The sequence below is a fragment of the Triticum urartu genome, chromosome 3A, assembly GCF_056163025.1.
Source record: "Triticum urartu cultivar PI428250 chromosome 3A, HENAU_Tu73, whole genome shotgun sequence".
NCBI lineage: Eukaryota > Viridiplantae > Streptophyta > Magnoliopsida > Poales > Poaceae > Triticum > Triticum urartu.
The window spans coordinates 495605079-495677167 of NC_141875.1; the positions used below are offsets into that span (position 1 = coordinate 495605079).

General features: G+C 46.1%; 2 protein-coding genes across 2 annotated transcripts; both read right to left on the reverse strand.

The window, feature by feature from the left end:
• Nucleotides 1–45717: 45717 nt before the first annotated feature.
• On the reverse strand, nt 45718–47983 carry EMB1473 (Ribosomal protein L13 family protein). Its single transcript, XM_048708336.2, has 4 exons — nt 47669–47983; nt 46905–47090; nt 46431–46601; nt 45718–46053 (listed from the first exon to the last, which is right to left on the reverse strand). Exons 1-4 carry the CDS (start codon nt 47882–47884, stop codon nt 45937–45939), a joined length of 690 nt encoding a protein of 229 aa, XP_048564293.1. The 5' UTR covers nt 47885–47983; the 3' UTR covers nt 45718–45936.
• Nucleotides 47984–49196: 1213 nt separating this feature from the next.
• Nucleotides 49197–52408, reverse strand: LOC125544600 (putative hexosyltransferase MUCI70). The gene is made up of 6 exons (XM_048708337.2): nt 52068–52408; nt 51358–51584; nt 51096–51272; nt 50840–50995; nt 49851–50127; nt 49197–49733 (listed from the first exon to the last, which is right to left on the reverse strand). Exons 1-6 carry the CDS (start codon nt 52354–52356, stop codon nt 49480–49482), a joined length of 1380 nt encoding a protein of 459 aa, XP_048564294.2. The 5' UTR covers nt 52357–52408; the 3' UTR covers nt 49197–49479.
• Nucleotides 52409–72089: the final 19681 nt, after the last annotated feature.

The following is a 72089-nucleotide window of genomic DNA, read 5'->3' on the forward strand; positions in this document are numbered from 1 at the left end:
ACAGTGGGCTTCTTCTTCTGCTTAGCAGCCATCCTAGGATCAATGCCCCGACACCCAAGGGCCTTGCGCTTCTCAGCCTCGTTGTAGCCTTGCACACACTTGTCAGCCAGGCTCTTCATGCGCTCACGAGAACGCTGAGCTTCTGCACGTTTCTTGAGAAAGGCTTCTTTGAGCTCGTGCAGCATAATCTTGAAGTTTTTCACCTCTTGCACGCTGAGCTTGGCCATATGCTTCTTGAACTGAGATTTCTCAAAGTCAATCTTTTGCTTCAGTTCGACGATGCGCTGAGCTAGAGTTAGCTCTGAAGCAATGGCACCATGGAAGGCGACACTGAGGCCAATTGGAAGTTGCAGATCTTCGAAGCTGAGGTTGGGCGTGTCAAACCACTCATCAATGAAGTTGTGAATGATTGCCACATCAAAGAGAGGCAGATCATTGAAGATTTCTGCTTCTTCTTTGCTCTTGATCAGTTGCTCAAGAGCGTCATCTACAAGATCTTCATCACTGGACAGATCGATGGCATCGTTGCGCAGAATAGCAGCAGCTGTCAGTTCTTGGCCGGTGTGTGGCAGAGGCATCTTGACTTTCTGGGGCTTGGAGATGCGTGACAAATCTTCAGACTGCACACTGTCTTCAGGAGGTGCAGTAGCCAGTGGCTTCGCCCGTGAGATCTTTGGTGCAGAGGCAGGCTTTGAAGCTTTAGGCTGCTTCAGTTTCTTTGGCTTCGGCGCTGCAGGCGCTTCATCTAATTCAGCGTCATCTGCAGGCTCATTCACGGCTGTCCCTTGAACCACGATATGAGTGATGAGACCTTCCAAGTTGTAGAAGGGCCCAAGAAGATTGGGTTCAGCTTCGCGGGTGCCATCGGCACGGGGAGCAGAGAGACCAGGGTTGAAGTCTAATCCCAAAGACTTCTTGTTCTGCTTTGCCGAATTCTGGGCAAACTGGAAGTTGCACTTGAACAAATTTTCGTCACGACACCATAGCAGTGACGATGGGTCAGCATCCGCAAGCTGTGGTCCACGGACCATGCAGGGATAGAAGCCTTGTTCAATGGCTTCATCTCTGGACCTGGGTTGAAGATTTTTGTAGAGGATGTCTCCCCATGGTCGCTTGATGGCATTCTTTTCAGCATATTCCTTGGTCACAAATCTGTACTTGAACCACTGTTCTGTCCAATATCGTCGAATCCATTGGATTCGTGTCTTGCGCTGATTATAATCCTCTTCAGGATCTGTCTTGTACAGCTCTAAGAGGTCATCGGGCAGATCTCTTGATGTTTCTCCTCGACGCTTTCTGCCACCCTTCCTTGCTGATTTTTCTGCAGCCATGAACTTTAAACTGAATGGCTTCAATATGTTCAAAGGCTTCAAAGGCTTTCGCTTGCTGGAAAAACAGGAACTGGCTTCGGGAGAATTTATGTGATACTGTAAGAATTCTGCAAATGAATGCAGACTATGAGAACCAAGGGATTCTCCCATGGACATGTACCTGTGACAGCATTAAGGTGCGAGGGAAGGGGAAGAGGTCATATGCATTCTCAGAAGATTTTGAAGATAAATCAGTTTAGAAGACATTGACCTCATCGTGCGAAGACATTCACTCATAGATAAGGAGTTGGTTCCAGATTTGTACGAATCCATGGATCAGTACAAGTGAGGAATCTAACTACTTTGTGAAGCATAAGTGAATATACTAGGCATATTATGAGATGCAGTATGAAATAGATCCAACTTGTGTGAACAGAAACTGCTTGTGGTAGAAAGTGACGAATCTATAGGATCAAAGGGGCCATAAAAAGGAAGTTTTATTTACCACACGAAGAACTGCTAGACAGAGTGGAAGAGGAGGCCGAGCAGTCCGATCGTCCGTGCCCTAACTTGGCGACGGAGGACACCTACGGCGACGGCGGAGAAGACGATGTCCGCGGTCGGCGTCGGAGAGGTTGCGGCAACTAAGCGCTTCGTCGCCGGCGTCGTCGAGGGCTAGCGGTGGTGCTAGGGTTCGTGCGAGAGTAGAAGAAGAGATAATGGCTGTGGTGAGGCGTGTATTTATAGGGACAGGGGCAGCTCAGTGTTATTACACAGGTTCCCCTGGCGATTCACATCTGAGGAACACGTGGCCATCATGCAGCATGTCGGAGGTTGTTCCACGTCCCACGCACGCCTGGATTGTCGGGTGGTCGTTCCCACTTCTCCGGGTTTCAGGTGAAGGAATTAGCATTGAAAGCGGACTTAATGTTTGTCTCTGTATCTTCTGCTGACAAGGACGCAGAGAAGACATTTGACAGTTTCAAAAGAATGCATATGATTTGAAGAGATAGAGTTTGAGATAGAAAGCATAGAGAGGTTAGGGTCCGATCACATTCACTTAGTTCAAAAGATTCAACAAGAAGACATAGCTATAAGTGAATGTTGTAGAGGACAAAACACTAGTATATATATATATGATCAACATAGTGAAGATATTCATGAAGACATGTTGAGATTGAAGCCAAACCAAATTGAATACATAGCAAATGTAACGCCATGAGTGAAACACTTCAAACAGAACATTTGGTGGTGGCGTTACCCACCGTATAGGAAGTATTAGACCCAGACACGACGCACAATTATCGTGGCGCTCCGAAGTCAAATTCATCATTAATGTATTCACACTTAGAATGCATGTCTTCATTGATTGAAGATATACTTTACTTCATGTGTTGCACATCTAAGTCATCAATATGCATAAGTGTTAGGATGTGTGCCTGATCACAGGACATTTGAGGATTCCAAGATATTTAGCTCACACCGTAACTTGCAAAATCTCTTCTCATCCAAGGGCTTGGTGAAGATATCTGCCAATTGCTCTTCAGTGTTGACGTGTATGATATCAATGTCTTCCTTCACAACATGATCTCTGAGAAAGTGATGACGAATCTCAATGTGCTTTGTCTTCGAGTGTTGAACTGGGTTGTTGTCAATCTTGATGGCGCTTTCGTTGTCGCAGTAGAGTGGCACTTGCTTCAGATGAATGCCATAGTCTTTGAGTGTTTGCTTCATCCATAGAAGCTGAGCGCAGCAAGATCCAGCAGCAATGTATTCAGATTCAGCAGTGGAGAGAGATACACAGTTCTGCTTTTTTGAAGACCAACATACAAGTGATCGTCCCAGAAAATGGCATGTGCCTGATGTAGACTTGCGATCCACCTTGTCACCAGCATAATCAGCATCCGAGAATCCAACCAGATCAAACTCGGAGCCCTTTGGATACCATAATCCTAGAGTTGGGGTGTGAGCCAAATATCGAAGAATTCGCTTCACAGCTAAGTGATGCGATTCCTTTGGTGCCGCTTGGAATCGAGCACACATGCAAACACTAAGAATAATATCTGGCCTAGATGCACATAGATAAAGTAAAGAACCAATCATGGAGCGGTATACCTTTTGATCGAACTCTTTACCATTTTCGTCGGGACCCAGATGATGTTTGGCTGGCATTGGCGTCGTGAAGCCTTTGCAGTCTTGCATACCGAACTTCTTCAGGCAATCTTTGAGATACTTCTCTTGAGATATGAAGATGTCATTGCGTTGCTGTCGTATTTGAAGACCGAGGAAGAACTTCAGCTCTCCCATCATGGGCATCTGATATTGCTCTTGCATCATATATCCAAACTCTTCACTGTATTTATGATTGGTGCAGCCGAAGATAATGTCATCCACATATATTTGGCACACAAACAGTTCCCCATCATATGTCTTCATGAAGAGAGTGGGGTCGAGGGAACCAGGTGTGAAGCCTTTGCTCTTCAGGAAGTATTTGAGTGTGTCATACCAAGCCCGAGGGGCTTGTTTGAGGCCATACAGTGCCTTGTTGAGTTTGTATACCATGTCAGGATGCTTTGGATCTTCAAAGCCAGGCGGTTGTGCAACATACACTTCTTCTTCAATCTTGCCACTGAGAAAAGCGCTCTTCACATCCATTTGATATAGAAGTATGTTATGATGATTTGCATAGGCCAGCAGTATGCGTATGGCTTCAAGTCGAGCCACAGGAGCAAATGTTTCATCAAAGTCAATCCCTTCAACTTGAGTATATCCTTGAGCAATGAGACGAGCTTTGTTTCTGACAACTTGACCATGCTCATCTTGCTTGTTGCGATATATCCATTTGGTGCCTATTATATTGTGCTTCCGAGGATCAGGACGCTTAACGAGTTCCCATACATTATTCAGCTCAAACTGTTGAAGCTCTTCTTGCATAGCTTGAATCCATTCAGGTTCCATGAAGGCTTCTTCAACTTTCTTGGGTTCTGTTATTGAGATGAATGCGAAGTGCCCACAGAAATTTGCTAGTTGTGTTGCCCTTGAACGAGTGAGCAGACCGGGTGCATTGATGCTATCAATTATTCTCTCAATCTGCACTTCATTGGCAACACGAGGATGTACAGGGCGAAGATTTTGCTCTTGCTGATCATTGTCATTGTTAGAAGGATTATCTTCAGGCTGAGCATTGTCTTCAGGTTGATCGGGTGCGGAGATGATAAGTTCCTCTTCAGGTTGAGCTTCAGAGGGCATGATTTTTCCAGTTCCCATAAGCTTGATTGATTCACTGGATGGAACTTCATCTAGCACATTTGGCAGGTGCACTCTTTGTGAACCGTTAGTCTCATCGAACCGCACATCCACTGTTTCAACCACTTTATAATGAAAGAGATTGAAGACTCTGTAGGAGTGAGAATCCTTTCCATATCCAAGCATAAAACCCTCATGTGCTTTTGGTGCAAATTTTGAAGTGTGATGTGGATCCTTGATCCAGCACCTGGCGCCAAATACTCTGAAGTAACTGACATTTGGCTTCTTGCCAGTAAGGAGCTCATAAGATGTCTTGTTCAGAAGCTTGTGAAGATAAACACGGTTGATTGTATGGCATGCAGTATCAATGGCTTCAGGCCAGAATTTTCTTGGAGTCTTGTATTCATCTAGCATCGTTCGGGCCATCTCAATGAGTGTTCTATTCTTGCGTTCGACGACGCCATTCTGCTGTGGCGTGTAAGGAGCTGAGAATTCATGTGTGATGCCCAAAGTATCAAGATATGTATCAAGGCCACTGTTCTTGAATTCAGTGCCATTGTCACTTCTGATGTGCTTTATCTTGGCGCAATAGTTGTTCATTGCTCGATTGGCGAAGCGTCTGAAGACATCCTGCACTTCAGTCTTGTAGAGGATTATGTGCACCCAAGTATATCTAGAATAATCATCAACAATGACAAAGCCATAGAGACAAGCAGTAGTAGTAAGAGTTGAGTAATGAGTGGGACCGAAGAGATCCATGTGGAGCAGTTCGAAGGGTCGAGTTGTTGTCATGATTGTATTCGAGGGATGCTTGGCCCTCGTCATCTTTCCTGCTTCACAGGCACCGCATAAGTGATCTTTCTCGAACTTGACGCCCTCGATGCCTATGACATGCTTCTTCTTTGCAAGGGTGTGGAGGTTCCTCATGCTAGCATGCCCTAGCCTTCGATGCCAGAGCCAGCATTCTGAAGCTTTTGCTAGAAGACATACGGCAAGCTGTGGTCCTGCTGAGAAATCTACCACGTACAAATCATCTTTCCGATACCCTTCAAACACTAGGGACTTGTCTGATTCCATTAGAACAAGGCAACGATATTTTCCAAACATTACGATCATGTTTAAATTACAAAGCATTGAGACAGACATTAAGTTGAAACCAAGGGATTCAACAAGCATGACTTTATCCATGTGTTGATCCTTTGAGATTGCAACTCTACCTAGACCCAATACCTTACTTTTACCAGTGTTAGCAAATGTGATGTGACTCTTGTCGGATGGACGTAAGGTTGAGTCCATAAGAAGGCTTCTCTTGCCAGTCATGTGATTGGTACACCCACTATCAATAATCCATTCTGAAGATGCTGGTGTCGTACCCTACAGTGCAGTTAGGGGGATAGGCTTCACGAAGAGAATTGAAGCAAAAACATTTGACGAACCAGTGGGTTATGAAAGCTTAGATCGAGATTTGGACTGATAGGGAGAGTAGCAAGCGATTTAGGAATGAAGTACATGGTAAGACCATTTGGGCATCTGATCTTGGGCCCTATAAGATGTTTAAGGTCCCCAGCAATAGCGTCAGACGATTTTGGTTTTCTGCTGGAGACCCTTCCCTGCAAAAGAGAGTTAAGCTTTCTTAGCCACCCACATCTTCAAGGGTGGCTTAGAAGCAATAAGTCTAAGTGCAGCATCTGAGAACTTTGGCTTTGGAGCCCTAGCAAAAAGTCTTGCAGGAGGACAATAGTACTCATAAGAATAAGCAGAATAGTTCTTGGTCTTATGAACATGGCGGTTTGATGAACCACGCTCATATTCATAGGCCTGAGTATGGCTTCCCTGCAAAACATTTGCGTTAGTGCGACTCAGGTGAGTCCTCTGTTTGTATGAAGCCTTTGGACCGTATGAAGACTGTGGTCTGGGGTTTGTCTTCTTCACCTGTGGTGTCATGATGACATTCACAGGAAGATTCTCCAAACACCTTTTCGACACCCAGATCTTCTTCATAGGTGGTCCATTCCTGCAGTTAGTACCAATATACCTGGCAAACACTTCACCATTCTGATTCTTAAACAGTTTATAGTTTGCATCAAAGGATTCATCAATAACAATGGGGTTAGCACAAGTGAAGCCAGATAGAGTGGATGGATCTGCTGAAGGTTCCTTTGCAGCAACCCATGTGGTTTTGGGGTACTGCTCAGGTTTCCAGTAAGAGCCATCAGCATTCATTTTCCTTTCGAACCCAACACCCTCTTTCCTAGGATTTCGGTTCAGGATCTGCCTTTTGAGGACATCACATAGTGTCTAATGCCCTTTGAGACTTTTGTACATCCCTGTTTCAAGCAATGTCTTCAACCTAGCATTCTCATCAGCAATAGCAGTGGTATCCTCAGCAGAGGGGTTAGTTCCCACATCAACAGTTGAAGATATTGCAACAGTAATAGCAGTAGAACATTCAGCAACAGAAGTAGCATTATCACGCTCAATGCATTTAAGACATGGTGGTTCAAATCCTTCCTGAGATGAACTGATCTGTTCGGCGCGAAGCGACTCGTTTTATTTTTGAAGATCTTCATGAGCCGCTCTCAATTTCTCAAGATCTTGCTTCCTTTAAAGATAATCATAGGAAAGCCTTTCATGAGCTGTTGAGAGCGTTTCGTGACGACTTTCAAGTTCCTCATACTTAACGTGAAGATTTTTTATGTCTTCAATTAATGACTGAGATCGAGTCATTTCGGCGTCTAACAGATCATCGCTTTTGTCTAATAGTTTTTGAATGTGTTCCATGGTTTTCTGTTGTTCAGTTGCAATTTTAGCGAGTGTTTTGTAGCTGGGTTTGGAACCACAATCAGAGTCATCGTCACTAGATGTTTGATAGTGAGTAGTGCGTGTGTTTACCTTGGCACCGCATGCCATGAAGCAGTAGGTAGGAGCGGAGTAGTCCTTGTCATTTGCATCGGTGTCGGTGATGGAGTCATTGTATTCAGTGTTGAAGATGGACTTGGCAACGTATGATGTAGCCAGACTCGCAATGCCAGAATCGGACTCCTCCTCAGACTCCACCTCCGCCTCCTCAGAAGCGGACTCCTCCTCTGAATCCATTTCCTTGCCAACAAACGCACGTGCCTTGCCAGATGAGCTCTTCTTGTGTGATGAAGACTTGGAGGAAGACTTGGAAGAGGACTTTGAGTATTTCTTCTTCTTCTTGTCGTCGGAGTCATACTCCTTGCTCTTCTTCTTCTTGTTGTTCTCATTGTCCCACTGCGGACACTCAGAGATGTAGTGGCCAGGTTTCTTGCACTTGTGGCATGATCTTTTCTTGTAGTCATGAGCAGAAGCTTCATCATTCCTTGAGCTTGATCGTGAAGACTTTCTGAAGCCTTTCTTCTTTGTGAATTTTTTGACCTTCTTCACAAGCATAGCAAGCTCCTTTCCAATGTCTTCAGGATCATCAAAACTGCTATCAGATTCTTCTTCAGATGTGGAGACATCTTTTGCCTTCAAGGCACGAGTTCGCCCATAGTTGGGACCGTAGATGTCTCTTTTCTCAGAAATCTGAAACTCGTGTGTGTTGAGCCTCTCAAGTATGTCAGACGGATCGAGTGTCTTGAAGTCCGGACGTTCTTGAATCATCAGGGCTAGGGTGTCAAACGAGCTGTCAAGTGATCTCAGGAGTGTCTTGACGACTTCATGCTTGGTGATCTCAGTGGCGCCGAGAGCTTGAAGCTCATTTGTGATGTCAGTGAGTCGATCAAACGTGAGCTGGACATTCTCATTGTCATTTCTCTTGAAGCGGTTGAAGAGGTTGCGAAGGACACTAATTCTCTGATCTCTCTGGGTTGAGACGCCTTCATTGACCTTGGAGAGCCAGTCCTACACTAGCTTAGATGTTTCCAAAGCACTCACGCGGCCATACTGTCCTTTGGTCAGATGACCACAGATGATATTCTTGGCAGTAGAGTCCAGTTGAACAAACTTCTTGACGTCAGCAGCATTGACACCTTCTCCAGCCTTGGGAACGCCGTTCTTGACGACATACCATAGGTCGACATCAATGGCTTCAAGATGCATGCGCATCTTATTCTTCCAGTAGGGATATTCAGTTCCATCGAAGACGGGGCACGCAGCGGAGACTTTAATTATCCCTGCAGTCGACATAGCTAAAACTCCAGGTGGTTAAACCGAATCACACAGAACAAGGGAGTACCTTGCTCTGATACCAATTGAAAGTGTGTTATATCGACTAGAGGGGGGTGAATAGGTGATTTTTATGAAAGTCTTCAAAACATGAAAGTTTCGAAGACAAACGATAGAAATAAACCTATTACCATGCAGCGGAAGGTAGACTACACTAGGCAAACCATAGTCAAGTATTCAATGAAGTGAAAGCACAATGACTAATAGCAGCTAGGTAGTAAGGATCAGGTAGGAAGATATTAAGAAGCCAATCAGAACAAGCAGTCACTCAGTGAAGACAAAAGATAGTGCAATCATACGATGACTTCACAAGGACCAACAGTAAGTAAAGGGAAGGGAAGGATGAAACCAGTGACTCGTTAAAGACAATGATTTGTTGGACCAGTTCCAGTTGCTGTGACAACTGTATGTCTGGTTAGGGCGGCTAGGTATTTAAACCTGAGGACACACAGTCCCGGACACCCAGTCCTGAACACGCAGCTCAGGACACCCAGTCCTCACCATATTCCCCTTGAGCTAAGGTCACACAGACCTCGCCCAATCACTCTGGTAAGTCTTCAAGGTAGACTCCCAAACCTTCACAGACTTTGTTCATCGGCGATCCACAATGACTCTTGGATGCTCAGAACATGACGCCTAACCGGCTGGAGGATTCACAGTCCTCAAGTTTAATAAGTCTTCAGATCACACAGACAGGAAGACTTAAGTGATGCCTAACACTCTTTAGCTCTGGGTGGTTAGGGCTTTATCCTCGCAAGGAATTCTCTCTCAAAGGCTTCGAGGTGGGTTGCTCTCACACGACAAAAGCCGTACTTTAACTCTGAGCAGCCAACCGTTTATGGTTGTAGGGGGTGGGCTATTTATAGCCACTAGGCAACCTGACCTGATTTATCCGAAATGACCCTGGGTCACTAAGGAACTGACACATGTTCCAACGGTCAGATTTCAAACACACACGGCAACTTTACTTGGGCTACAAGCAAAGCTGACTTGTCCGACTCTGGACAAGATTCGCTCTCATAGTCTTCACTCAAAGACATAGGTTTTGGTTAAGCATCACTTCAGTCATTCTGACTGGTTCTCTTGGACCCCACTTAACAGTACGGTGGTTCCTATGACCCAACAAAGAAGAAAAAGAACTACGAAAGATCTAAGTCTTCGAGCTCCATAGGCTTCATGCGATGTCTTCTCTTGTCATAGTCTTCAATGTGAATATCTTCACATACCACCTTTGACTTCAATGTCTTCATACATTTTTAGGGGTCATCTCTGGTAGGAAAACCGAATCAACGAGGGACTTCTACCTGTGTTATCCTGTAATTCTCACAAACACATTAGTCCCTCAACTAGGTTTGTCGTCAATACTCCAAAACCAACTAGGGGTGGCACTAGATGCACTTACAGACCCAGTAGTTGAAGGCACTCGATTGACTAAAGTGCTGATGGATGGTGGCAGTGGCCTGAATATCCTATATGCTGAAACTTTAAAGGGAATGGGCATTCCGATTTCCAAGCTTAGTGAAAGCAACATGAGTTTTCATGGCGTTATACCTGGCAAGAAGGCTCGGTCACTCGGCCAGATCGCCCTTGATGTGGTTTTCGGTGATTCCAAGAATTACCGCAAGGAAAAGTTGACATTTGAGGTAGTGGACTTCAAGAGTGCTTACCATGCTATTCTGGGTAGGCCCGCTTATGCACGTTTTATGGCCCGACCATGTTACGTGTATCTCAAATTGAAGATGCCTGGTCCTAGAGGAGTAATCACTGTCACTGGCAATTGGCAGAAGGCAGAAGAGTGCTTCCAAAAGGGCTCAAAAAATTGTCGATGCACAAATGGTAGTAGTAGAACTGCAAGAGTATCAGAAAAATGCAGATATGAGTGATTTGCTTCGAGCCAAGAAGCCTGCCACAGATTCTGCATTTCAGTCGTCCGGTGAAACAAAGCCGATTCATATTCACCCGACCGATCCCAATGCTGCTCCGACCCATATCTCAACAACACTCGACAGCAAATAGGAAGAAGCGCTCATCCAGTTCTTTCGTGAGAACTGGGACATCTTTGCATGGACACCTTTTGACATGCCGGGTGTACCCAGGGGACTGGCTGAACATCGTTTGCGAGTCGACCCAAAAGTAAAACCAGTCAAGGAACATCTCCGACGGTCCGCCGTCCAGAAGATAAAAGCAATTGGCAAGGAAGTGGCTCGGCTCCTGGCAGCTGAGTTCATCCGAGAGATTTACCACTCCGAGTGGCTCGACAATGTTTTCATGGTCCCCAAGAAGGATGATTCACTTCGCATGTGCATTGACTTCAAGCATATCAATCAGGCCTGCCCGAAAGATCATTTTCCTCTCCCCCGCATCGACCAAATTGTCGACTCGACTACGGGGTGTGAGCGTTTGTCCTTTTTGGATGCCTATTCCGGGTACCATCAGATCCGACTATATGGACCCGATGAGATAAAAACGGCTTTCATCACTCCATTCGGATGCTTCTGTTATGTCACTATGCCATTCGGCCTAAAGAACGCCGGAGCCACATTCATGCGTATGATCTAGAAGTGTTTACTCACTCAGATCAGTCGGAATGTGGAAGCATACATGGACGACATCATGGTCAAGTCACGTAAGAGTTCCGACCTACTGGCTGACCTCGCTGAAACCTTTGCCAACCTCAAAAGGTATGATATCAACCTTAATCCATCGAAATGCACATTTGGAGTTCCCGGTGGAAAATTACTCGGGTTCCTCGTTTCCGAACGAGGGATCGACGCTAACCCAGAGAAAGTTGGTGCTATACTTCGGATGAAATGCCTTGTGCGTGTGCACGATGTCCAGAAGCTTACTGGTTGTTTGGCTGCCTTGAGTCGATTCATTTCTCGCCTCGGTGAAAAGGCATTGCCTCTTTACCGACTAATGAAGAAGTCTGATAAGTTCGAGTGGACCCCCGAAGCTGATGAAGCGTTTGCAGAGCTCAAAGCCCTGCTTTCCACCCAGCCGGTGCTTGCTGCACCAATCAGCAAAGAGCCTTTACTGTGTTATATTTTAGCCACTGGACAAGTTGTCAGTACAGTACTCACGGTCGAGCGGGACTGCGGGAGGAAGAAGGAAAAGCCTATAAAGTTCAGTGCCCAGTATATTATGTTTCTGAAGTTCTGACTCTGTTGAAGCAAAGATATCCACATCAGAAGCTTGTTTATGGGATTTACATGACCACGAAGAAGGTTGCACACTATTTCTCTGATCATTCCATTACAGTCGTCAGCGACGCTCCATTATCAGAGATTCTGAACAATAGAGATGCAATTGGGCGAGTGGCAAAGTGGGCGATTGAACTCCTTCCCCTGGATATCAAATTTGAGGCAAAGAAAGCTATCAAGTCCCAAGCAATAGCTGATTTCCTCGCCGAGTGGATCAAACAGCAACTTCCGGCCCAAATTCACTCGGAGCATTGGACCATGTTCTTCGATGGGTCCAAGATGTTGAATGGTTCCGGTGCTGGGGTGGTGTTGGTATCCCCCCGTGGTGACAAACTCAGCTATGCTCTCCAAATTCACTTTGACTCCTCCAATAATGAAGCTGAATATGAGGCACTTCTGTACGGGTTGCGTATGGCCCTTTCACTTGGCGTCCGTCGCCTCATGGTCTATGGCAACTCGGATTTAGTGGTCAATCAGGTGATGAAGGAGTGGGACGTCAGAAGCCCAGCTATGACCAGTTATTGCAATGCAGTGAGAAAGTTAGAAAAGAGGTTTGAGGGGTTAGAGCTCCATCACATCCCTCGACTGAAAAATCAAGCAGTCGATGATCTGGAAAATATAGGCTCCAAGAGGGAAGCCATTCCCAGCAATGTGTTCCTAGAGCATATTCATACACCTTCAGTTCAAGAAGATCCCTTCACTGAAGAGCCCCCGCAGCCGAAGAGTGCCAACGATCCGACTGAAATCGAGGTTCCAGCCGTGGTTGATTTGATTATGGAGGTTTTGGTCATCACCCCTGATTGGACAGTACCATATATCGCGTACATTCTTAGAAAGGAACTCCCAGAGGATGAAGAAGAGGCTCGACAGATCGTCCGTCGATCTAAAGCCTTTACTGTGATAAGAGGACAGTTGTTCAGAGAAAGTGTGACTGGAGTTTGCCAGAAATGCATAACACCTGAAGAGGGTCGAGTGATCCTCAATGACATCCATTCGGGGACCTGTGGTCACCATACGTCCTCTCAGACCATTGTGGCCAAAGCATATCGAGCGGGATTTTATTGGCCACGGGCAAATGATATGGCAAAAGAAATAGTCGACAAATGTGAAGGTTGCCAGTTTTACTCCAACATGTCTCACAAGCATGCGTCGGCCCCGAAGACCATTCCACTCGTATGGCCTTTTGCTGTTTGGGGATTGGATATGGTTGGACCTCTGAGGACTGGTAGGAGTGGATTTACTCATGTGCTTGTAGCAGTCGACAAGTTCACCAAGTGGATTGAAGCCAAGCCTATCAAGAACCTTGAAGCCAATACTTCTGTCAGCTTCATCAGAGAGTTAACATTCAGATATGGTGTTCCACACAGCATCATCACTAACAACGGGTCAAACTTCGATTCTTATGAGTTCAGAACTTTCTGTGCTTCCCAAGGTACTCGAGTCGACTATGCCTCAGTCGCCCACCCTCAGTCGAATGGGAAAGCTGAAAAAGCAAATGGATTGATTCTCAAAGGACTAAAACCCCGACTAATGCCTGACCTCAAACACGCAGCAGGAGCCTGGGTCAATGAGCTTCCATCGGTATTGTGGGGATTGAGGACAACTCCCAATCGGTCGACTGGCAGAACCCCCTTTTTCTTGGTTTATGGAGCCGAAGCTGTACTTTCGAGTGACTTGCTCCACAATGCGCCCCGAGTCGAGCTTTTCTCAGAAGAAGAAGCAGAACAGGCACGGCAAGATGCAGTTGATCTCCTAGAAGAAGAAAGAGAGATGGCCTTGATCCGATCAACCATCTATCAGTAAGACATGTGTTGATTCCATGCCAGAAACGTGAGGGGTCGAGCATTTCAAGAGGGAGACTTGGTTCTCCGAGTGGACCAGTAGAAACCACACAAGCTTGCTCCTGCCTGGGAAGGCCCCTTCGTTGTCACCAGAGTGCTCCACAATGGAGCGTACCACCTCTACAACGTCGAGCACAAGAAAGATGAGCCGCGAGCTTGGAATGCGGAGCTGCTCCGCCCCTTTTATACTTAAGCACTCAGTCTGTTGGGATGTAATAAGAAGCACCTTTGTAGTTTGTTTATCAAAGACAAGAGTTTTTACAGTCTTCTAAAATGATTGTCGGTTGCTTATGTTTGTTTCTGAAATCCCCCAGTGGGTGTCTTAGCTGTGAATCCGTTTCTCCTAAGTTTTAAAAAAATCCTACCGAGTGATGGGCAAGCCTCTCACTCGGGGGCTTAGCTGTGAATCCGTTTCGCCTAAGTTGAAAAAAATCCTACTGAGTGATGATCAAGCCTATCACTCGGGGGCTTAGTTGCAGTCCAGTACTCGCCTAAGTTTCAAAAATCCTACCGAGTGATGAGCAAACCTCACACTCGGAGGCTTAGCTGTAGTCCAGTACTCGCCTAAGTTTCAAAAATCCTACCGAGTGATGAGCAAACCTCACACTCGGGGGCTTAGCTGCAGCCCAGTGCTCGCCTAAGTTGAAAACCCATTCCTATCCGCAAGGATGACGAGGTGCAGGTCGACTGCAATCCTCCCCATGGAGCTGCGCCACAAGTACAATGTGCACTCCATCCCTATCCGCAAGGATGACGATGTGCAGGTCGATTGCAAACCTCTCCTCAGAGCTACGCCACAAGTACAATGTGTGCTCCATCCCTATCCGCAAGGATGACGAGGTGCAGGTTGATTGAAAACCTCTCCTTAGAGCTACGCCACAAGTACAATGAGTGCTCCATCCCTATCCGCAAGGACGACGAGGTGCAGATTGAAGGAAATATGCCCTAGAGGCAATAATAAAGTTATTATTTATTTCCTTATTTCATGATAAATGTTTATTATTTATGCTAGAATTGTATTAACCGGAAACATAATACATGTGTGAATACATAGACAAACAAAGTGTCACTAGTATGCCTCCACTTGACTAGCTCGTTAATCAAAGATGGTTATGTTTCCTAACCATAGACATGTGTTGTCATTTGATTAACGAGATCACATCATTAGGAGAATGGTGTGATTGACATGAACCATTCCATTAGCTTAGCACCCGATCGTTTAGTATGTTGCTATTGCTTTCTTCATGACTTATACATGTTCCTATGACTATGAGATTATGCAACTCCTGTTTGCCGGAGGAACACTTTGTGTGCTACCAAACATCACAACGTAACTGGGTGATTATAAAGGAGCTCTACAGGTGTCGCCAAAGGTACATGTTGGGTTGGCGTATTTCGAGATTAGGATTTGTCACTCCGATTGTCAGAGAGGTATCTCTGGGCCCTATCGGTAATGCACATCACTCAAGCCTTGCAAGCATTGCAACTAATGAGTTAGTTGCAGGATGGTGTATTACGGAACGAGTAAAGAGACTTGCTGGTAACGAGATTGAACTAGGTATTGAGATACCGACGATCGAATCTCGGGCAAGTAACATACCGATGACAAAGGGAACAACGTATGTTGTTATGCGGTCTGACCGATAAAGATCTTCGTAGAATATGTGGGAGCCAATATGAGCATCCAGGTTCCGCTATTGGTTATTGACCGGATACGTGTCTCGGTCATGTCTACATTGTTGTCGAACCCGTAGGGTCCGCACGCTTAAGGTTTCGATGATAGTTATATTATGAGTTTATGAGTTTTGATGTACCGAAGGAGTTCGGAGTCCCGGATGAGATCGGGGACATGACGAGGAGTCTCGAAATGGTCGAGACGTAAAGATTGATATATTGGACGACTATATTCGGACATCGGAAAGGTTCCGAGTGATTCGGGTATTTTTCGGAGTACCAGAGAGTTACGGGAATACGTATTGGGCCTTATTGGGCCATACGGGAAAGAAGGAAAAGGGCCTCAAGGGTGGCCGCACCCCTCCCCTTGGTCTGGTCCGAATTGGACTAGGGAAGGGGGGTGCCCCCTTCCTTCCTTCTCCTTTTCCCTTCCTCTTTTCCTATTCCATCTGGGAGGTGGAATCCTACTAGGACTAGGGAGTCCTAGTAGGACTCCACACTTAGCGCGCCCCCTCCTAGGGCTGGCCTCCTCCCCCCTTGCTCCTTTATATACGGGGGCAAGGGGGCACCTCTAGACACACAAGTTGATCTCCAAGATCGTTCGCTTAGCCGTGTGCGGTGCCCCCTTCCACCATAGTCCTCGATAATATTGTAGTGGTGCTTAGGCGAAGCCCTGCGACAGTAGAACATCAAGATCATCAGCACGCCGTTGTGCTGACGGAACTCTTTCCCGACACTTTGCTGGATCGTAGTCCGGGGATCGTCATCGAGCTGAACGTGTGCTAGAACTCGGAGGTGCCGTAGTTTCGGTGCTTGATCGATCGGGCCGTGAAGACGTACGACTACATCAACTGCGTTGTCATAACGCTTCCGCTGTCGGTCTACGAGGGTACGTAGATTACACTCTCCCCTCTCGTTGCTATGCATCACCATGATCTTGCGTGTGCGTAGGAATTTTTTTGAAATTACTACGTTCCCCAACAGTGGCATCCGAGCCTAGGTTTTATGTGTTGATGTTATATGCACAAGTAGAACACAAGCGAGTTGTGGGCGATATAAGTCATACTGCTTACCAGCATGTCATACTTTGGTTCGGCGGTATTGTTGGATGAAGCGGCCCGGACCGACATTACGCATACGCTTACGCGAGACTGGTTCTACCGACGTGCTTTGCACATAGGTGGCTGGCGGGTGTCAGTTTCTCCAACATTAGTTGAACCGAGTATGGCTACGCCCGGTCCTTGCGAAGGTTAAAACAGCACCAACTTGACAAACTATCATTGTGGTTTTGATGCGTAGGTAAGATTGGTTCTTGCTTAAGCCCGTAGCAGCCACGTAAAACTTGCAACAACAAAGTAGAGGACGTCTAACTTGTTTTTGCAGGGTATGTTGTGATGTGATATGGTCAAGACATGATGCTAAATTTTATTGTATGAGATGATCATGTTTTGTAACCAAGTTATTGGCAACTAGCAGGAGCCATATAGTTGTCGCTTTATTGTATGCAATGCAATTGCGCTGTAATGCTTTACTTTATCACTAAGCGGTAGCGATAGTCGTGGAAGCATAAGATTGGCGAGACGACAACGATGCTACGATGATGATCAAGGTGTCGCGCCAGCGACGATGGTGATCATGACGGTGCTTCGAAGATGGAGATCACAAGCACAAGATGATGATGGCCATATCATATCACTTATATTGATTGCATGTGATGTTTATCTTTTATGCATCTTATCTTGCTTTGATTGACGGTAGCATTTTAAGATGATCTCTCGCTAATTATCAAGAAGTGTTCTCCCTGAGTATGCACCGTTGCGAAAGTTCTTCGTGCTGAGACACCACGTGATGATCGGGTGTGATAGGCTCTACGTTCAAATACAACGGGTGCAAAACAGTTGCACACGCGGAATACTCAGGTTATACTTGACGAGCCAAGCATATACAGATATGGCCTCGGAACACAGAGACCGAAAGGTCGAGCGTGAATCATATAGTAGATATGATCAACATAGTGATGTTCACCAATGAAACTACTCCATCTCACGTGATGATCGGACATGGTTTAGTTGATTTGGATCACGTGATCACTTAGAGGATTAGAGGGATGTCTATCTAAGTGGGAGTTCTTTAGTAATATGATTAATTGAACTTAAATTTATTATGAACTTAGTCCTGGTAGTATTTTGCAAATTATGTTGTAGATCAATAGCTCGCGTTGTTGCTTTCATATGTTTATTTTGATATGTTCCTAGAGAAAATTGTGTTGAAAGATGTTAGTAGCAATGATGCGGATTGGATCCGTGATCTGAGGTTTATCCTCATTGCTGCACAGAAGAATTACGTTCTTGATGCACCGCTAGGTGACAGACCTATTGCAGGAGCAGATGCAGACATTATGAATGTTTGGCTAGCTCAATATGATGACTACTTGATAGTTTAGTGCACCATGCTTAACGGCTTAGAATCGGGACTTCAAAGACGTTTTGAACGTCATGGAGCATATGAGATGTTCCAGGAGTTGAAGTTAATATTTCAAGCAAATACCCGAGTTGAGAGATATGAAGTCTCCAACAAGTTCTATAGCTAAAAGATGGAGGAGAATCGCTCAACTAGTGAGCATGTGCTCAGATTGTCTGGGTACTACAATCGCTTGAATCAAGTGGGAGTTAATCTTCCAGATAAAATAGTGATTGACAGAATTCTCTAGTCACCATCACCAAGTTAGTAGAACATCGTGATGAACTATAATATGCAAGGGATAACGGAAACGATTCCCAAGCTCTTCTTGATGTTAAAATCGACGAAGGTAGAAATCAAGAAAAACATCAAGTGTTGATGGTAGACAAGACCACTAATTTCAAGAAAAGGGCAAAAGGAAGAAGGGGAACTTCAAGAAGAACGGCAAGCAAGTTGCTGCTCAAGTGAAGAAGCCCAAGTCTGGTCCTAAGCCTGAGACTAAGTGCTTCTACTGCAAAGGGACTGGTCACTGGAAGCAGAACTACCCCAAGTGATTGGCGGATAAGAAGGATGGCAAAGTGAACATAAGTATATTTGATATACATGTTATTGATGTGTGCTTTACTAGTGTTTATAGCAACCCCTCAGTATTTGATACTAGTTCAGTTGCTAAGATTAGTAACTCGAAATGGGAGTTGCAGAATAAACAGAGACTAGTTAAGGGTGAAGTGACGATGTGTGTTGGAAGTGGTTCCAAGATTGATATGATCATCGTCGCACACTCTCTATACTTTCGGGATTAGTGTTGAACCTAAATAAGTGTTATTTGCTGTTTGCGTTGAGCATGAATATGATTTGATCATGTTTATTATAATACGGTTATTCATTTAAGTGAGAGAATAAATTGTTGTTCTGTTTACATGAATAAAACCTTATATGGTTACACACCCAATGAAAATAGTTCATTGGATCTCGATCGTAGTGATACACATAATCATAATATTGAAACCAAAACATGCAAAGTTAATAATGATAGTGCAACTTATTTGTGGCACTGCCATTTAGGTCATATTGGTGTAAAGCGCATGAAGAAACTCCATGTTGATGGGCTTTTGGAATCACTTGATTATCAATCAGTTGATGCTTGCGAACCATGCCTCATGGGCAAGATGACTAAGACTCCGTTCTTCGGAACAATGGAGCGAGCAACAAATTTGTTGGAAATCATACATACTGATGTATGTGGTCCGATGAATATTGAGGCTCGCGACAGGTATCATTATTTTCTGATCTTCACAGATGATTTGAGCAGATATGAGTATATCTACTTGATGAAACACAAGTCTGAAATATTTGAAAAGTTCAAAGAATTTCAGAGTGAAGTGGAGAATCATCGTAACAAAAATAAAAGTTTCTACGATATGATCGCGGAAGTAAAATATTTGAGTTATGAGTTTGGCCTTCAGTTAAAACAATGTGAAATAGTTTCACTACTCACGCCACCTGGAACACCACAGTGTAATGGTGTGTCCGAACGTCAAAACCGTGCTTTATTAGATATGGTGCGATCTATGATGTCTCTTACCGATTACCACTATCATTTTGGGGTTATGCATTAGAGACAGCTACATTCATGTTAAATAGGGCACCATCTAAATCTGTTGAGACGACGCCGTATGAACTATGGTTTGGCAAGAAACCTAAGCTGTCGTTTCTTAAAGTTTGAGGTTGCAATGCTTATGTGAAAAAGTTTCAACTTGATAAGCTCAAACCTAAATCAGAGAAGTGCGTCTTCATAGGATACCCAAAAGAAAATCTTGTGTACACCTTCTATCACAGATCCGAAGGCAAGATATTCATTGCTGAGAATGGATCCTTTCTAGAGAAGGAGTTTCTCTCGAAAGAAGTGAGTGGGAGGAAAGTACAACTTGATGAGGTAACTGTACCTTCTCCCTTATTGGAAAGTAGTTCATCACATAAATCTGTTCCTGTGACTACTACACCAATTAGTGAGGAAGCTAATGATGATGATCATGTAACTTCAGATCAAGTTACTACCGAACCTTGTAGGTAAACCAGAGTGAGATCCGCACCAGAGTGGTACGGTAATCCTGTTCTGGAGGTCATGTTACTTGACCATGACGAACCTATGAACTATGAGGAAGCGATGATGAGCCCAGATTCCGCAAAATGGTTTAAAGCCATGAAATCTGAGATGGGATCCATGTATGAGAACAAAGTATGGACTTTGATTGACTTGCCCAATGATTGGCAAGCCATTGAGAATAAATGGATCTACAAGAGGAAGACGGACGCTGATAGTAGTGTTACTATCTACAAAGCTAGAATTGTCGCAAAAAGGTTTTTGACAAGTTCAAGGTGTTGACTACGATGAGAGTTTCTCACTCGTATCTATGCTTAAGTCTGTCCGAATCATGTTAGCAATTGCCGCATTTTATGAAATCTGGCAAATGGAGAAACAAAACTGCATTCCTTAATGGATTTATTAAAGAAGAGTTGTATATGATGCAACTAGAACGTTTTGTCAATCCTAAAGGTACTAACAAAATATGCAAGCTCCAGCGATCCATCTATGGACTGGTGCAAGCATCTCGGAGTTGGAATATACGCTTTGATAAGTTGATCAAAGCATATAGTTTTATACAGACTTGTGGTGAAGCCTGTATTTACAAGAAAGTGAGTGGGAGCACTACGATATTTCTGATAAGGATATGTGAATGACATATTGTTGATCGGAAATAATGTAGAATTATTCTGCAAAGCATAAAGGAGTGTTTGAAAGGAGTTTTTCAAAGAAAGACCTCGGTGAAGCTGCTTACATATTGAGCATCAAGATCTATAGAGATAGATCAAGATGCTTGATAAGTTTTTTCAATGAGTACATACCTTGATAAGATTTTGAAGTAGTTCAAAATGGAACAGTCAAAGAAAGAGTTCTTGCCTGTGTTACAAGGTGTGAAATTGAGTAAGACTCAAAGCCCGACCATGGCGGAAGATAGAAAGAGAATGAAAGTCATTCCCTATGCCTCAGCCATAGGTTCTATAAAGTATGCCATGCAATGTACCAGATCTATTGTATACCCTACATTGATTTTGGCAAGGGAGTACAATAATGATCTAGGAGTAGATCACTAGACATCGGTCAAAATTATCCTTAGTGGAATAAGGATATGTTTCTCGATTATGGAGGTGACAAAAGTTTCGTCGTAAAAGGATTACGTCGATACAAGTTTTTGGCACTGATCCAAATGACTCTAAGTCTTCATCTGGATACATATTGAAAGTGGGAGCAATTATCTAAAGTAGCTCCGTGCAGAGCATTGTAGACATAGAAATTTGCAAAATACATACGGATCTGAATTTTGGCAGACTCGTTGACTAAGCTTCTCTCACAAGCAAAACATGATCACACCTTAGTACTCATTGGGTGTTAATCACATATAGATGTGAACTAGATTACTGACTCTAGTAAACCCTTTGAGTGTTGGTCACATGACGATGTGAACTATGGGTGTTAATCACATGGTGATGTGAACTATTGATGTTAAATCACATGGCGATGTGATCTAGATTATTGACTCTAGTGCAAGTGGGAGACTGAAGGAAATATGCCCTAGAGGCAATAATAAAGTTATTATTTATTTCCTTATTTCATGATAAATGTTTATTATTCATGCTAGAATTGTATTAACCGGAAACATAATACATGTGTGAATACATAGACAAACAAAGTGTCACTAGTATGCCTCTACTTGACTAGCTCGTTAATCAAAGATGGTTATGTTTCCTAACCATAGACATGTGTTGTCATTTGATTAACGGGATCACATCATTAGGAGAATGATGTGATTGACATGACCCATTCCATTAGCTTAGCACCCGATCGTTTAGTATGTTGCTATTGCTTTCTTCATGAGTTATACATGTTCCTATGACTATGAGATTATGCAACTCCCGTTTGCCGGAGGAACACTTTGTGTGCTACCAAACGTCACAACGTAACTGGGTGATTATAAAGGAGCTCTACAGGTGTCTCCAATGGTACATGTTGGGTTGGCGTATTTCGAGATTAGGATTTGTCACTCCGATTGTCGGAGAGGTATCTCTGGGCCCTATCGGTAATGCACATCACTCAATCCTTGCAAGCATTGCAACTAATGAGTTAGTTGCAGGATGATGTATTACGGAACGAGTAAAGAGACTTGCCGGTAACGAGATTGAACTAGGTATTGAGATACCGACGATCGAATCTCGGGCAAGTAACATACCGATGACAAAGGGAACAACGTATGTTGTTATGCGGTCTGACCGATAAAGATCTTCGTAGAATATGTGGGAGCCAATATGAGCATCCAGGTTCCGCTATTGGTTATTGACCGGAGACGTGTCTCGGTCATGTCTACATTGTTCTTGAACCCGTAGGGTCCGCACGCTTAAGGTTTCGATGACAGTTATATTATGAGTTTATGAGTTTTGATGTACCGAAGGAGTTCGGAGTCCCGGATGAGATCGGGGACATGATGAGGAGTCTCGAAATGGTCGAGACGTAAAGATTGATATATTGGACGACTATATTCGGACATCGGAAAGGTTCCGAGTGATTCGGGTATTTTTCGGAGTACCAGAGAGTTACGGAAATACGTATTGGGCCTTATTGGGCCATATGGGAAAGAAGGAAAAGGGCCTCAAGGGTGGCCGCACCCCTCCCCTTGGTCTGGTCCGAATTGGACTAGGGAAGAGGGGCGCCCCTTCCTTCCTTCTCCTTTTCCCTTCCTCTTTTCCTATTCCATATGGGCGGTGGAATCCTACTAGGACTAGGGAGTCCTAGTAGGACTCCACACTTGGCGCGCCCCCTCCAAGGGCCGGCCTCCTCCCCCCTTGCTCCTTTATATACGGGGGCAGGGGGGCACCTCTAGACACACAAGTTGATCTCCAAGATCGTTCTCTTAGCCGTGTGCGGTGCCCCCTTCCACCATAGTCCTCGATAATATTGTAGTGGTGCTTAGGCGAAGCCCTGCGATAGTAGAACATCAAGATCATCACCACGCCGTCGTGCTGACAGAACTCTTCCCCGACACTTTGCTGGATCGTAGTCCGGGGATCATCATCAAGCTAAACGTGTGCTAGAACTCGGAGATGCCGTAGTTTCGGTGCTTGATCGATCGGGCCGTGAAGACGTACGACTACATCAACCGCGTTGTCATGACGCTTCCGTTGTCGGTCTACGAGGGTACGTAGATTACACTCTCCCCTCTCATTGCTATGCATCACCATGATCTTGCGTGTGCGTAGGAAATTTTTTGAAATTACTACGTTCCCCAACACAAATCGACTGGGATATCTCCCTCAGAGTTGCATCTCAAAGAATATTCCAAGTGAAGAGTAAGTTCCGCTCGAAGGCGAATGCAAGCACATGCAGAAGATAAACCAAGATCGGATAAAATCTCAAAAGTTTCAGGATGAAGATAAAAGTACTCGGGCGTCAGGACTGAAGGAGTTTAACGGTTACAAAAACCACTCGGCATTCCGAGGAAAATTTAAAGCAAGTTTAAGTATCAAGTTTGTTCACTCGGCAGGAGGAGGACTCGCAGGCTCGACGAACTCGTCCAAATCAATCCTGTCAGCGATCCGAGTGGCGGCAGCAATGAAAGTCTCCATGAAGGACTGGAGGTCGTGCCTTTTTGTGTTGGCGACCTTGATCGCCGTCAGCTTCTCTTCTCGAGCTTCTTTGTAGTGGACCCTGACCAGTGACAGAGCTACGTCAGCACCGCATCGAGCAGAGGACTTCTTCCATTCCTGCACTCGACCAGGGACCTCATTGAGTCGAGCCATCAGAGACTCGAGATCATTCTGAAGCATTGCCCTGGGCCAGAGTGATCCATCAATGCGTGACACCGCCACCTTCAGACGGGCAAGATAACTTGTAACACTGGCGACGCGGGATTCCAGTCAAAGCACATTCATGGCAGCCTCGTCGCCGACTGGAGAAAGGATAGGGTCCAAGCCCGTCTCGATCCGTCCAGTCCCCTCTTCAAAGTTTTGGCAGAATTCTGCAGAGTCAAGGAGTTAATGAGTCGACTGGTCAGGACTAACTTGCAAACAGTAAAACAGTCGGGTAAAAAGGGGGTACCTTCGAGCATAAGAAAGAGTTTCTTGGCGAGAGCTTTCAGATAAGCCTCCAAATCGTTCCTCCTACGAGTCATGCTTTCCAGATGGTCGTTCAGAGCCACTTTATCTTTTTTCAGACGAGTCACCTCTCGATTGGATTCAGTGAGAGATGACTTCAACTTGTTGATTTCTTCCTCTAGCGCTCCGACCGAAGCCAGTTTCTGGTCAACAAGGACAGTCTTCTCCTGAGCCTCCTTCTGTGCAGCTGCAAGGTCCAAGTCCTTTTTCTCCAGGGCCAGCCTCATTTTCTCTGCAAAATACACATTTAGATCAAACAGAAGAATGAAGAGATAACTTCAAGGATGGCCAAGATAAGCAGTCGACAGGTCATTACCTTCCGTACCAGCGACTTCATCTTGAGCCTTCTTTAAGTTCCGTTGAGCCAACTCCAGGTCAAGGTTGAGTTGCCTCTGCTTTTCCTCAAATTCGGTGAACTTGGAGATAAGCGTACAAGAATTCTACAGTGAGTAAAAGACATATCAATCGACAAGATCAAAGATTATTTACTTCCGAATGAATAAAACTGCAAGACTACTCAGACCCCAACCGAGTGCCAGCAGTCGACTGCGGTCTCGGGGACTACACCCAGTGGGTACACTTAGCGTGCCCCCACTAGTTCGAATTCCACTCGGCTGGTCCGCCCAGACCAAGTACAAAAAAGAAAGAAAGAAGTGCTCAGACCCCAAACGACTGCCAGCAGTCGACTATGGTCTCGGGGACTACACCCAGTGGGTGCACTTGGCGTGCCCCCACTGGTTCAGATTCCACTCGGCCGGTCTGCCCAAGCCGAGTAAAAAAGATGATAAAGCACCCAGTGGGTGTACAATCTTGAAGTACAAGACAATGAAAGATTGCGCGAAGGAAAATATTCATGTAGCATATCCTAAAAGAACAACTTCAGTCGGGAGTTAACTTACCTGGACATTGGCTCGAAGAGCCGCGCTGGCGTCATAAGCAGCCTGACTGCTTTCGTGCACCGCCTTCACCCGCTCCATCATTATGCCAGCCTGACGAATGGCCTCCGCAGCGGCGTCCAACTGGCTTTCTGGAACATGATGAGTGGCAAAGAAGGGGATGGATGGTCCAGACGCAGCGGCTTGGAGATCTGAGGCATGAAGTTGGATGGTCGAAACAAGCTCTGGTGCAGTCAATGATGCGGGGCACGCACTTGACACTGGGTCAACAAAGGTTACAAAAATCTTACTCGCATCTTCGAGCTGTTGAACTACCCGCTCCGCCGCCGGCTCCGACTGGGATGTCTTGCTAGCTATTGCCTTCTTCTTCCTGGGCCTAGGCGGCACGTCCTCGTCATCATCCGGAAGCTCAATGACATTGGGAGGGGCTGCAAAGAAATCAGTTGACCCTAGATGAGTCACCAGAATTTAATCGACCATACAATCGAGAACAAGATCACGAGAATTGTACCCAGGTTGGAGGTGACTGCATCTTCCATGTCCTCGTCTTCATACTGGCGAGTGGGAGTCCCAGAGGTGGCATCTCTGCAAATTTCAATATTCAGTCGGTCACGTTTGTTACACCGAGTCAACCAAAGAATCAGGTCAGACTATTACCCAGAGATAGTAGGAATGACCATTTTGATCTTGGGCAAAGCCTTCAGAGGTTTGGATGACATGGCCTTCAGTGGTTTTGGAGATGGAGGAGGTGCAACTTTTGATTGCTTCGGTGTCTTCTCAGTCGGCACTGGAGAGGATGTCCGATGACGCTTTGAAGACTGCCCAGTCGGTGCGGCCACCGTGGCGTGGAGGCTTTCCGGGTCGTGAGTGTGCTTGGACCTTTTTTCTCTGCGAGGAGGCGAGTCGACCTCTTCTTAGTCACTCGGGTCGCCGCTCTCCTCACCATCCTCCTCGCCCGAGTGCCACTCGCCGCTATCGCCTCCACTCGGCTCCTCCTCCTCCGAGTCCTGCTCCTGCTCTCCGTTGGGCATTGAATACATCTCAGTAAGAGCCTGAAAGGTAACAAGCAAAGCAAAAAACAGCTAGTCGTCAACAGGCGGTTACATGATTAATCAAAAAAGTACTCGGCAATCCAGAGTCAGACCTCGTCTGGCTGGCGCGAATTGTCGAATGGAGCGACCCTCCTGGACCCCCTGGGGTTATCCTTGTTGTCTGTGATGCCTCTCAGCCACTTCTCCACCGTGCCCTCGTCGATCTCCTCCGGGTGGATCTGAGTGGAATCCGCAATGCCCGAGTACATCCACATTGGATGATCGCGAGCTTGGAGCGGTTGGATGCGTCGATTGAGGAATACCTCCAGCAGATCCATACCGGTCACGCCGTCCCGGACGAGTTGGACCACCTGCTCGACCAACACCTTCACCTGTGCTTTCTCCTCTGGGATCACTTTCAATGCGGAATGCTTCTCGACCCGAGCCATGGAAAAGGCAGGGAGCCCAGTCGACTGACCTGGAGTCAGCTGGTCTTTACAATAAAACCAGGTCGACTGCCAACCCCGGACCGACTCGGGAAGGATCATGGCTGGGAAAGTGCTTTTGTTCCTCATCTGAATCCCAAGACCCCCGTACATCTAAATCACGTGTGTTTTCTTGTCACTCGGATTGGCCTTCTTGACCGACTGAGAACGGCAAGTGAAAATGTGCTTGAAAAGACCCCAGTGTGGCCTACCACCTAAGAAGTTCTCGCACATGGATACGTAGGCGGCAAGATATACGATGGAGTTGGGATTGAAATGGTGAAGTTGTGCTCCAAAGAAGTTCAGGAATCCCCGGAAGAAAGGATGGGGAGGCAGAGAAAATCCACGGTCAACATGAGTTGCAAGGAGAACGCACTCACCATCACGCGGATGCGGTTCGGTCTCTCATTCCGAGAGCCGTGCCGATTCATGGGGAATCACCCCCCCCCCCCTCGACCAGATCATTGATGTCATCTTGGCTGATCGTAGACCGGATCCAGCCGCGCGGCAGGCCGGATCTCGACAAGGATCTGCCCCGGCTGGACCTCTTTCCCTTCGCCTTCGTCATCGCCTTCTTTGCACGCTCCAAGGCCACCGTCTTCTCCTTCCCCATGGTCGCAGGCGAAGCTCGAACGGAGCAGCGGCACTGAGGGCGGAGGTGGAGATGGCAGAGAAAGCAGAAGAGAAAGGAAGAAAATGGAGGAACGTTGTGCACGAAATCCAATCTGGCACCTTATATGGGACCGCTTCTGAGTGGCTAACATGTGGGGCCAGACGATCCAATCAAATCCCGCAACAATCGCGGGCGAGGTACGTGGCAAAAAAGGTGGCGTGGTGATCGAGGTGGCCTCGCCTCGTCCCATCCGATTACTGCGGACTCCTCCGTCTCGCGCGCTTCCCCAAATACAAAATCCCACAATATCTGCGCACAACAAGGCAACTTGTCAGGCGGAGGATCGTTTCCATATCGACACTCAGAGCATTGCAGCAAAAGTTCACTCGGCAGAAACCAAGAATTGATCAAGGCGACTGAGAAGAAGTTAGGATCATCATAATTTTTCGGTTGATCGCAAATAAGATGATGCTGAAGCATGGAAATTGAATCAGAAGAATTCTTAACTCCTTCCCACTCAAGCCCCGAACCATTCGGGGGCTAATGATGAAGCTATGTACCTAGGGTAGGGTCACAGGTCTGACCTAGACGCCCTCCCCAAGGTCACCGCCCTAAAGCCAGAAGCATTCGAAGGGTATCATCATCCACTCGACTAAAGACATTCCACTCAGAAGAATCTATGACACTCGACCATCACAGAAGCTACTCGACGTACAAAAGATCTAAATCCACTCTGCACAAACAATGGTCGAGCATTTACTCATAGAATTAATTGTCATTTATATCACTTAATTGCTAGCGTTACCAGTAACGTTCCACTCTTAATGTACATTGAAACCTGTGTAACGGAGGGGAGCTGGGGTCCTCGCGCACTCTATATAAGCCACCCCCTCCTCTGGGACAAGGTTCGCATCTTTTGTAAACTCACACACGCATACAATCCAGTCGACCGCCTCTGGGCACCGAGACGTAGGGTTGTTACTTACTCCGCGAAGGGCCTGAACTCATAAACTCGTGTGTACAACTACTCCATAGCTAGGATCTTGCCTCCTCATACCTACCCCCCATTCTACTGTCAGTCTTAGATCCACGACAGGCCAGGCACGGGCCTCGCGGGCCGGCGGCGGTCGCCATGTGGCGGGTGCCGGTTGGCTGCGGGCGGCGCCGAGGACGCGTCCGGTCTGATCCGTACGTGTCCGGTGGCGGAGAGGAAGCGGGGCTAGGGTTTGTCTGCGCGAAAAATCGGGGAGGGGCACCTATTTATAGGTAGGAGGAGGTAGGAGTGTCCAAATGGAGTGTAGTTTTCGCCCACACGATCGTGGTCCGACGACGGAGGACATGAGGGTGGTTTGGATGGGTTATTGGGCCATTTTGGAGGGGCGTTGGGCTGCAACACACAAGAGGCTTTCCCGGTTACCCGGTTAACCGTTGGAGTATCAAACGGACTCCAAATGGCACGAAATTTGACAGGCGGTCTACCGGTGGTATACCAAGGCCACTTGGAAAATCTCGGTCCATTCCGAGAACGTTTAACACCCGATCACGAAAAGAGACAAAAGGGGTACGCCAGTGCGCGTGGGAGTGTTGGATTGCGAAACAGACAACGGGGAAAATGCTCGGATGCATGAGACGAACACGTATGCAAATGAGATGCACATGATGACATGATATGAAATGCATGACATGAACAAAATTCAAAAAGAAGACAAAAACCCAACCACGAAGGGAATCTCATAACTTAGAGCCGAAAAAGGCAAGAGTTGGAGTTACAAATATGGCAAGTTACATCCGGGGTGTTACAATTATTTTCATGAGCCACAAGCATACAATTTTTATTACTCCCCACATAAGCAAATTTCTTCTCATGAATAGTAGTGGGAGAAAACTCAACAAAATAACTATCATGTGAGGCATAATCCAATTGAAAGTTAAAATCATGATGACAAGTTTCATGGATATCATTATTCTTTAAAGCATACATGTCATCACAATAATCATCATAGATAGCAACTTTGTTCTCATAATCAATGGAACCTCTTCCAAAATAGTGGAATCATTACTAAATAAAGTCATGACCTCTCCAAATCCACTTTTATAATTATCACAATAAGATTCAACATCCTCCAAAATAGTGGGATCATTACTTCCTAAAGTTGGCACTCTTCCAAACCCACTTTCATCAATATAATCATCATAAATAGGAGGCATGCTATATCAAAATAAATTTGCTCATCAAAACTTGGGGGACAAAAAATATCATCTTCATCAAACATAGCATCCCCAAGCTTGTGTCTTTGCATATCATTAGCATCATGGATATTCAAAGAATTCATACTAACAACATTGCAATCATGCTCATCATCCAAAGATTTAGTGCCAAACATTCTAATGAATTCTTCTTCTAACACTTTGGCACAATTATCGGAATCCTTATTTTCATGAAAGACATTAAAAAGATGAAGCATATGAGGTATCCTCAATTCCATTTTTTTAATTTTCTTTTATAAACTAAACTAATGATAAAACAAAAAACAAAAAAGATTCTATTGCAAGATCTAAAGATATAGCTTCAAGCGGTAACCTCCCCGGCAACGGCGCCAGAAAAGAGCTTGATGTCTACTACACAAACTTCTTCTTGTAGACGTTGTTGGGCCTCCAAGTGCAGAGGTTTGTAGGACAGTACCAAATTTCCCTCAAGTGGATGACCTAAGGTTTATCAATCCGTGGGAGGCGTAGGATGAAGATGGTCTCTCTCAAGCAACCCTACAACCAAATAAGAAAGAGTCTCGTGTGTCCCCAACAAACCCAATACAATGGTAAATTGTATAGGTGCACTAATTCAGCGAAGAGATGGTGATACAAGTGCAATATGGATAGTAGATAATGGTTTTTGTAATCTGAAAATCTAAAAACAGCAAGGTAACTAATGATAAAAGTGAGCACAAACGGTATTGCAATGCGTTGAAACAAGGCCTAGGGTTCATACTTTCACTAGTGCAAGTCCTCTCAAAAATAATAACATAATTGGATCATATAACTATCCCTCAACATGCAACAAAGAGTCACTCCAAAGTCACTAATAGCGGAGAACAAACGAAGAGATTATGGTAGGGTACGAAACCATCTCAAAGTTATCCTTTCTGATCGATCTATTCAAGAGTCCTTAGTAAAATAACATGAAGCTATTCTTTCCGTTCAATCTATCACAGAGATCATGCTAGAATAACACCTTAAGACACAAATCAACCAAAACCCTAATGTCACCTAGATACTCCAATGTCACTTCAAGATTCTGTGGGTATGATTATACGATAGGCATCACACAATCTCAGATTCATCTATTCAACCAACACAAAGAACCTCAAAGAGTGCCCCAAAGTTTCTACCGGAGAGTCAAGACGAAAACGTGTGCCAACCCCTATGCATAAGTTCACGAGGTCACGGAACTCACAAGTTGATCACCAAAACATACATCAAGTGGATCACATGATATCCCATTGTCACCACAGATAATCACGTGCAAGACATACATCAAGTGTTCTCAAATCCTTAAAGACTCAATCCGATAAGACAACTTCAAAGGGAAAACTCAATCCATTACAAGAGAGTAGAGGGGGAGAAACATCATAAGATCCAAATATAATAGCAAAGCTCGCGGTACATCATGATCGTATCACCTCAAGAACACGAGAGAGAGAGAGAGATCAAACACATAGCTACTGGTACATACCCTCAGCCTCGAGGGATAAATACTCCCTCCTCGTCATGGAGAGCACCGGGATGATGAAGATGGCCACCGGAGAGGGATTCCCCCTCTCCGACAGGGTGGCGGAACGGGTCTAGATTGGTTTTCGGTGGCTATGGAGGCTTCTGGCGGCGGAACTCCCGACCTATTCTGCTCCCCGATGTTTTTAGGGTATATGGATATATATATAGGCGAAAGAAGTCGGTTAGGGGAGCCACGAGGGGCCCACGAGGGTGGGGGGCGCGCCTCCCTGCCGCGTGGCCACCTCAAAGCTTCCTTGACTTCAACTCCAAGTCTCTTGGATCACGTTCGTTCCAAAAATCACGCTCCTGAAGGTTTCATTCCGTCTGGACTCCGTTTGATATTCCTTTTCTACGAAACACTGAAACAAGGGGAAAACAGAAATTGGCACTGGGCTCTGGGTTAATAGGTTAGTCCCAAAAATAATATAAAAGTGCATAATAAAGCCCATAAACATCCAAACAGATAATATAAGAGCATGGAACAATCAAAAATTATAGATACGTTGGAGACGTATCATCTCCCTCTACCTCCCCTGGTCCGATCCGACGAGGGTCGTGACAACTTGGTATCAGAGACTCGTACGATCCGCCACCGCGCCTCACTCCCTCGATCTGATTGTAAAATCCATCGCGAAAGGTGTTGGGTTGCTCTGGCGATCCGATGCCAAATCATGAGCGGGGTAGGCTTGATTTGGGGCGGCCACGACGGCGCCGTCGTCGACTCCATCGGCCCAGACCAAGTTCATGCTCCAATCCATGGAGGGGGTACATAAAACCTTGGAGGAATTACTTGCCAAATTTTCATCGCTCTCGACCGAGGTGCGGCAACTTAGCACTCAGGTGGCTGATTTTGGCGAGGGATTGGATACGGTCAAGCGAAGACAGGCAACAGACGCGACGACACGGGCGGCTCCTTCGTCCTCCACCGTGCATCCAGTCGCGTTGTTGGTCAACAAGGGACCCCAACTCCTCAATGTTCCATATCGCCCACCGCTCGTTCCTGTTCGTCGCGATGAGCACCAGGAACATAAAGTCTCGCCACCGCAGTCACGGCGCCCCAATTATCGTCACAAGCCGCCGAAGCATGACTTCCCTCGGTTCGGTGGTGATGCCACGCGCCTCTGTTTTGACCTCTGCCACACCTATTTTGAGTTGTATCAGACACCGCCGGAGCATTGGGTCAGTACGGCCGTGCTCTACATGGATGGTCATGCATCACTCTGGTGTCAGGCGTACAAGCGTATGCATGGTCTGGGTGATTGGCTCACATTCATGGAAGCAGTTCAAGCAGAATTTGGGCAGGACGAATTCGATGCTCTGCTGCATCGCCTCCATCACCTCAGGCAGACCTCCACTGTTGCTGACTACAGATTTTCCTTCGAGGCAATTATGTACCACCTAATCGCTCTGGACCCATCCTTGAATCAGAAGTTCTTTGTCTCAGAGTTTATCATCGATCTACGGGATGAGGTCCGCATAGGAGTGCGCCAGCATGCGCCGACAAGCGTTTCCAGAGCAGCAGCACTTGCCCGGTTTCAGGAGGAAGAATCTGAACACTGCAAGTCACGGGGTCGTCCACCAGTATATACTCGCGCCATCCCTCCACCACCGATGCCCGCAATGGCTCCTGGACCAGTACAACCCCACATCGATGGTGCTAAGTGAGGCCCGTATGATTTTGGCCGCGAACGACAACTATGGAAATTCAGGCGAGCCAATGGCCTGTGTTTTAAGTGCGACGATAAGTATTCCCGGGAACACAAGTGTAACAAGGTGGGTCAGCTTCTGACCATTGAGGTGGGCGATCATGGTGAGCTTCTATCGGATGATGCCATACGTGCTCTTGAGCTGCTGGATGAAAATACAGAAGAAGAAACAATTTGCTGTCAAATTTCCGTGCATGCCGTAGCAGGAACAGAGTCGTCGGGCACAATGAGGTTAAGACATTAGTTGGCAATCAGGTAATGTTGTTGCTGGTGGATTCGGGCAATACCCACACGTTCATCAATTCAGCGTTTGCAGAGCGTGCCGGTAGTAAAATTCAGAATGTCAATCCTGTCATAGTGAGGGTAGCTAGCGGAGAAATCCTGCAGTCCAAGCAACAAGTATCTCAATTACAGTGGTGGTGTCAGGGACACACTTTCAGCACCGATATGCGGTTGCTTGAGCTCGGCGCTTATGATGCAATTTTGGGAGTCGACTAGCTCGCTCAATTCAGTCCTATGAACTTTCATTGGTGACTCAAGACCATGGAATTCAGACACGCTCATATGAACATCAAACTGCAAGGTGTGCGTACTCTGACAGAGCCGACATTGATAGAGATACATGCCGAGCAGTTGACTAAGTGGATTCAAGGAAATGAAGTGTGGGCATTGTCAGTATTGCATCCTGGGCACAAACCAGAGTTATCTGACAATCACACTGTTGGAAATATGCCCTAGAGGCAATAATAAAAGCATTATTATTATATTTCCTTGTTCATGATAATTGTCTTTATTCATGCTATAATTGTGTTATTCGGAAATCGTAATACATGTGTGAATAACAGACATCAACATGTCCCTAGTGAGCCTCTAGTTGACTAGCTCGTTGATCAACAGATAGTCATGGTTTCCTGACTATGGACATTGGATGTCATTGATAACGAGATCACATCATTAGGAGAATGATGTGATGGACAAGACCCAAACTTAAACATAGCACAAGATCGTATAGTTCGTTTGCTAGAGTTTTCCAATGTCAAAGTATCTTTTCCTTAGACCATGAGATCGTGTAACTCCCGGATACCGTAGGAGTGCTTTGGGTATACCAAACGTCACAACGTAACTGGGTGACTATAAAGGTAGACTACGGGTATCTCCGAAAGTGTCTGTTGGGTTGACATGGATCGAGACTGGGATTTGTCACTCCGTATGACGGAGAGGTGTCGCTGGGCCCACTCGGTAATGCATCATCATAATGAGCTCAAAGTGACCAAGTGTCTGGTCACGGGATCATGCATTACGGTACGAGTAAAGTGACTTGCCGGTAACGAGATTGAACGAGGTATTGGGATACCGACGATCGAATCTCGGGCAAGTAACATATCGATTGACAAAGGGAATTGCATACGGGGTTGATTGAATCCTCGACATCGTGGTTCATCCGATGAGATCATCGTGGAGCATGTGGGAGCCAACATGGGTATCCAGATCCCGCTGTTGGTTATTGACTGGAGAGTCGTCTCGGTCATGTCTGCTTGTCTCCCGAACCCGTAGGGTCTACACACTTAAGGTTCGGTGACGCTAGGGTTGTGAAGATATGTATATGCAGTAAACCTGAATGTTGTTCGGGGTCCCGGATGAGATCCCGGACGTCACGAGGAGTTCCGGAATGGTCCGGAGGTAAAGAATTATATATAGGAAGTGCTGTTTCGGGCATCGGGACAAGTTTCGGGGTTATCGGTATTGTACCGGGACCACCGGAAGGGTCCCGGGGGTCCACCGGGTGGGGCCACCTATCCCGGAGGGCCCCATGGGCTGAAATAGGAGGGGACCCAGCCCATAGTGGGCTGGGGCGCCAGCCCTACTAGGCCCATGCGCCTAGGGTTTCCACCAAGGAGGAGTCCAAGTGGTGGAAGGCACCCCGAGGTGCCTTGGGGGGGAGGGAAACCCTCCCCTGGCCGCCGCACCTAGGAGATCAGATCTCCTAGGCTGCGCACCAACCCCCCCTGGCACCCTTATATATAGTGGGGGGAGAGGAGGGATTTCACACCAGCCCCTGGCGCCTCCCTCTCTCCCCGTTACGTCTCTCTCTCGTAGTCACGGCGAAGCCCTGCTTCTGTGACGCCCTGCATCCACCACCACGCCGTCGTGCTGCTGGATCTTCATCAACCTCTCCTCCCCCCTTGCTGGATCAAGAAGGAGGAGACGTTTCCCGTCCCGTACGTGTGTTGAACGCGGAGGTGCCGTCCGTTCGGCGCTGGTCATCGGTGATTTGGATCACGTCGAGTACGACTACATCATCACCGTTCTTTTGAACGCTTCCGTGCGCCATCTACAAAGGTATGTAGATGCATCCGATGACTCGTTGCTAGATGAACTCCTAGATGATCTTGGTGAAACGAGTAGGAAAAATTTTGTTTTCTGCAACGTTCCCCAACAGTGGCATCATGAGCTAGGTCTATGCGTAGTTCTTCTTGCGCGAGTAGAACACAATGAGTTGTGGGCGTAGATTTGTCAACTTTCTTGCCGTTACTAGTCTTTTCTTGCTTCAGCGGTATTGTGGGATGAAGCGGCCCGGACCAACCTTACACGTACGCTTACGTGAGACCGGTTCCACCGACTAACATGCACTAGTTGCATAAGGTGGCTGGCGGGTGTCTGTCTCTCCCACTTTAGTTGGAGCGGATTCGATGAACAGGGTCCTTATGAAGGGTAAATAGAAGTTGACAAATCACGTTGTGGCTTTAACGTAGGTAAGAAGACGTTCTTGCTAGAACCCTAATTCAGCCACGTAAAACTTGCAACAACAATTAGAGGACGTCTAACTTGTTTTTGCAGCAAGTGGGTTGTGATATGATATGGCCAAAGTTGTGATGAATGATGAATGATCTATATGCGATGTATGAGATGTTCATGCTATTGTAATAGGAATCACGACTTGCATGTCGATGAGTATGACAACCGGCAGGAGCCATAGGAGTTGTCTTTATTCTTTTATATGACCTGCGTGTCATCGAGAATCGCCATGTAAATTACTTTACTTTATTGCTAAACGCGTTAGCCATAGTAGTAGAAGTAATAGTTGGCGAGCAACTTCATGGAGACACGATGATGGAGATCATGATGATGGAGATCATGGTGTCAAGCCGGTGACAAGATGATCATGGAGCCCCAAGATGGAGATCAAAGGAGCTATGTGATATTGGCCATATCATGTCACGTTTATTATTTGATTGCATGAGATGTTTATCATGTTTTGCATCTTGTTTACTTAGAACGACAGTAGTAAATAAGATGATCCCTCATAATAATTTCAAGAAGTGTTCCCCCTAACTGTGCACCGTTGCGACAGTTCGCTATTTCAAAACACCACGTGATGATCGGGTGTTTTATTCAGACGTTCACATACAATGGGTGTAAGACAGATTTACACATGCAAACACTTAGGTTGACTTGACGAGCCTAGCATGTACAGACATGGCCTCGGAACACAGGAGACCGAAAGGTCGAGCATGAGTCGTATAGAAGATACGATCAACATGAAGATGTTCACCGACGTTGACTAGTCCGTCTCACGTGATGATCGGACACGGTCTAGTTAACTCGGATCATGTAATACTTAGATGACTAGAGGGATGTCTAATCTAAGTGGGAGTTCATTAATAATTTGATTAGATGAACTTAATTATCATGAACTTAGTCTAAAATCTTTGCAATATGTCTTGTAGATCAAATGGCCAACGTAGTCCTCAACTTCAACGCGTTCCTAGAGAAAACCAAGCTGAAAGACGATGGCAGCAACTATATGGACTGGGTCCGGAACCTGAGGATCATCCTCATAGTTGCCAAGAAAGATTATGTCCTACAAGCACCGCTAGGTGATCCTCCCGTACCACAGAACCAAGACGTTATGAACGCTTGGCAGACACGTGTTGACGACTACTCCCTCGTTCAGTGCGGCATGCTTTACAGCTTAGAGCCGGGGCTCCAAAAACGTTTTGAGAGACATGGAGCATACGAGATGTTCGAAGAGCTGAAAATGGTTTTTCAAGCTCATGCCCGGATCGAGAGATATGAAGTCTCCGATAAGTTCTTCAGCTGTAAGATGGAGGAAAATAGTTCTGTCAGTGAGCACATACTCACTATGTCTGGGTTGCATAACCGCTTGTCTCAGCTGGGAGTTAATCTCCCGGATGATGTGGTCATTGATAGAATCCTCCAGTCGCTTCCACCAAGCTACAAGAGCTTCGTGATGAACTTCAACATGCAGGGGATGCAAAAGACCATTCCTGAGTTGTTCTCAATGCTGAAATCAGCGGAGGTAGAAGTCAAGAAGGAACATCAAGTGTTGATGGTCAATAAAACCACTAAGTTTAAGAAAGGCAAGGGTAAAAAGAACTTCAAGAAGGACGGCAAGGAGGTTGCCGCGCCCGGCAAGCAAGTTGCCGGGAAGAAGCCAAAGAATGGACCCAAGCCCGAGACTGAGTGCTTTTATTGCAAGGGAAGCGGTCACTGGAAACGGAACTGCCCTAAGTACTTAGCGGATAAGAAGGCCGGCAAAACAAAAGGTATATGTGATATACATGTAATTGATGTGTACCTTACTAGTGCCCGTAGTAGCTCCTGGGTATTTGATACCGGTGCAGTTGCTCACATTTGTAACTCAAAACAAAAGGGGCTGCGGAATAAACGGAAACTGGCAAAGGACGAGGTGACGATGTGCGTCGGGAATGGTTCCAAGGTCAATGTGATCGCCGTCGGCACGCTGCCTCTGCATCTCCCTTCGGGATTAGTTTTAAACCTTAATAATTGTTATTTAGTGCCAGCTTTGAGCATGAACATTGTATCGGGATCTCGTTTAATTCGAGATGGCTACTCTTTTAAATCTGAGAATAATGGTTGTTCCATTTTATGAGAGATATGTTTTATGGTCATGCTCCTATGGTGAATGGTTTATTCTTTATGAATCTCGAACGTGATGCTACACATGTTCATAATGTGAGTACCAAAAGAAGTAAGGTTGATAATGATAGTCCCACATACTTGTGGCACTGCCGCCTTGGTCACATAGGTGTCAGACGCATGAAGAAGCTCCATGCTGATGGACTTTTAGAGTCTCTTGATTATGAATCATTTGACACGTGCGAACCATGCCTTATGGGTAAAATGACCAAGACTCCGTTCTCAGGAACAATGGAGCGAGCAACCGACTTATTGGAAATCATACATACTGATGTGTGCGGTCCAATGAGTGTTGAGGCTCGTGGTGGCTATCGTTATGTTCTCACCCTCACTGATGATTTAAGTAGGTATGGGTATATCTACTTAATGAAACACAAGTCTGAAACCTTTGAAAAGTTCAAGGAATTTCAGAGTGAGGTTGAAAATCAACGTGACAGGAAAATCAAGTTTCTACGATCAGATCGTGGAGGAGAATACTTGAGTCACGAGTTTGGCACACACTTAAGAAAATGTGGAATAGTTTCGCAACTCACGCCGCCTGGAACACCTCAGCATAACGGTGTGTCCGAACGTCGTAATCGCACTCTATTGGATATGGTGCGATCTATGATGTCTCTTACTGATTTACCGCTATCTTTTTGGGGCTATGCTTTAGAGGCTGCCGCATTCACTTTAAATAGGGCTCCGTCGAAATCTTTTGAGACGACACCGTATGAATTATGGTTTGGGAAGAAACCTAAGCTGTCGTTTCTAAAAGTTTGGGGATGCGATGCTTATGTCAAGAAACTTCAACCTGAGAAGCTCGAACCCAAGTCGGAAAAATGCGTCTTCATAGGATACCCAAAAGAAACTATTGGGTACACCTTCTACCTCAGATCCGAAGGCAAGATCTTTGTTGCCAAGAATGGGTCCTTTCTAGAGAAAGAGTTTCTCTCGAAAGAAGTAAGTGGGAGGAAAGTAGAGCTTGATGAAGTATTACCTCTTGAACCGGTAAATGGCGCAACTCAAGAAAATGTTCCTGAGGTGCCTGCACCGACTAGAGAGGAAGTTAATGATAATGATCAAGATACTTCTGATCAAGCTCCTACTGAGATTCGAAGGTCCACAAGGACACGTTCCGCACCAGAGTGGTACGGCAACCCTGTCTTGGAAATCATGTTGTTAGACAACGGTGAACCTTCGAACTATAAAGAAGCGATGGCGGGCCCGGATTCCGACAAATGGCTAGAAGCCATGAAATCCGAGATAGGATCCATGTATGAAAACGAAGTATGGACTTTGACTGACTTGCCCGTTGAACGGCGAGCCATAGAAAATAAATGGATCTTTAAGAAGAAGACAGACGCGGATGGTAATGTGACCATCTATAAAGCTCGACTTGTCGCTAAGGGTTATCGACAAGTTCAAGGGGTTGACTACGATGAGACTTTCTCACCGGTAGCGAAGCTGAAGTCCGTCCGAATCATGTTAGCAATTGCCGCATTCTACGATTATGAGATATGGCAAATGGACGTCAAAACGGCATTCCTTAATGGTTTCCTTAAGGAAGAATTGTATATGATGCAGCCGGAAGGTTTTGTCGATCCTAAGAATGCTGACAAAGTGTGCAAGCTCCAACGCTCGATTTATGGGCTGGTGCAAGCATCTCGGAGTTGGAACATTCGCTTTGATGAGATGATCAAAGCGTTTGGGTTTACACAGACTTATGGAGAAGCCTGCGTTTACAAGAAAGTGAGTGGGAGCTCTGTAGCATTTCTCATATTATATGTGGATGACATACTTTTGATGGGAAATGATATAGAACTCTTGGACAGCATCAAGGCCTACTTGAATAAAAGTTTTTCAATGAAGGACCTTGGAGAAGCTGCTTATATATTAGGCATCAAAATCTGTAGAGATGGATCGAGACGCCTCATAGGTCTTTCACAAAGCACATACCTTGATAAGATATTGAAGAAGTTCAATATGGATCAATCTAAGAAGGGGTTCTTGCCTGTGTTACAAGGTATGAAATTGAGCTCAGCTCAATGTCCGACCACGGCAGAAGAAATAGAAGAGATGAGTGTCATCCCCTATGCCTCAGCCATAGGTTCTATTATGTATGCCATGCTGTGTACTAGACCTGATGTAAACCTTGCCGTAAGTTTGGTAGGAAGGTACCAAAGTAATCCCGGCAAGGAGCACTGGACAGCGGTCAAGAATATCCTGAAGTACCTGAAAAGGACTAAGGAAATGTTTCTCGTTTATGGAGGTGACGAAGAGCTCATCGTAAAGGGTTACGTCGACGCTAGCTTCGACACAGATCTGGATGACTCTAAGTCACAAACGGATACGTGTATATTTTGAATGGTGGGGCAGTAAGCTGGTGCAGTTGCAAGCAAAGCGTCGTGGCGGGATCTACATGTGAAGCGGAGTACATGGCAGCCTCGGAGGCAGCACATGAAGCAATATGGGTGAAGGAGTTCATCACGGACCTAGGAGTCATACCCAATGCGTCGGGGTCGATCAAGCTCTTCTGTGACAACACTGGAGCTATTGCTCTTGCCAAGGAGCCCAGGTTTCACAAGAAGACGAGGCACATCAAGCGTCGCTTCAACTCCATTCGTGAAAATGTTCAAGATGGAGACATAGAAATTTGTAAAGTGCACACGGACCTGAATGTAGCAGATCCGTTGACTAAACCTCTCCCTAGAGCAAAACATGATCAACACCAGAATTCCATGGGTGTTCGATTCATCACAATGTAACTAGATTATTGACTCTAGTGCAAGTGGGAGACTGTTGGAAATATGCCCTAGAGGCAATAATAAAAGCATTATTATTATATTTCCTTGTTCATGATAATTGTCTTTATTCATGCTATAATTGTGTTATCCGGAAATCGTAATACATGTGTGAATAACAGACATCAACATGTCCCTAGTGAGCCTCTAGTTGACTAGCTCGTTGATCAACAGATAGTCATGGTTTCCTGACTATGGACATTGGATGTCATTGATAACGAGATCACATCATTAGGAGAATGATGTGATGGACAAGACCCAAACTTAAACATAGCACAAGATCGTATAGTTCGTTTGCTAGAGTTTTCCAATGTCAAAGTATCTTTTCCTTAGACCATGAGATCGTGTAACTCCCGGATACCGTAGGAGTGCTTTGGGTATACCAAACGTCACAACGTAACTGGGTGACTATAAAGGTAGACTACGGGTATCTCCGAAAGTGTCTGTTGGGTTGACATGGATCGAGACTGGGATTTGTCACTCCGTATGACGGAGAGGTGTCGCTGGGCCCACTCGGTAATGCATCATCATAATGAGCTCAAAGTGACCAAGTGTCTGGTCACGGGATCATGCATTACGGTACGAGTAAAGTGACTTGCCGGTAACGAGATTGAACGAGGTATTGGGATACCGACGATCGAATCTCGGGCAAGTAACATATCGATTGACAAAGGGAATTGCATACGGGGTTGATTGAATCCTCGACATCGTGGTTCATCCGATGAGATCATCGTGGAGCATGTGGGAGCCAACATGGGTATCCAGATCCCGCTGTTGGTTATTGACTGGAGAGTCGTCTCGGTCATGTCTGCTTGTCTCCCGAACCCGTAGGGTCTACACACTTAAGGTTCGGTGACGCTAGGGTTGTGAAGATATGTATATGCAGTAAACCCGAATGTTGTTCGGGGTCCCGGATGAGATCCCGGACGTCACGAGGAGTTCCGGAATGGTCCGGAGGTAAAGAATTATATATAGGAAGTGCTGTTTCGGGCATCGGGACAAGTTTCGGGGTTATCGGTATTGTACCGGGACCACCGGAAGGGTCCCGGGGGTCCACCGGGTGGGGCCACCTATCCCGGAGGGCCCCATGGGCTGAAATAGGAGGGGACCCAGCCCATAGTGGGCTGGGGCGCCAGCCCTACTAGGCCCATGCGCCTAGGGTTTCCACCAAGGAGGAGTCCAAGTGGTGGAAGGCACCCCGAGGTGCCTTGGGGGGGAGGGAAACCCTCCCCTGGCCGCCGCACCTAGGAGATCAGATCTCCTAGGCTGCGCACCAACCCCCCTGGCACCCCTATATATAGTGGGGGGGAGAGGAGGGATTTCACACCAGCCCCTGGCGCCTCCCTCTCTCCCCGTTACGTCTCTCTCTCGTAGTCACGGCGAAGCCCTGCTTCTGTGACGCCCTGCATCCACCACCACGCCGTCGTGCTGCTGGATCTTCATCAACCTCTCCTCCCCCCTTGCTGGATCAAGAAGGAGGAGACGTTTCCCGTCCCGTACGTGTGTTGAACGCGGAGGTGCCGTCCGTTCGGCGCTGGTCATCGGTGATTTGGATCACGTCGAGTACGACTACATCATCACCGTTCTTTTGAACGCTTCCGTGCGCCATCTACAAAGGTATGTAGATGCATCCGATGACTCGTTGCTAGATGAACTCCTAGATGATCTTGGTGAAACGAGTAGGAAAAATTTTGTTTTCTGCAACGTTCCCCAACACACACACCCCCACAGTTGCAAGCTCTCTTGGATGAATATGCTGACATTTTTCATGAACCAACCACATTACCACCACACCGTGAGTTCGATCACGCTATTCATCTCAAGCCCGGCTGCTCTCCACCCAATGTCCGGCCGTACCGTTACTCGCCACTCCAGAAGGACGAAATAGAGCGTCAGGTTGCAGAGATGCTAAAAGCTGGCCTCATCACTACGAGCATCAGTCCCTTTGCTGCACCTGTTTTGCTCATGAAGAAGAAAGACGGTACCTGGCGTTTCTGTATAGATTATCGCCGGCTCAATGACATTACCATCAAGAACAAGTTCCCGTTGCTTGTCATTGATGAGCTCCTTGACGAACCGGCTGGCGCAAGTATTTCTCCAAGATTGATCTACGGGCAGGCTACCATCAAATACGGATGCGCCCAGAAGATGAACCAAAAACGGCATTCAAAACTCACCACGGCCACTTCTAATTTCGTGTGATGCCCTTCGGGATGACGAATGGCCCACCCACTTTCCAGTCTCTATTGGAAAAGGCAGTGCCTAGGAGGCGCTAGGCAATGGCCAAACGCCTCGCCTAGGGCATAAATGGAGGTCTAGGCAGGGCAAGGAAGGAATTGCCTACCCAAGCAAGAAATCATGCCACATACTACACTAATATGCCAAACGGTTTATATTCCAATGTTAGTAGATGGTAAATAACTTATTTATATGCCCTAAACTAATATCAACACTCATATAATAATCACAAATACACTACGAATAAAAACTATATTACCGCCTAGGCCATGCCTAGGGCGCTTAGGCACCAGCTAGGCACTAGGCGAAGGCCAACCGCCTCGCTTACGCCTACCGCTTTTTCCATCCTTTTCCAGTGCTTGATGAATTATGTCCTTGCACCAGGAACACGCAAGTATGTCATCGTTTTCCTGGATAACATATTCACTTACAGTCAATCACTTGACGAGCATCTACTGCACCTACGAGAAGTGTTTGCTTTGTTGCATCACCATCAACTCTATGCGAAGTTATCCAAGTGCTCATTCGCTCAAACATCAATCAATTATTTGGGTCATGTAATATCAGCGAAGGGGGTGGCCACTGAAACAGATAAGACTGATGCTATTCAATATTGGCCACAACCGTCTTCCCCAACTAAATTAAGGGCTTTTCTGGGCCTCACTGGCTACTACCGTAAATTTGTCAAGAACTACAACATTATCACAAAACCACTGACATCTCTCTTGAGCAAGAAAGGTTTTGTTTGGACCGATGCAGCAACAACAGCTTTTCTGGAACTGAAACATGCCATGGTCACAACACCGGTGCTCGCCCTGCCCAATTTTTCCTTGCCATTTACAGTGGAAACAGATGCATGTGACACCGGGATTGGAGCAATATTATCTCAACAAGGCCACCCGATCGCTTTCCTCAGTCGCGCGCTCGGGGTCAACAACCTGAAACTCTCTGTCTACGAAAAGGAATTCCTTGCAGTAATGATGGCCATTGATCGCTGGCGCCCCTACCCGCAGCGAGGTCAATTCACTATTCTGACATATCACAAAAGTCTCTGCATGCTCGGGGAACAACAACTTGGCTCAGAAGTTCAGCGCAAGGCCATGGCCAAGCTGAGAGGTCTTCAGTTTAAATTCAAATACAGACGAGGCATTGACAATAATGCGGCGGACTCTTTGTCCCGTGTCGGCCATTTGTTCACAGTGACAGCATCATCCACTTGTCAGCCTTCCTAGATACAAGAGGTTCATAATTCCTATCAAACTGATGCCAAAGCAACTGAGTTACTCCAAGCATTGATTGTTCATAGTCCGGACGATCATGGTCACGAACTGGATAGGGGTATGATCAAGTACAAAGGCCGTTTATGGATTGATGACAATGCTGCATTACAAACCAAATTAATCGGCGAGTTGCACTCAGCAACAGTGGGAGGTCACTCAGGGATCCGGCCTACTTATCTCAGACTGAAGAATCTGTTTTATTGGCCTGGGATGAAACTTCAGGTGGAAGAATTTGTGAAGCAGTGCGCGGTCTGTCAACACGCGAAGCATGAGCACACACATCCCTCGGGCACTCTGCAACCTTTACCAATACATGCTCGTGCTTGGAGTGACGTCACAATGGATTTCATCGAAGGTCTGCCGCGATCAGAGGGCGTGGATGTTATCCTTGTAGTGGTGCATCGTTTGACCAAATATGCGCATTTCATGGCGCTACATCACCCTTTCACAGCTCCGCTGGTGGTTCAGTTTTCCTCGACGACGTCGTCAAGCTGCATGGGGTGCCAGACTCAATTGTTTCTGACCGGGATAAGATTTTCACGAGCGCATTTTGGAGGGAGTTGTTCGCGCTCGTCGGCACCAAGCTGCTATACACCACAACCTATCATCCTCAGACGGATGGGCAGAGTGAGCGTGTCAACCAGTGCCTAGAGCATTACTTACGTTGTGCTGTCCATGACACGCCGCATCGCTGGAAGCATTGGCTGCACATGGCAGAATTCTGATACAATTCCAGCCATCACAGTGCTCTTGGGTGCACGCCATTCAAGGCCCTCTATGGTGTGGAACCCAATTTCGGAGCCCTTCCAAATCTGTTCACAGTCAAGACACCGGAATCCATCCTGGAACTAGCCGCCGAGCACCAACAATTTACGGACATGCTGAAAGCACACCTCCTCTGTGCCCAACAACGGATGAAGCATCACACGGACCGCAAACGTACAGAGAGGGAATTCACAGTGGGGGAGCAGGTCCTTCTAAAATTGCAGCCATATGTGCAGTCCTCCGTCGTCAGTCGGCCATGCCCGGAGCAGGTCCTTCTGAAATTGCAGCCATATGTGCAATCCTCCGTCGTCAGTCGGCCATGCCTCAAACTTGCTTACAAGTTCTTTGGCCTCTACAAGATCATCAGTTGGGTGGGATCGACATCCTACAAGCTCGAATTGCCCCCGGAAAGCAAAATTCACCCGGTTTTCCATGTGTCGCAGCTCAAGCCGTCCACGCCGGACTACTCTCCAGTCTTTAATCAGCCGCCGGCGCCACCTGATCTCACAATTGGCAACTTGGTGCCGCAAGCCATCTTGGAGCGTCGTTTGGTCAAGCAGGGGAACACGGCGATTCTGCAGGTCTTGGTTCATTGGCGCACCTTGTCGCCGGCGAGCGCGACATGGGAGAACTACAATGTTCTGCGGCAGCGTTTTTCGGACATCGATCTCGTCGCGGGAGCTCCTTCCCAAGGAGGGGCGAATGTCACGCCCTCCTCTCCTGCTGCAACCATAGACAAGACGGCGGACAGCAAGGCACCCTGGTGCGACTACGGGAGAAGAACGACAAGGGCCCACGTGCAAAGGATGAAGACTAGTCTTCAGTTAGGTGGGTGTGTATGACTAGTGGGGCCCAGGACCATCAGGGTTATATGCGTGTGTGAGGCCATAGGCCGGGCAGCTTGTATTCTGAATTCAGTCGAACTCTGTACTCTCTCTCTTGCTGAACAAGTCCCTCACCTGTCCTTCGTCTACCTCGATCCCCTTCTCCTTGATCTCCCTCTACCTCCCCTGGTCCGATCCGATGAGGGTCGTGACAACTACCTCAACCACTGGTCAAAATTTACACCTTCCAAAACTCAGATTTTGGATTCCATCAAATCGTACCATACGACATAATTATGACCGAAAGGAATCGAAAGCTTTTGCAGAAACATAATTAAATTACAAAAAAATTACACACCACTCTTGTGGACAGATGACATGAATGTTCGGGTCACGCTCCTAACACTGGGCGGGGAAGCACGGTTGCTGTATCTTTTTTCAATATCCAGGGGTTCTCTAGCCAGACTTCATTATTCTTTTGTCTCTGATGGGCAGTGGAACAGGTTTTTGAGCCACATGCGGGTGCTCTGATCCTTTGTACACCTTGAGGTGGGTAAATAGTCTTCTTCCCAGCTGCAAAATGGTCCAAAGGTTGAGAAGATCACAGAAAGAGTAAATTTGGCGAATTGAGAAAACTAGCACTTAACAGGAGAGTAGGCAGATTCAAAGGGTTTAGAAACACAAGATACTTTCTAGCTAACATGAGCGTTTCAGAGAACACAATCCAATACTTGTTAGCCGGGTCATCTGAGCACTTAAGTTAAGAGCAAATATTTTGGTAATTCCACATTCATGCCAATGGCAAGGTAAAACTTGTTGGCAATATTTAATTAAATAAACTTATCTGCATTTCAAATTCATGGTAATACAAATAAAACTTTGGGGCACACAAAATACCTGATGCAACCAATTAGGTAAGAACTAACAGATGCCAAAAGATGATTTCTTACCCTGCCCTTAGGAAGCATGCCACGCACAGCATGTTCGATAATTCTCTCCGGAATCCTTTTCTGAAGCTGATCAAAAGTTTCTTCTTTCATTCCACCGGGCCGTCCAGAGTGCCTTTTATAGAGCTTCTGTGACCGCTTTTTACCAGAAACAGCAACCTTCTCTGCATTAACCTATGTAAAACACATAGTTCAGTATGTCAGCTCAGCAATGTACAGTAGTTTCTGTAATGAAAAGTCACATTAATATGATGATATAATCTACTCCCTCCGTCCCATAATGTAAGACATTTTTTGACACTAGTATAGTCTCAAAAAGCGTCTTATATTATGGGACGGAGGGAATAGGTTTCAAGAATCAAGATGGGTTTAGGTGCTTATTTTTTCCTCCCGCTAATGTTATGAACTTATTTGCCTTGAAGAAAACACTGTGCTACGGTATTCTGTAAACACCATACAAACTACTTCGGTACGTACCACAATAACAAAAGCCCCCATGTCCACACTTGGAGTGTATGTAGGCTCATTTTTCCCTCTCATATGCACTGCGATAGCAGATGCTAGCCTGCCAAGAATCTTGTCCTCTGCATCAACAACATACCACGTCTTCTCGGTAGTTACGTGATCTGCAGCCTTAGGGTACCATGTTGTGTTCCATATGTCCTGCGAATTAAATTGATTGATCAGATTACTACACAGAAAAGGTTACACACACACACACACACACACACACACACAAGCAAGCAAGCAAGCCATGATACCAATACACCGGCAGAACATAAACAAGATAGTCATGCTGAGGTCTTAATGAGCATAAGCACTAAACAGAAACATGGGTGGCCACGATGAGCCAATGCCGCATTTGTTTACCAGATGTACGAGAACAAAACCATTTGTACCATATTAGCTTCGTTCTTGTATTAAATTCTTCTTTCATTTCCATGAATCTTCGTTCACCACGAACTATTGGCAGCTAATTTTGACAGTTTATGTATCATCATAAATAAACTTCGTGGTTTGAATTAAAACCACTACACTTATTTTGGAGCGTAGGGAGCCATGAGCATTGTATAGTGACATGTGAGTCTGTGATAGACTAATGATGCAATGGATTGATGAAACTGAAAGGAGCCATTTGAGAATTTCAAACCGAAAAATGTCATATAGCATAACTACTCCTTTCCTGAATATGAACTGCAGCACTAGGGAATAGGAGAAAGAGATAAGAGGGGGGCTCGTACGGGTCCGCAGAGCTCGTCGCCCTCGAACATGAAGCGCTGCTCGCGGGGAACGAGTGCGGAAAGAGGCTGCCGCTTCTGCTTGTCGCTCTGCTCGCACCGCACCGTGAGGCCAGCCGGGACGGCGCGGCGGGGCGCGGGCCTCGCCGCGCGGCGGTGGCGCCTATCGCCGGCGAATGCGGAGGAGAGGAGCGCGGAGGCGGAGATGGCCGTAGCCATTGCAGCGGCGGTGTCCGGACCTAGGTCGGGGGTGGGTTCACTGGAATGCCACTGGCATTTCCTTTCGGGGAGGCGAGGCGGGGAGAGTGGAAGAGGATAAGAAGGGGATAGAAGGAGAGAGGGAAGGAAAGAGGAGGAGGGATGGGCTTTGCTCATGGGCTTCCAAGGAAAACGAGTAGGCCCATGCATCCCCTCCCTCCTCAAAAAAAAATTGCCAGTACAACCTTACTATATTTTCCCATTGTCAACAAAGAAAAAAAAAAGCCCTAGCTGACCTTCACTAGGTTTTTGTGGCTTAGGTTGGATCTCCTGGCCTCCTGCTCGCCTTTTCGGCTTTCGGAGGTGGGGGGAACTACGGAGCAACGCTCGGGGTCTAGTTTGTTTTTCATCTACGTTTGATTCTTTTACGGCAAAGTCTCGACGTTGAAGACCATGTCATTCGTGGTCCTATCCGCATCACGATGCGACCTACACGAGGAAGGGGTTGTGGTGTTTTGGTCCCGCAGATCGACGACTCCCATTGTTGAGGATTGTCATCCGCACTTCGGCCTATTTTTGGCGACGGTGATGGTGGTATTGTCAAGAATGTTCTTATCACCAGAGATTCTTTCTTTTGTGCTTCCGGTCTTCTTCCCCGACAGTACGACAACAAAGTATCAGTTTGGCAACATTTCTCGTAAGGGGTGTTGCCTTCAGCCATAGTGTGTCCAACAATCTTAGGTTCTACTGTGCTAGGAGTGTGTGGCTCATACGACTCTTTAAACCTTTTGAGGTTATTTGGGCGCGTTCAACAATCTTAGGTTCTTACATGTTATTAGGAGCTATTCTTTAAACCTTTGAGGTTAGTTCAGCTTGTGGATGTTTGGTCTTCTGATGTTTCTGCACTAGATGTATCAAGGGAGGAAAATTAAGATGCAAGAGAAGAATGTAGAGTCGACAACTACAAAGGACATGATGCATTTTTTTGTTTTATCTTGGCTTTTTGTTGTTTCTTTTAATTTTATTTTGATCTGATATACTTTGTCTAATTTATCAATAAAGACATACTGTTTGCTCAAAAAACAACCTTAATTTTTTCATGTCATTCTAAAGAAAAACAAACAGTTCTCCCTAAAAAGGGGCTAGGTATGTTCTCTAGAAAAAGAAGAGGAGTTTGCATAGCATGGTTGGAGCTTGGAACAGATGACAGTAAGTACATTCTGGTAGATATGCATCTACTTGGACTACTGAAATACAGTTTGTAACAGCGTAAACCATAGCAAAAGAGTTCGTTTCTAATTTTCATGGATAAGATTGCACTTGAAAAGTAGAATAGTTGGGAGGTAATGTTCATACTTGTAAAATGGAACCAGAATAGTGCTCCTTCCAACCAAAAGAAAACGTGATTTGTACAGGTAATAATGTCAACATACAGAAAAGCAACAGCTTTTGACGTGTAACAGGTGCAAGTCCTTGTACAACCAAGTCATGATGTTTCTCGAGGAAGAAAATCAAAAGAATAATTTACAACAAAACTGTGGATCAAGACAAGTGGAAGCCTAGAACCACGTAAACCACCGGTTAGTTGACTGTCCGCAAATGAACAAGAAGAAAGGTCATGCCGTGGAAGAATCTGAATTCGTCTGTGTAAGGGGTTTTACTTTCCTTGTGTGACCCAAACTGTTCACAAGGTCCCTTCGAGTGCACACAGGAAACATGTTGATTCCTGGCATGTTTAGACGCCATAGTACATACGGAAAACTGAGTTGATCCCGAGATGTGAAACGAACAGCTTCATTGAACCAAGCACACATGAAATGATTCGTCAATGGGGTCAGCTCCCTCACAATGATAGAAGCTTCAGCCAAAGCTGAAAGAAAACAAAAGGCTTGGTCATATTCATACCACAACCATGCTTCAGCAGAAATTAGCCTCGAGAAAAAAAATCCACATGTGCAAGTTAAATTAGTCAAAATTAAACGCATACCTTTTAATCCATGTAGTCTTTTTTCATCTGGCATGCCGTCCTGACGATATTGAGTTAGCTGAACCTCTACTTCTTCAGGAGTAGCCTTGTGCTTTTGAACAATCGCTTTCCCCTCATCATAAATGTTAGTCCGTGCTCCATGTTCAGAAATAGCAAAGGTAGAGTTTGTCCTCCAAAGAAGTGCTTCAAGCACTCCTATTGGATCTCTTCTGAACTGGTATTTAGAGTCTACCCATATAGAGTAACTTGCTTCTGGGAAAAGTCGGTGAGTCAACATCTGCAAAAATGATGCTATGCATTTTACTACCAGAATGTACATAGTTATGCAATCCCACATGTAAAATTAAGGCAAAAACACAAATCAGCAGATTTAACATCTAAGCGGTTCACTTTATGAGGTGGCATAACTGAAGTTACTATTACCAAATAACAGAAATAGCGAATACGGCTCACATTTTACAGAGAGACTACTACCTCAGTCCTGGTTTATTAGTTCCCTTTGTATTTTGGGTCATATTTTGCCCATGATTTTAACTAAGGGCAGCCCGGTGCATGTAGCTCCCGCTTGCGCAGGGTCCGGGGAAGGGTCCGATCACTTTGGGTCTATTGGACGCAGCCTTTCCCTACATTTCTCCAAGAGGCTGTTTCCAGGACTTGAACCTGTGACCTCATGGTCACAAGGCAGCAGCTTTACAACTGCGCCAAGGCTCCCCTTCCTTGACCATGATTTTAACTAATAAAATATAAGTTACACATAACAAAAGTTATATCATTGGAAACTATGTTCGAATACGAATCCATTGATATAATTTTTTATGACATCCATTAGCATTTTGTTAGTTAAATTTATGGTCAAAATTTGGCACAAAGTACGAAGGGGATCAATAAACCAGGACGGAGGTAGTACTTTATTAGGTCAAATCCCACATGAGCTAGTATTTTGAGAATATGGAAGCTGGCACAATGGACTATGACAGCTGCAGATTTACCTTCGGTATTTTCCCATTTAAACGTTGATCCACAAAGGGGAGATTCTTGACAACAATGATACGCCACCTTCCTATCATTTCATTGTCGCCAGTTAATTTTCCTTCAGCTTCTTGAGTTGATAGTGTGACCGCATCCCAGAAAGCCACATAGCAGACCTGCTTTATCATAAGTCAATCCATCCTGAATCCTCAGAGCCATCACATGCGATGGTTTACACAGAAACGACATTTCTGAGAATGCTGAATGCTCAAATACCTTTCCAATAGAAGAATTGACCATTCCAATAGGTTGATATAGATCATCCCCGCCACCGAATGCGCAGGTAGACACAACAACTTTACAGGTTCTCATGTATCTGACATCATCATCCGAAATTTTGAAACCGCCATTGTCACTATAGAAACCACAGTGCACACTAACAGTCTCATTCACCTGGAGAAGTAGTGAAACACATTAAATAGGTCTAAAATGGCATAGGTTTGTAACCGCAAAATAGTATGTTAGCCAGCATAAGAACCTTGAAGCTCTCTTCTCTTTCAGGAACTGTTTGGAATCCTGTAAACAAATTGAACCTGGTAGCTTCTGCGTGCTGCAGTAAATAGGTAGAGTTTGCCTCAGAGTGGTGTGAGTCATAGTCGTCATCGTCAGTTTTGTATATAATCCTCTTGACCACAGCATCAAGTCCCGAGCCTTCATGAAATACCAAATTTTCTATACTCTTCGGGCTAAGAACCTTCAGGCACGCTGTTAACATCAAGAATACAAAACTAATCAAGTCCTTATTTAGTACATAAGCCAATAATAGTCACTCAGCCAAACAAATTTGACATGATACATGCTCTCTGATTTTTTGGAACAACTTTACTTAAGTATGGACATGCGATTTGACTTATCAAGATCCAAACATCTGGTTTGTAAGAAACTAAGAAGACTTCGAGAATCATAATCCTATTAAGGCCATTTCCCAATGTGCACGATCTGCTAAGTCCAAATCTCCAGTTGCCATGATACTTTCCAATGGTTTGTGCAGATAAGTAGTCTAAGACACCACCATAATCTCAGCACATTCTGCAATACAGCACTCGCATTATCAAATTACTACGAAAGCCGACTCTTACAGTCCAATTTCTCAAATCCGTGGTAAACTTTATTGGGAGTTGGGAACCACAAGAGCACGGGGAATTTGGGGACGAGCTAGAGTAGATCGAAACGGAGTAAGGGACTCACGCTCGCGCACGCCATGGACGAGGCGCGTGGTCGGGTCTAGGCGGCCAAGGCTGCTCGATACTGGCGGGGCGGGGCTCGGAGAGGCACGGAGCCGGGAGGCCTCGAAGAGTAGCAGCGCGACGGCCGGGAGGAGCAGGAGGATAGGCCACCACCGGGCCACGAGCCGCACGGCGCGCTGCCCCAAGCTGCGCACCACCTTCCGTCGACCGGCGCGGGTACGCCGGGGCGCCGCGGCGCCGTCGTCGTCAGATACTGTGATGGAGATGCTCCGGATCGTCGACGACGGCATCGGGGGAAGCGGTGGTGGCGAAGTGGTGGCGCAGGTGGGTTTGCCATTCACTGGGTGGGCTTGAGCTCACTGGAAGCTGGTATGGGCTGGGCTTGTGGTGTGGTACGTTCTGCCTGCGCCCTGGATCCAGCTCATATCGCCAGCTTCATTTTGATTGCCGGCATTTCCTATTTAGCGCTGCAGGCGCCCGTTACAGTGCAATTTGCAAACGGGCGCCTGCAGCAGTCCAAGCTGGGCCGGCCCACTCTAGTTTTGTGGAAACGTTAAAAAGTGAGAGAACTTGGAACCGAACCTACGCCGGACTCGTTACGATTGCTGCGCTCCAACCACTACGACATGGCGCTTGTTGTGTGCTAAGTTAAGTCGCTCTTTCTTTTAATTTTATTTCTTCTGGTTCGTGAATTCTTGACGGTTTTATTCGTTTTTCCATTTTTTTTTCTTTCTTTTTTGTTTTTTTAATGCGTGATTTTTTTAAAGAATGTCATGTTTTTTTAAATCGTTGTACTTTTTCAGATTACATGAACTGTATTCAAATTCGATGAACTTTTTCTGATTTTGATGAACTTTTTTTAGATTACATGAACTTTTTTCAAATTCGATGAACAATTTTTTTAAAATCGATGAACTTTTTCCAGATTACATGAACTTTTTCAAATTTGGCAAACTTTTTCTGAATTCGATGAACTTTTTTCATATTACATGAACTTTTTTTAAATTTGATGAACTTTTTTCAGATTACTTGAACTTTTTTAAATTCAATGAACTTTTTCTAAATGCGATGAACTTTTTTCGAATTCGATGAACTTTTTTCAAATTCGATGAACTTTTTTAGAATCTAATGAACTTTTTTTTGAATTCGATGAACTTTTTTTTGAATCCGATGAACTTTTCTTCGAATTTGGTGAACTTTTTTCAAATTCGGTGAACTTTTTTTGAAAATCGATGAACCTTTTTCATTTTTTTAAACTTTGCTTAAAATTTGATGAACTTTTTTTCGAATTTATGTTTTTTTAGATAATTTATATTGAGTATATATTAATGTTTTACTGCACGAAAAGCTTAACTAGAACTGTTTTCTTGTAGAAGACAAGAAAGTTAGTTTGTTCTGGTGGTTAGTGTGGTGCACTCGCTACAAAGCGATCAAGAGTTCGAATTCCCAGCTATTCTCAGGTTTTATTGAATTTTTACTTCAAAAGCGAACGAGTGCAAGCGCGCGTTGGGCCGGCCCATGCCAGCGACGCTGCAGGCGCCAGCTCGTTAACGGGCGCCTGCAGCGCTGACTAGGAGCTCCCTTGATTGCCCGAGGTTGGGAGCCGGTCATTCAAGGCAATCCATATGCATTTCAAACCAGATTTCAACTAATCCGGCGATTTTCATCAAACACGACGAAATTCATCAAGGTTTGGATAGAAAAAATCACAAAGCATTCATAAATAGCATGCAAATATGTCTAGTACAACAATAGTTCAAATTCAACGAGATTAACCAAATATGGATCATGTTATCCCACACATACTACCCGGCGTAGGTCCCCTCACAACATTCTTCTACTATATATTGCCATTTTCCCTAGAAAAATAAAATAAGAAGAAGAGTTTCGGGACTTTCTGCCACCATCTCAAGGTGAAACCAGGGGAAGAGCACTTTTGTTTTCCGGCGGAGCAATTCAGCCAGTGATACTTTCCTCCAAGAGGGGGAAATCGAAGCCTTCATCATCAGCAAAAGCTCTCCTCATCGTGGGAATCATCATCTTCATCAAAAACTTCACCAGCACCATCTCATCTATAAACCCTAGTTCATCTTGTGTGTTTAATCTTTGTATCAAACCTCGTATTGGTACCTGGGGGTGCTTGTCGGTACTAAAAGCGGTAGATCTCGGACAGGGGGTTCCGAGCTGTGGATCTTGGGACGATGGTGAACAGGAGACAAGGGAGACAGTGCTTACCCATGTTCGGGCCCTCTTGAAGAGGTAAAACCCTATGTGCTACATGATTATATTGATGATGGAGTATCGAGTACAGGTTGATCTACCTCGAGATCGTATGTTGTGTTCTAAACCCTAAGGTTGGTAATTGTGATCATGTATCTATGGACTAAATCCTCTAGTTTATATAGGCATCAGGGGTATCTAGGGTTACACATGGTGAGTTGCCAGCTAGGAATAAACACGCCGACATTTGGAGCGTCCTTGAAGTACATGGCAAGTCTTCGGCAATATCCGTCTACATGATTGAGTTTGAGGCTTCCAGAGTCCTCCCTTATTTGAGATCCGTGGGTCGTAGGCTCGGCCCAGGGATTCTAGGTTGCATCGGTTGGCACCCCCTAGTTAAGGACACCGCCAATAGCCCCTAAACATGTCTTCAAAGCCGATGACGGAAGCTCCATCCTCGGACTGATGTTTCTGGCCTATAGTCTTCGGCTTGGCAGGCGAGTTCTCCTCTTAGTTGGCTTTCGTTTAGATTCAAGATCCTTTTTCACTCAAAGCAGTTCACGGGCCTCTCCTTGAATGGATGGCCCGCCGACCACATGTTTCTTATGTTAGAAGCGTAGTAGAAAACAAAAAAAAATCGCATCCTACACACACCCAAGATCAATATGAAGATGCATAACATGTTCGGATCACGATCGTTGCCATCATCGAGTTGCAATGGAAGAAGAACGTGTCGGTGTAGATCGTACTTGGAGTCCCTCGAACCATTGATGAACGATCCCGCGAACCGCCCATGAATAGTCCATCGAACCAAAGACTGAAAGTACCATATCTCTACTTGGTTGGAAGTGTGCAGTCTTCATGATCCGGCAGTGCTTCGCCGTCTAGAGCTAATCATCGCTGGAGAATTAGAGGGAGGCGATTAGAACCATATTGGGCTTCTAATTATGAGGATGCTACTTCTTGAGCTTGCGTTGGTTTTTCTCTTGAAGAGGAAAGGGTGATGCAGCAAAGTGGAGATAAGTATTTCCCTCGGTTTGAGAACCAAGGTATCAATCCAGTAGGAGACAACGCACAAATCACCGAATACCTACACAAACAATCAAACAATTTGCACCCAACATGATAAAGGGGTTGTCAATCCCTTCACAATTACTTGCAAAAGTGAGATCTGATAGAGATAGATAAACGATAAAGTAAATATTTTTGGTATTTTTGGTTTATAGATCGGAAAGTAAAAGATTGCAAAATAGTAGATCGGAAACTAATATTGTAGATCGGAAACTTATATGATGGACAATAGACCCGGGGGCCATAGGTCTCACTAGAGGCTTCTCTCAAGATAGCAAAATAATATGATGGGTGAACTAATTACTGCCGAGCAATTGATACAAAAGCGCAAAGTTATGACGATATCTAAGGCAATGATCATGAATATAGGCATCACATCTGTGTCAAGTAGACCGAAACGATTCTGCATCTACTACTATTACTCCACATATCGACCGCTTTCCAGCATGCATCTAGAGTATTAAGTTCATAAAGAACGGAGTAACGCATTAAGTAAGATGACATGTGATACGTCCATTTTGCATCATGCTTTTATATTGATATTTATTGCATTATGGGCTGTTATTACACGTTATGCTACAATGCTTATGCCTTTTCTCTCTTTTTTTACAAGGTTTACATGAAGAGGGAGAATGTCGGCAGCTGGAATTCTGGGCTGGAAAAGGAGCAAATATTAGAGACCTATTCTGCACAGCTCCAAAAGTCCTGAAACTTCACGGAAGTCATTTTTGGATTTAATAAAAAATACTGAGCGAAGAAAATACCAGAGGGGGCCAGCCACCGTCCACGAGGGTGGGGGGCGCCCTACCCCCTGGGCACGCCCCCTACCTCGTGGGCCCCCTGATGGCCCTCTGATGCCCATCTCTAGCTATATGAAGTCTTTTACCCTGAAAAAAATCATAAGCAAGCTTTCGGGAAGAAACTCCGCCGCCACGAGGCGGAACCAATCTAGGGCTCCGGCGGAGTTGTTCTGCCGGGGAAACTTCCCTCCGGGAGGGGGAAATCATCACCGTCATCATCACCATCGATCCTCTCATCGGGAAGGGGTCAATCTCCATCAACATCTTCACCAGCACCATCTCCTCTCAAACCCTAGTTCATCTCTTGTATTCAATCTTTGCCCCAAAGCCTCAGATTGGTACCTGTGGGTTGCTAGTAGTGTTGATTACTCCTTGTAGTTGATGCTAGTTGGTTTAATTGGTTGAAGGTCATATGTTCAGATCCATTATGCATATTAATACCCCTCTGATTATGAACATGAATATTATTTGTGAGTAGTTACGTTTGTTCCTGAGGACATGGGAGAAGTCTTGCTATAAGTAGTCATGTGAATTTGGTATTTGTTCGATATTTTGATGAGATGTGTGTTGTCTTTCCTCTAGTGGTGTTATGTGAATGTCGACTACATGACACTTCACCATTGTTTGGGCCTAGAGGAAGGCATTGGGAAGTAATAAGTAGATGATGGGTTGCTAGAGTGACAGAAGCTTAAACCCTAGTTTATGCGTTGCTTCGTAAGGGGCTGATTTGGATCCATATGTTTCATGTTATGGTTAGGTTTACCTTAATTCTTCTGTTGTAGTTGCGGATGCTTGCAATAGTGGTTAATCATAAGTGGGATACTTGTCCAAGTAAGGGCAGTACCCAAGCACTGGTCCACCCACATATCAAATTATCAAAGTACCGAACGTGAATCATATGAGCGTGATGAAAACTAGCTTGACGATAATTCCCACGTGTCCTCGGGAGCGTTTTCCTTTATATAAGAGTTTGTCCAGGCTTGTCCTTTGCTACAAAAAGGATTGGGCCATCTTGTTGCACCTTATTTAATTTATTGCCTGTTACTCGTTACCAATTATCTTATCACAAAACTATCTGTTACCAATAATTTCAGTGCTTATAGAGAATACCTTACTGAAAATCGCTTGTCATTTCCTTCTGCTCCTCGTTGGGTTCGACACTCTTACTTATCGAAAGGACTACGATAGATCCCCTACACTTGTGGGTCATCAAGACTCTTTTCTGGCGTCGTTGCCGGGGAGTGAAGCGCCTTTGATAGGTGGAATTTGGTAAGGAAAAATGTATATAGTGTGCTGAAATTTACTGTCACTTGTTACTATGGAACATAATCCTTTGAGGGGCTTGTTCGGGGTATCTTCACCCCGACCAGTAGAGCAAAGAGTTGATCCTCAACCTACTGAACCTACTGAAAATGTTTAATTTGAAATTCCTTCGGGTATGATAGAGAAACTACTAGCTAATCCTTTTGCAGGAGATGGAACATTGCATCCCGATTTACACTTAATCTATGTGGATGAAGTTTGTGGATTATTTAAGCTTGCAGGTATGACCGATGATGTTATCAAGAAGAAGGTCTTCCCTTTATCTTTGAAGGGGAGGCATTGACATGGTTTAGGCTATGTGATGATATGGGATCATGGAACTACAACCGATTGAAATTGGAATTTCATCAGAAGTTTTATCCTATGCATCTTGTTCATCGTGATCGTAATTATATATATAATTTTTAGCCTCACGAAGGAGAAAGCATCGCTCAAGCTTGGGGGAGGCTTAAATCAATGTTATATTCATGCCCCAATCATGATCTCTCAAGAGAAATGATTATTCAAAAATTTTATGCTCGGCTTTCTCTCAATAACCGCTCCATGCTCGATACTTCTTGTACTGGCTCTTTTATGATGAAGACTATTGAATTCAAATGGGATTTATTGGAAACAATTAAACGCAACTCTGAAGATTGGGACCTCGACGAAGGTAAGGAGTCAATTATAACACCTAAGTTTGACTATGTTAAATATTTTATGGATACCGATGTTTTCCGTGAATTTAGCACTAAATATGGACTTGACTCTGAGATAGTAGCTTCTTTCTATGAATCCTTTGCTACTCATGTTGATCTCCCTATGGAGAAGTGGTTTAAATATAATCCTCCCATTGAAGTGAAAGTAGTTTCACCTATTAAAGTTGAAGAAAAGACTATCACTTATAATGATCCTGTTGTTCCTACTGCTTATATTGAGAAACCACCTTTTCCTGTTAGAATAAAGGATCATGCTAAAGCTTCAACCGTAGTCAACAAAAGTAATATTAGGACACACAAACCCCCTGAGCAAGTTAAATTTTAACCTAAAATTGATATGGTTAAAGATCTCTTGGCTGACAATATCGATGGGCATGTTATTTACTTCTGTGATGAGACTGCTAGAATTGCTAAACCTAGTGCTAAAGATAAACATAGACCTGTGGTAGGCATGTCTGTTATTTCTGTTAAAATAGGAGATCATTGTTATCATGGCTTGTGTGATATGGGTGCTAGTGCTAGTGCAACACCTCATTCCTTATATAAAGAAATTATGCATGATATTGCACCTATTGAGATAGAAGAAATTGATGTTACCATTAAGCTTGCCAATAGCTAGAGATACTATTTCACCGATTGGGATTGTTAGAGATGTTGAAGTCTTGTGTGGGAAGGTTAAATATCCTGCTGATTTTCTTGTTCTTGGTTCCCCACAAGATAGCTTTTGTCCCATTATATTTGGTAGACCCTTCTTGAACACTGTTAATGCTAGAATAGACTGCGAAAAGGATGTTGTTACTATTGGTTTGGGTGATATGTCTCATGAGTTTAATTTTGCTAAATTTAGTAGACAACCCCGTGATGAGGAATTGCCTAGCAAAGATGAAATCATTGGTCTTGCTTCTATTGCCGTGCCTCCTAGTGATCCTTTAGAATAATATTTGTTAGACCATGAAAATGATACATTTATGAATGAAAGAAGGGAAATAGATGAAGTATTCTTTAAACAGGGACCTATTCTAAAACACAACTTTCCTGTTGAAATCCTAGGGGATCCTCCTCCACCCAAGGGTGATCCCATGTTTGAGCTTTAAGCCATTACTTGATACTCTTAAATATGCTTATCTTGATGAAAAGAAGAAATATCATGTTATTATTAGTGCTAACCTTTCAGAGCGTGAAGAAAAGAAATTATTGAAAACTCTGAAGAAGCACAATGCTGCTATTGGATATACTCTTGATGATCTTAAGGACATTAGTCCCACTCTATGTCAACACAAAATAAATTTGGAGAAAGACGCCAAACCCGTTATTGATCACCAACGACGACTAAGTCCTAAGATGAAGGAAGTGGTAAGAAAGGAGATATTAAAGCTCCTCGAAGCAGGTATAATTTATCCCGTTGCTCATAGTTAGTGGGTAAGTCCTGTCCATTGTGTCCCTAGGAAGGGAGGTATTACTGTAGTTCCTAATGATAAAGATGAATTGATTCCGCAAAGAATTGTTATAGGTTATAGGATGGTAATTGATTTCCGCAAATTAAATAAAGCTACTAAAAAAGATCATTACCCTCTGCCTTTCATTGATCAAATGCTAGAAAGATTATCCAAACATACACATTTTTGCTTTCTAGATGGTTACTCTGGTTTCTCTCAAATACCTGTATCGGCTGATGATCAAGAAAAGACCACTTTTACTTGCCCTTTCTGTACCTTTGCTTATAGACGTATGCCTTTTGGTTTATGTAATGCACCTGCTACCTTTCAAATATGCATGATGGCTATATTCTCTGACTTTTGTGAGAAGATTTGTGAGGTTTTCATGGATGATTTCTCTGTTTTTTGGATCCTATTTTGATGATTGCTTGAGCAACCTTGATCAAGTTTTGCAGAGATGTGAAGAAACTAACCTTGTCTTGAATTGGGAGAAGTGCCACTTTATGGTTAATGAAGGTATTGTCTCGGGGCATAAAATTTCTGAAAGAGGTATTGAAGTTGATAAAGCTAAAGTTGATGCTATTGAGAAGATGCCGTGTCCCAAGGACATTAAAGGTATAAGAAGTTTCCTTGGTCATGCCAGTTTTTATAGGAGGTTCATTAAGGACTTCTCTAAAATCTCCAGGCCTCTGACTAATCTCTTACAAAAAAAGATATTCCTTTTGTCTTTGATGATGATTGTGTAGAAGCATTTGAAATACTTAAGAAAGCATTGATCTCTGCACCTATTGTCCAGCCACCTGATTGGAATTTACCCTTTGAAATTATGTGTGATGCTAGTGATTATGCTGTAGGGGCTTGTCGGTGTCAAAACCGGCGGATCTCGGGTAGGGGGTCCCGAACTGTGCGTCTAGGCCGGATGGTAACAGGAGGCAAGGGACACGAAGTTTTACCCAGGTTCGGGCCCTCTTGATGGAGGTAAAACCCTACGTCTTGCTTGATTAATATTGATGATATGGATAGTACAAGAGTAGATCTACCACGAGATCAGAGAGGCTAAACCCTAGAAGCTAGCCTATGGTATGATTGTTGTTCTGTATTGTGTCCTACGGACTAAAACCCTCCGGTTTATAGACACTGGAGAGGGTTAGGGTTACACAAAGTCGGTTACAATGGTAGGAGATCTACATATCTGTATCGCCAAGCTTGCCCTCCACGCCAAGGAAAGTCCCTTCCGGACACGGGACGAAGTCTTCAATCTTGTATCTTCATAGTCCAGGAGTTCGGCCGAAGGTATAGTCTGGCTATCCGGACACCCCCTAATCCAGGACTCCCTCAGTAGCCCCTAAACCAGACTTCAATGACGACGAGTCCGACACGCAGATTGTCTTCGGCATTGCAAGGCGGGTTCCTCCTCCAAGTACTTCATAGAAGATTTTGAACACAAAGATAGTGTCCGGCTCTACAAAATAAGTTTCCACATATTACCATAGAGAGAATAATATTTACACAAATCTAATCTGCTGACGTATTCCGTAGTGTGACACACCACGGCCAAGCCTTTATCCGAATCATTTTATTATCCCACCTCAGCACGTCATGCGAGGCGGTTTCCTTGGCACGTCTTGTTAAAGCAGAGATCGTGTCCCCTTATTCCGGGATTCTCATCAATACGGGTGTGGGTAACCCAACCGCGCCATTGATTACGACGCTTGGAGATAAGTGAGTTTTACCAGGCTGGTGGGGACACGTAGTTGCGTCCACCCATATAAGGGGATAAGGATCCACCTTTTCCCCTACGCCTTCTTCCTCCTCTGCCCATCCATTCTTGCGCACTCGAGCTCCAGCGCCCAAGTCCGCACTCCCCGCCTCAACCTTCTCCAGCCATGTCCGGAGCGGGAGGCAAGTGGATGGTCTCCTCCGTCTCGGAGGGGCACATCAAAAAACTGAGGAAGGTCGGATACTTGTCTAACGACATCGCGCACCAGCTTCCCGAAGAGGGGCAGCTCCTCCCCACCCCAAGGCCCCATGAGAGGGTAGTGTTCCTTCCCCACTTCCTCCGTGGACTGGGCTTTCCTATCCACCCATTCGTCTGGGGACTCATGTTCTACTACGGCCTGGATTTCCATGATCTGGCCCCGAACTTCATCCTCAACATCTCGGCGTTTATCGTCGTGTGCGAGGCTTTCCTCTGCATCCGCCCCCATTTCGGCCTATGGCTCAAGACTTTCAACGTCAAGCCGAAGGTGGTGTGCGGCAACCAGGCGGAGTGCGGAGGCGCCATGGTGGGCAAGATGCCCAACGTCTTATGACTCGAGGGCTCCTATGTGGAGACCCTGAAGGGGTGGCAATCGGGGTGGTTTTACATCACCGAGCCGCGCGACCCTGAGTGGGTCGCAGCCCCCGAGTTCCGGTCCGGACCCCCAACGCGGCTCACGTCCTGGAAAGAGACGGGCCTGTCATGGGGCAGCAAAGGAGAGGTGACTGGACTGCAAACATGCATCCAAACCCTGGTGGACAAGCAGCTCAAGCTTGTCAACGTAGTCCAGGTTATGCTCATCCGCCTGATCCTCCCATGTCAACAACGGGCCTTCAATCTGTGGGAGTTCAACCCGGCGCAGCACCGAACTCTGAGCAGGCTCTTCGACACGACGTACAAAGATGCCTGGAAGGTGCTTTTCAAGGGCGCCGAGGCTCCCGCATCCGCTACCGAGGATCACGGATTCAGCGCGCAGCGTCACGCTGATCTTACCTTTGACAGGTTTGGCAGGCAAAGTCCGGACAGATCGACTGTTCGGCTCCTTTGCCCGAAGACCCAGCCGATGCCCGCTTGGCGAAGCTGCTGGTTCCGGCACCCCATGTGGTGCCGGAGAAGAAGGTCACGAAGAAGGCCACGGGGACTCGAAAGAGTGCCCGACGCCAGGAGGTGTCGGGTTCATCATCCGACGACTCGAAGGCGCATTCCTCCCGTGAAGACGAGGAGGAGGAAGAAGAGACCTCTCCCCCCCAGCGGGAGGAGAGAAGAAAAGGAAGGCCGCCCTCACTGGGGAGGCCGAAGGGTCCAAGAACGGAAGAACCCTTCCCTCGGACTACTCCACCGACGTCGACGACGGCGGAGAAGAGTGGCCGCTCAGGGCCAAGCCCCTGGCGAAATCGTAAGTATCCGGATACCAGAGTAATTCATAGTATTCCTTTATTGCACAACCTTCCCTTATGTCGAATATGATTATGCAGCCCACCCAAAGACCGGCTCGACGCATCGTCGAGCGGTTCACTGGACTCGTCGGATGTGAATTCGCTTCTGACGGCTTCCTCCCCCCACCCTACGGACGACGCCGAAGTGTTGTCTCAACAGGTTCCAAGCCGGGAGGAGGTGGTCCTGGAGGTGCCGCAAGGCGACCTCCCGGACTCCAGGAGTAAAGGGGATAAAACCCCCCAGGGCTCCAAGTCCGGCTCTAGGCCGGACACCGCTCCGGAACCTTCAAAGGTTCCAGAGTCCGGCGGGGGACCTCCTTCCAAGAGGAGCAAGCCCACCGTGCCGGTGACCCCCGTCCAACCGGAGGCGCCGGACAATCTGTTGGAGGTGCTCAAAGGCACCTCCATCGACGAGGAGCACCGCACCATTATGAGTGCGGTGGTCCAGAAGGTTCAGTCCGCCAAGAGCGGACTGACTGAAGCTTGTACTAGCCTTTTAACAGGCTTTAAGGTAAGTAAAGAATGTGTAAATAATATTACCGCATAGACAGTAGCCCCTGATGCTCTGTTTGGCGTTCGGGAAGAAAAGCCGAATAGAGGATCAAATAAAATTCGCAGGAGTCTAATAAAAAGGAGTCAATATGCGTATGTAGGCTTCTCTGCTGGCGTCCGCCGTACTGACTGCGGAAGTAGACACGCTAAAGCAGAACCTCGAGCGGTCCAAGCAAGAGCTCGGGCGTTCCAAGAAGCAGCTCGAGGAGAAGGAAGGTAAGAAATACCTTGTTTAAATATATATAAAAAAGGTGCAATTACAAAAAATGACAGGATTATCGTGGCTATTGTAGGGGCCACGTCTGAGGTGGTGACCCTTAAGCAAGCGCTGGTCGAGGCCGAGAAGGGGGCGGCCACGGAGCGCACTGAGCGGGAGAAGTACGAGGCCCAGGTTGGCAAGGTGCGGCAAGAGCTCCAGGCTCTCATGAAAAAACATGAGAGTTTGGAGCTTGACTCAAAGACGCGAGCGTCCGAGCTCGCGGTGGCTATTAAAGATGCCAAGTCTGCCAAGGTCGAATCCCAGAAGACCCTCCAGGAGTTGGATGCGGTGAAGAAGATAGCGGCGGGTAAGGCATTCTTTATGCAAAGTAAACATGTAAACGTGAGTTACTTGTTACTTACCTGAATCCAGAGTTCTCCAGGAGCCTTCGCAGATCTTCCCCGTAGCGTGTCCGATGCCGCCGCATTCTATCGAGCCGAGGAGGGCAGCTCGACAGAGAAGGTGTTCTGGTCTCAGTATGCTGAGGCCGGACACCCTGTGCCCCTGAGCGACCAGCTGAAGCAACTAGTCGAGCTCCACAAGGCGGCCGAGCAGGCCATGAAGGGCCTCATAGTTCGGCTGTGGCCTGGAGAGGCTCTGACTAGGAGCTATTTCGGGCTGGTGCGGCGGCTGGTGGGGGCCTGTCCAAGGCTCGAAGTCATCAAGCGCTCCGTCTGCATTGAAGGTGCCCATAGGGCCCTTGCCCGTGCTAAGGTGCATTGGGGCAAGCTGGATGCTGAGAAGCCTGTGAAGGACGGGCCACCGCCAGGGAAAGAGCATCGCAAGCCCGAGAATTATTATAAGGATGTTCTGAAGGGTGCCTGCCTTATGGCGGATGAATGTTCCAGGGATGTAATCTTTGAGTAAAACTCGCTCGTTTTGTCCTGTGCGCTGAAAACTTATTCATATGCACTAAGCAATGCTGTTGGAATTTCAAATATTACCTTCTATGCGGTTGTTTAGCAATTCTGAGAGATGGCGAGTCGTCGGCTTCTGCCCCCGTGCCGCTAGTGCTGGGGTGTTCGGTGATAAACCTGAGCGCTCTTTTTCCCATGTTTGGGTCCTTCGAGGGAGGCGCTCAGCACAACGAACAAGGCAATCGGACTATAATGCTTGAACACTCTCACTTAGCCATAGAATTCTATAATTTTAAATTTCGGCGAAGCCCCTGGTATTCAGAAGACCGAGTTCGGGGCGCTATCCACGCCTTGGCCGGACAGAGCCGACTCCTCGCTCTAAGTGGCATAAGTCTTTAGGGACTCGAAAAACCTCTCGAACAGCGACCAGCTCCCGCTTCATCATGACAGTTAGTTTTAGCTTTCTCTAGTGAGGTGCTCGACCCAGCTCAACTGGGGCACAATCGTAGTAGTTCTCCTAGTGCTACCTTAGCCGATATAACGGAACGTAAGGCACCAAAACATAGGAGCCGGGCAAACCAAACTATTGACCCAAGACATGATTCGGAGCTGATGCATATAATGTTATAAGTTCGGGGTGCCGCACTTGTTAAAGTGTTCAGACTTCTCACACCATATTGAGGGGTACTAAAGCCCCTGGTGTATTTTGGTCGTACCAAAATGTACGGGTGCAACATGTCGTTAAGGAACATATATTTGTAAAAAAGGTAATGCAAAAATAGACAAAAGCTATGCATTGTTTATTAAAAAGGGCTGCGATCAAAGCAGAACGATACAAGTAATGCGATAAGCAAAAGGTTGGACTATTTAACATGTCCGTTCCAGGGGCAGGCTGTGGAATGGTATGCAAAACAGGTATACTACTCGTGATAGGGACCATCTGGGAGTTCCGTGATGCGGCATGGCTTGTCTGCTTCCCTGGTTCTTGCATCGTTTGTGCGGCAATTGAACTGCCGAACAGGCCTTCCGAAGAATGGAGTCCTAAAAGTAAGAGAAAATTAAAAAATCGGCAGCCCCTGGTGCGGTTTAAGCCGTGTTTTGGGCGTGCCGTGATGGTGCCCCTCCCCCTGTGCCCATGGTATTTCTAGAGCGTAATTATGTACGCGAAGTACTGGCGTCGCCTTTTTGCTAGGGTTGGGTTGGGGCCGCATTGCTACGCCTGCTCGGAACGTGCCAGGCGGTCTTGTTGTAGGTTACTCCAGGCGCGCTTGACGGTGTTCGGGCGTTTAATGGCCGGACTGGAGAACTGCCTGGAGAGGCTGCTTTGTACTTCCGCTGCAAGGGCCGCCGTGTGCTCCTCCGTTCGGAGGGAGCGTTCGGTGTTTCCATTGATCGTAATTACTCCACGAGGGCCTGGCATCTTGAGCTTGAGGTATGCGTAGTGCGGTACCGCATTGAATTTGGCGAATGCGGTTCGTCCGAGCAGTGCATGATAGCCACTGCGGAATGGGACTATGTTGAAGACCAATTCCTCGCTTCGGAAATTATCCGGGGATCCGAAGACCACTTCAAGTGTGAATGAGCCTGTACAGTTGGCCTCTACACCTGGTATTACGCCTTTAAAGGTCATTTTGGTGGGCTTAATCCTCGAGGGATCGATGCCCATTTTTCACACTGTATCCTGGTAAAGCAGGTTCAGGCTGCTGCCGCCGTCCATGAGGACTCTAGTGAGATGAAATCCGTCAATAATTGCGTCTAGAACCAATGCGGCAAATCCTCCATGACGGATGCTAGTGGGATGGTCTCTTCGATCAAAGGTGATCGGGCAGGAGGACCATGGGTTGAACTTTGGGGCGACTGGCTCTACCGCGTATACGTCCCTTAACGCGCGCTTCCGCTCCCTTTTTGGGACGTGGGTGGCGTATATCATGTTCACCGTCCGCACTTGTGGGGGAAAACCCTTCTGTCCATTGTTGTTCGGCGGCCGGGGCTCCTCGTCGTCATCGCTATGCAGCCCCTTGTCTTCATTGTCGGCGCTTAACTTGCCCGCCTGCTTGAACACCCAACAATCCCTGTTGGTGTGATTGTCCGGCTTTTCGGGGGTGCCATGTATTGGCACAAGCGGTCGAGTATTCGTTCCAAGCTGGACGGGCCCCTAGGATTCCTTTTAAATGGCTTTTTCCGCTGACCGGATTTAGAGCCTCTGAATCCGGCATTAATTGCCGTATCCTCAGCATTGTCGCCGTTAATGCGGCGCTTCTGCTTGTTGCGACGTGACCTGCCACTAATGTCCCTGGTGTCCGAACTACCAGGGTTCTTGGTCATATTGTTGCTGCGAGCAAGCTAGCTGTCTTCTCCCGCGCAAAAGCGGGTCATGAGTGTCGTGAGTGCTGCCATGGATTTCGGCTTTTCCTGTCCAAGGTGCCGGGCCAGCCACTCGTCACGGATATTGTGCTTGAAGGCTGCTAGGGCCTCAGCGTCCGGACAGTCGACTATTTGATTTTTCTTTGTTAGGAACCGTGTCCAGAATTGCCTGGCCGATTCCTCTGGCTGCTGAATTACGTGACTTAGGTCATCGGCGTCTGGGGGTCGCACATAAGTGCCTTGGAAATTGTCGAGGAATGCGGCTTCCAGGTCCTCCCAACAACTGATTGATCCTGTTGGCAAGCTGTTGAGCCAATGCCGAGCTGGTCCTTTAAGCTTGAGTGGGAGGTATTTGATGGCGTGAAAATCGTCGCCGCGGGCCATGTGGATATGAAGGAGATAATCCTCGATCCATACCGCAGGGTCTATTGTGCCATCATATGATTCGATGTTTACGGGTTTGAAACCCTCGGGGATTTGATGATCCATTATTTCGTCTGTAAAGCACAGTGGGTGTGCGGCGCCTCTGTACTGGGCGATATCATGACGTAGCTCCAATGAGTTTTGTCTACTGTGTTCGGCCCTGCCGAATTTGTGGCCGGCGTGACGGTTACCGTCTCGAGCTGTGGGGTGCCCACGCGATCCGTAGATCGATCGTGTTTGCCTTGCCTTGTCCTCCAGCATGTCTCGTAAGTCCGGCGCATATTCCCGTGCCTTGGTACGGGGTGCGGCTTGAGTGGAGGGCCGAGAGTCCTCTCTGTCGCGGCCATGAGGTGGTCGGTCGGCCGTATCAAGTGCTGGTGATGTAGGTTTAGGTGCTTCCTCCTCTAATCGGGGTAGCAACCTGCGCTTTGGGTAGCTCTTGGAGGGGCGTTCGAGTTTATGCTCTTTGGCCGCAAGGACTTCAGTCCATCTGTCGACTAGCAAATCTTGATCAGCTCTAAGCTGTTGCTATTTTTTCTTGAGGCTTCTTGCCGTGGCCATAAGCCTGTGTTGAAAACGCTCTTGCTCGACAGGATCCTCTGGCACGACGAATTTGTCGTCGTCGAGGCTTGCCTCGTCTTCGGAGGGAGGCATATGATTATCGTCCTCGACCTCTCTGTCTGCCGCTCTCTCATGAGGGCTGGTTTCTCCATCCTCCTGTGCTGAATCTTGCTGGAGGGGGTTTTCTTCGGCACTCTCCGGAGTATTATTATCTCCCGTGCTGGAATCACCGTATTTGTTTTGGCGGGATTTTGAGCGGCGCCGCTGATGCCGGCGCTTAGGCTGTTTCTTGGAGGGGTCATCCTCCGCTGTTCCATCGCCATCTCCTTCTTTTGGGGTGTCCACCAAGTATATGTCATATGACGAGGTGGCTTTCCAGGGCCCAATAGGCGTTGGTTCTTCATCGTCTCCTTCATCGGCGTCCATACCATCGATGTCTTCGGAGTCGAAGTCGAGCATGTTGGTTAAATCATCGACAGTGGCCACAAAGTGGGTGGTGGGTGGGCTTTGAATTTTTTCATCGTCCATATCCCAACCTTGCTGACCATAATCCGGCCAGGGCTCTCCTGATAAAGATAGAGACTTTAGTGTCTTCAGAATATCGCCGAAAGGCGAGTGCTGAAAGATGTCCGCGGCAGTAAACTCCATGATCGGCGCCCAATCGGACTCGATCGGCAGGGGCGCGGAGGGTTCGGAGTCCGGAGAGGAGTCCGGCTCCTTGGAGTCACGAGTCTCACGGAGTGCGGGGCTGGTGTTCGGCTCGATCGCCGTTGGGATCGCAGCCCCCGAGGCGGCGTCCAATCGCCCATCCTCGATCAGCGCAGTTGGCTCCGAATTAAGGGTCGAAGCCGATGCGGGTGCAGCCTCCAGGGCACCGTTCGGCGGTAGAGCTAGATCATGCTCGTCGTGACAGTGCGGCGCACTCGGCAGTGGCTCGAATCCGTCGAAGATCAAGTCCCCGCGGACGTCAGCCGTGTAGTTTAAACTTCCAAATCTGACCTGACGGCCAGGGGCGTAGCTTTCGATCTGCTCCAGATGGCCAAGTGAATTGGCCCGCAGTGCGAAGCCGCCAAAGATGAAGATTTGTCCGGGGAGGAAGGTCTCACCCTGGACTGCATCGCTATTGATGATCGTAGGAGCCATCAAGCCTGACGGCGACGACACAGAGGAACTCTCAATGAAAGCACCAATGTCGGTGTCAAAACCGACGGATCTCGGGTAGGGGGTCCCGAACTGTGCGTCTAGGCCGGATGGTAACAGGAGGCAAGGGACACGAAGTTTTACCCAGGTTCGGGCCCTCTTGATGGAGGTAAAACCCTATGTCCTGCTTGATTAATATTGATGATATGGGTAGTACAAGAGTAGATCTACCACGAGATCAGAGAGGCTAAACCCTAGAAGCTAGCCTATGGTATGATTGTTGTTCTGTATTCTGTCCTACGGACTAAAACCCTCCGGTTTATATAGACACCGGAGAGGGTTAGGGTTACACAAAGTCGGTTACAATGGTAGGAGATCTACATATCTGTATCGCCAAGGAAAGTCCCTTCCGGACACGGGACGAAGTCTTCAATCTTGTATCTTCATAGTCCAGGAGTCCGACCGAAGGTATAGTCCGGCTATCCGGACACCCCCTAATCCAGGACTCCCTCAGGGCTGTTCTAGGACAAAGAGTTGATAAGAAATTAAATGTTATCCAATATGCTAGTAAAACTCTAGACAATGCCCAGAGAAATTATGCTACTACTGAAAAAGAATTCTTAGCAGTTGTATTTGCTTGTGATAAGTTCAGACCCTATATTGTTGATTCTAAAGTAACTATTCACACTGATCATGCTGCTATTAAATATCTTATGGAAAAGAAAGATGCTAAACCTAGACTTATTAGATGGGTTCTCTTGCTACAAGAATTTGATTTGCATATTATTGATAGAAAGGGAGCTGAGAACCCTGTTGCAGACAACTTGTCTAGGTTAGAAAATGTTCTTGATGACCCACTACCTATTGATGATAGCTTTCCTGATGAACAACTAGCTGTCATAAATGCTTCTCGTACTGCTCCATGGTATGTTGATTATGCCAATTACATTGTTGCTAAATTTATACCACCTAGTTTCACATACCAGCAAAAGAAAAAGTTCTTCTATGATTTAAGACATTACTTCTGGGATGACCCACACCTTTATAAAGGAGTAGATGGTGTTATTAGACGATGTGTACCTGAGCATGAACAGGAATAGATCCTACGCAAGTGTCACTCCGAGGCTTATGGAGGACACCACGCTAGAGATAGAACTGAATATAAGGTATTGCAATCCGGTTTTTATTGGCCTACTCTCTTTAAAGATGCCCGTAAGTTTGTCTTATCTTGTGATGAATGTCAAAGAATTGGTAATATTAGTAGACGTCAAGAAATGCCTATAAATTATTCACTCGTTATTGAACCATTTGATGTTTGGGGCTTTGATTATATGGGACCGTTTCCTTCCTCCAATGGGTATACACATATTTTAGTTGTTGTTGATTACGTTACTAAGTGGGTAGAAGCTATTCCAACTAGTAGTGCTGATCATAACACCTCTATTAAGATGCTTAAAGAAGTTATTTTTCCGAGGTTTGGAGTCCCTAGATATTTAATGACTGATGGTGGTTCACATTTTATTCATGGTGCTTTTCGTAAGATGCTCGCTAAGTATGATGTTAACCATATAATTACATCTCCATACCACCCACAATCTATTGGCCAAGTAGAATTGAGTAATAGAGAGCTTAAATTAATATTACAAAAGACTGTTAATAGATCTAGAAAGAATTGGTCCAAGAAACTTGATGATGCATTATGGGCATATAGAACTGCATATAAAAATCCTATGGGTATGTCTCCATATAAAATGGTTTATGGTAAAGCATGTCACTTACCTCTCGGGCTAGAACATAAGGCATATTGGGCTATTAAAGAGCTCAATTATGATTTCAAACTTGCTGGTGAGAAGAGGTTATTTGATATTATCTCACTTGATGAATGGAGAACCCAGGCCTATGAGAATGCCAAACTGTTTAAAGAAAAAGTTAAAAGATGGCATGACAAAAGGATACAAAAGTGTGAATTTAATGTAGGTGATTATGTTTTGCTATACAACTCTCGTTTAAGATTTTTTGCAGGAAAACTTCTCTCTAAATGGGAAGGTCCTTATGTTATCGAGGAGGTCTATCGTTCCGGTGCCATAAAAATCAACAACTTCCAAGGCACAAATCCGAAGGTGGTGAACGGTCAAAGAATCAATCATTATATCTCAAGTACTCCTATAAATGTTGAAACCAATATTATTGAAACCATAACCCCAGAGGAATACATAAGGGACACTTTCCGGAACGTTTCAGACTCCGAAAAGGAATAGGTATGTGGTACAGTAAGTAAACCGACTCCAAAACAGTTCTAATGGTAATTTTTCTCCGTTTTGGAATATTTAAGAAAATTGGAAAATAAGAAGAAGTCCGGGAAGGACACGACGTGTCCACGAGGGTGGAGGGCGCGCCCCCTACCTCGCGGGCACCTCGTGTGCTCTCCGGACTCCGTTTTCTTGCACGATACTTCTTTTGGTCGGTAAAAATTCATTATATAATATCCCGAAGGTTTTGACCACTGTATCACGCAATTATCCTCCGTTCTTGTTTCGAGCTGTTTTCTGACAGATCTAGATCACCATGATGTCTCCAAATGCCCCCAAGGACAAGTTCTTCGAGAAGGTCATCAACCCCTACCTCGCGAAAGTGCTGCAACATCCTCAAACCATTGAGATGCGTGAGGGGTTCCTGCACATCTGCGATGTTGAGGGACCAAGGAGGACCGGAAGCGTGGAGACAAGGCTTGAGGCAATGGAGCAACAATTAAGTTTTCAAGTGCCTGGAGATGGTGGTACGTGGACTGGACGCCAACCACCTAATGATCGCGGAGCTAGCCAACAACCACAAGCTGGAGGCCAGAACATTGGGGAGGCCATCTTCAAGCTTCAAGAGAAAAGCGAGCACCTCCAAGCCCAGATCTATGACCTGCAAAACCAAAACTGTGAGTATGAATATAGATTCAAGAGGATGAGTTTGGCTGCAGATTTAAGGATCCCGGAGACTCGATCATCCTTCTATGATGGTGAGCTTATGCCTTGGAAGAGGGACGACAAGCCTACATCATCAACAACTCCATCTCCTTCACCGGCAAAAGAGATATAATCACATGGGTATGGGCACTCCCCTTGGCAACTGCCAA

What these genes read in the sequence shown, in the direction of transcription:
- EMB1473 (XM_048708336.2), bottom strand. Translation starts at nt 47,884, where the DNA reads ATGGCTACGGCCATCTCCGCCTCCGCGCTCCTCTCCTCCGCATTCGCC. An exon ending in GCGACGAGCTCTGCGGACCC is followed by an intron (nt 47,091 to 47,668) that starts GTACGAGCCCCC and finishes TTTAATTCGCAG; the next exon opens with GACATATGGAACACAACATG. An exon ending in TGGGGGCTTTTGTTATTGTG is followed by an intron (nt 46,602 to 46,904) that starts GTACGTACCGAA and finishes TGTTTTACATAG; the next exon opens with GTTAATGCAGAGAAGGTTGC.
- LOC125544600 (XM_048708337.2), bottom strand. Translation starts at nt 52,356, where the DNA reads ATGCCGTCGTCGACGATCCGGAGCATCTCCATCACAGTATCTGACGAC. An exon ending in AAAGAGAAGAGAGCTTCAAG is followed by an intron (nt 51,273 to 51,357) that starts GTTCTTATGCTG and finishes CTACTTCTCCAG; the next exon opens with GTGAATGAGACTGTTAGTGT. An exon ending in TAAATGGGAAAATACCGAAG is followed by an intron (nt 50,128 to 50,839) that starts GTAAATCTGCAG and finishes TCATTTTTGCAG; the next exon opens with ATGTTGACTCACCGACTTTT.